Source organism: Nuphar pumila, chromosome 7 (assembly GCF_984573655.1).
Source record: "Nuphar pumila chromosome 7, dmNupPumi1.hap1.1, whole genome shotgun sequence".
NCBI classification, from domain to species: domain Eukaryota; kingdom Viridiplantae; phylum Streptophyta; class Magnoliopsida; order Nymphaeales; family Nymphaeaceae; genus Nuphar; species Nuphar pumila.
Window position 1 is genome coordinate 127929085 of NC_143255.1, and position 72089 is coordinate 128001173.

General features: G+C 38.2%; 5 protein-coding genes across 6 annotated transcripts in view; 3 read left to right on the top strand and 2 right to left on the bottom strand.

Annotated features, from left to right (window-relative positions):
- Positions 1-10574: 10574 nt before the first annotated feature.
- LOC149833452 (ACT domain-containing protein ACR6-like) lies at positions 10575-14630 on the top strand. Its single transcript, XM_090015132.1, has 7 exons — positions 10575-10627; positions 11171-11216; positions 11346-11460; positions 11588-11655; positions 12886-13482; positions 13893-13997; positions 14074-14630. Exons 1-7 carry the CDS (start codon positions 10581-10583, stop codon positions 14416-14418), a joined length of 1323 nt encoding a protein of 440 aa, XP_089871258.1. The 5' UTR covers positions 10575-10580; the 3' UTR covers positions 14419-14630.
- On the bottom strand, positions 13613-27794 carry LOC149833453 (SWI/SNF complex subunit SWI3A-like). Its single transcript, XM_090015131.1, has 9 exons — positions 27592-27794; positions 26470-27020; positions 17290-17757; positions 16825-16991; positions 16661-16710; positions 16120-16283; positions 15838-16021; positions 14039-14233; positions 13613-13938 (listed from the first exon to the last, which is right to left on the bottom strand). Exons 1-8 carry the CDS (start codon positions 27734-27736, stop codon positions 14208-14210), a joined length of 1755 nt encoding a protein of 584 aa, XP_089871257.1. The 5' UTR covers positions 27737-27794; the 3' UTR covers positions 13613-13938; positions 14039-14207.
- Positions 27795-29398: 1604 nt separating this feature from the next.
- LOC149833454 (uncharacterized protein At1g05835-like) lies at positions 29399-31128 on the top strand. The gene is made up of 2 exons (XM_090013438.1): positions 29399-29480; positions 30806-31128. Exons 1-2 carry the CDS (start codon positions 29399-29401, stop codon positions 31126-31128), a joined length of 405 nt encoding a protein of 134 aa, XP_089869564.1.
- A 15976-nt stretch (positions 31129-47104) lies between these two features.
- Positions 47105-49481, top strand: LOC149833455 (TPD1 protein homolog 1-like). The gene is made up of 2 exons (XM_090013440.1): positions 47105-47162; positions 49159-49481. Exons 1-2 carry the CDS (start codon positions 47105-47107, stop codon positions 49479-49481), a joined length of 381 nt encoding a protein of 126 aa, XP_089869566.1.
- A 12043-nt stretch (positions 49482-61524) lies between these two features.
- LOC149833456 (uncharacterized) overlaps positions 61525-72089 on the bottom strand; it is a 16973-nt gene continuing 6408 nt past the window's right edge. For both annotated transcript variants that reach the window (XM_090015134.1, XM_090015133.1), the window contains 7 exons: positions 66568-66664; positions 66400-66456; positions 65455-66315; positions 62927-65362; positions 62766-62814; positions 62184-62338; positions 61525-62104 (listed from right to left, as the gene is read on the bottom strand). In XM_090015134.1, the coding sequence (XP_089871260.1) occupies positions 61785-62104; positions 62184-62338; positions 62766-62814; positions 62927-65362; positions 65455-66315; positions 66400-66456; positions 66568-66664 (3975 nt within the window). In that variant the 3' untranslated portion in view covers positions 61525-61784. The remainder of the gene's footprint in view (positions 62105-62183; positions 62339-62765; positions 62815-62926; positions 65363-65454; positions 66316-66399; positions 66457-66567; positions 66665-72089) is intronic.

The window sequence follows — 72089 nt, forward strand, 5'->3', positions numbered from 1 at the left end:
AAACACATTTGTATGGTTAGATTTAAGGAAAACATAAAAAAAACTTCAAAACCCCATTTTTTTCCTTCTCATCTTCTTTTTCCTTTTCTCTCCCACCACCTTTACCACCCTCCCACCAACTCCACCACCTGCCCATCTCTAACTACCAGCTGTTGTCCTACCTTTGCTGGTTTAAACAACCTCTCCTTTTTCATCTCTCCACCTCCCGCTGTCCCATCCGACAAACTTCTGTCGACCCTTTGCCATGTTGGCCACCCTTCAACCGTCCCTCCGAAAGGCCTCCCACCACCTCTCTCTCTCAGCATTGCCGGCCAGCGGACAACCTCCCTGCCGGACAGCCTCCCACCGTGGTGGCCCTCCTGTGTGGGTGAGAGGGAGAGATGAGTGGGTTAGAGTTACACAAGAACCATAGGATCTGAAGATCAAACGGTTCCTGTTGGTGCAAGTTGTATGGACTCAATCTAACCATGTAGATGTGTTCAACATGGTTTGTTTGTTAATTAATAATCAAGCCTTGGGTCATGCTTTTTTATGTAATATGTAATCTTTTGAGTTATGAAGTTTTGGCACATTGTGAGCAGTTGATTTTTAAAACCTATTAAAAACCTAATCACTTGTCATAATCACATGATTCAAAATAAGTTTCTTACTAAACAAACTATATAGATCACATCCGTAATATTTGATCGATTTTTTTTTAAGAAAAAAGTGATTCTACTCAATAGTTTCATACCATAAAGATCTTATAACCAATATGACATCTGCAAATTAACTCTCTAAAGGCTAAGTTAGATAGGCAGTAGCTACGCAAGCCATATAATGGAGCATTGCTGTCAACGAACAAAAGTTCAAGTTTGGTATTTGGTATCAATGTGGTCAATGCAAATCCGGATGAAAAGCAACGATCTCGATTTTGTGCCCCACCGAAAGTGACAGGAAGGTCCCATGAAAACCAACAACTTTCTCTTAAAGCATATTTTAGTTAGGTTTAGAGTTGGCAGCATTTGAAGAATTTGCTCCTTGAAATGCAATATTGTTAGTAGGGCCCAGTGTTGTGAAAATCGTTGAGGCCTAGCCACGTGCTCCATATATCTAAAAAAATAAAAATTTACTTTATTGATGAAATAACAATCAATAAAAAATAGAAAATCTCTAATAAGTACTAAAAAACATGAGATTAACATATAAAAGTAACTAAAACGGATTACATAACTGGAAAATATATGAGATTAACCAACAAAAGCTAAAATATACTAAGAAACTGATTACATAACTGAAATAACAAAAAAATATATGAGATTAACCTACAAAAGTTAAAATATATGAGATTATTCTAAAAAATATTAAACTAACATATAAAAGTAAGTTACTTTTATATGTTACTTTAATTAACATATAAAAACTGATTGGAAAATATATGAAATTAACCAACAAAAGTTAAAATATACTAAGAAACTGATTACGTAACTGAAAAATATATGAGATTAACCAACAAAAGTTAAAATATACTAAGAAACTGATTACATAACTAAATTAACTGAAAAATATATGAGATTAACCTACAAAAGTTAAAATATATGAGATTAAAATATACAAGTAAGTTACTTTTATATGTTACTTTAAGTAACATATAAAAACTGATTACATAACTGGAAAATATATGAGATAAACCTACAAAAATCTTGTTGATTATGTCTTAAAAATCTTTAAAAAAAAAATTGTGCCTTAGGCTTGTGTTTTGAGGCACGAAGGGCCGCACCTCAAGGCAAGGCGTGCCTTTTGCACCTCAAGGTGCACTTTTTATAACACTGGTAGGGCCTCTTGAAACTCTGCCTATAATATGTGCATTTGACTCTTATCCAAACTCTCCCTCGTTGGCTTCGTCAAATCAAAAGATGGTCCACCTTCCCCATAAAGTGATCGAGAGATTATTCCACTGCCTTATTTTCTAAGCATATCCGTGGGAGCAAGTGGGCACAACTTGACTCAATTATGTTGATTGTAACCGCTCATACATAGGTCATAGGTGGCCCCAACTTACGTGAACTTCACATAATAACCCATTAACTTCTTGACCCTGTGACAATGAGACACAGTTAACTGTTTAATGCCAAAGGCAAACTCAACATTTTATCACTCTTGGATCTACATCATTCATTTTATAGGAATCGACTCCTGGATAGTCCCATTCTGACATGCAGTTAGGTTTTAATTATAAGATTCAAAAATCAATGGTTGTTCAAAAGTATTCAATGCTTGAAAATTTCTCTTTTTTTTTCAAAAAAACATGATCCAAATGTCATTTTCTATAATGCCAAACACATCTGCAGGGTCAGATTTGTGAAAACAACCCAAAAATGCTTGGTGGTAGGCTCAAAAAGTGGTAGGCTGCTATCACTTTTCATATATATATATATATATATATATGTGTGTGTGTGTGTGTGTGTGTGTGGAGAGAGAGAGAGAGAGAGGTATGTGCATAAGGAATTAGGTGTAAACTGCTACTAAAGGAATACTTTTGATGTGTTTTTTGAAAATTCAATCCCTCAAATGTGTTTGGCATGATTCTATTGCTAAGAATTTGAAACTTAATAAAGTTTCTTTGATGAAAATTATGACTTTTTCTAGCCTTGAATATTTATCAAAATTTTGAAACCTTATAACCAGACTGTCATATAGTCAATGTTGTCAGTATCAGCTTGAATGGTCGGCCAACACGTATACGATACGTACTAACCTGAATCGACAATTTTTTAATAAATGTGAAAAATGCTTAAAATTAAATTTTTTATATTATTTTGATGGTTTTAACGCGAAACTAACCTGATTGAAACAAAATATATTTTTAAATATATTTTAGCCCCTTTCAAAACGATTCACTTGAGAATCGGTATCGGCCAATTCACCTGAATCGTTGGCCAAACAATTCAGGGCAGACATGCGACCTGCAGCACACTCAGTTACTCCACAATAAATACCACTTGTAGAATTTGTTATCACGAAGCATAATTTTCTTTATTCACTGGGAATTATGCATGTGTTTACGTACGTATGCAACTGTGCATGTGCGCTCATGTTTGTCTTGAAGATACAAAGAATGATTCTGTTCAAGTCAAAATACTTTCCCTTTGATGAAACCCACTTCAAGAAACCACGATAGCTATATTTTAGGCCCAAACTAGACCCAGGATGGGCCTCATCAACTGGAGCCACTGGGCTAGATGGACACCACCAGCATCTCTAGTGTTGGCATTAGGGACCAAGGACCATGATAATGACAACTCTGACAACTCTGTATTAACAATTTTTTCTTTGTTTGAAAATATCCACTCCTTTAGTATTTTGTCAAGTACATTCTTCTCTAAAATGCCTGAGAATTATACAAGTCCCTTCCAAGCTCAAGTTCTTAAAGTTCAAGATCTTAGTTGCAGAATATTTATTCAGTCAGATTCATCATGGTTGCTATGTTGCCATCCGACCCAACGCATTAAGTTTGATAACTTTTTTCTCCATAAAATTCTTAAACGTACATAATCATCCAAAAGCTCTTCTCGTTTGGTTGGGCAACTCGCGGGCATGTTTGGTAACTTCTCATAACATTCAGAATCTCATGCAAACCAGAGCATGAATCTCATTTGTACAACTAACCAAACAACAGAAAATGAAAAATGAGAAGCAGAGTCTTACAAAATCAAGTTATGGATAGTCATAACGAGAGAGAGAGAGAGAGAATCAACATTACTTAAAAGTGAAACTCAACAAAGCGTTGAGTCCCACAAGCACAAACACAACAGCACAACACCCAAACACAAAATAGAAAACTCATCGAGGAACAGACATCTAGATGAGGATCGGTTGGAGTCTAGGGCAGGGCAGGTCTTTCAGATATATAAGTAAGATAGCATACACATCAGCCAAGACTCTATGAGTCAAACGGTTAAGGTTGAAAAGTAGCATCATTTCTGGCCATTCATATGAAACCACCACAGTAAATAACCAAACTCTCCAAATAGTCCTCCACTTCTTTGAGAGAGAGAGAGAAAGACTTTTAATAAAGTAATTAATGGTTTTTTAAGACTTGAATATTTAGGCCGATAATTTTTAAATTAAAAAAAAAAAAATCCAAAAGCTGAATCTTACAAAATCGAACAGATTCTTACAAGACTTGACTGCATATAATGTTGAGATGGATGCAGCGACCTGCATGACAGCCATCCGGGTTGCGGAAATAGTCGGAACATTTAAGCGCGGCACGCCACAAGGATGCATGACGTTTTGTTTTGAGTTGGTTGCTTCGAGTTTCTTCTTCTTGTTTGTCATCTTTGCACAAAAGTTTAGATGGATGGTCAGCATCATTAGAGCAGTGCCTCTTCCTACACAATCGAGGATGAAGGAGACATTCATACGGTCACTTAAAAAAAAAAACTAGAAGATATAAAAAAAATGCCAGTGTACATAGATTGTACCTATGTGTTATTTATATGATATGATATGACAACACCCTTTTGTCTTTGAGAGGCCAGACAAATAAAGATATGTAAAAGATTCAATCATTCCCAACTTATCGCCAGCATGGCTTTCTGATTTTTGGACATCCTCGGGTATCTTTTCTCTTATCCAAAAATAGCAATAATCTTTCTCTAGCGTAAGAGAGGGCCATGTCAAAGTTAGTTGACAGGACATCATAAGTTCAAAACCCCCAGGAGGCATTTGAAGCTAGGCGCAAGACCTCAAGGGTTTTATCAACATGAGGCCAGCCAATTTGCCATAGGTGATGGAAGGGTTTTTCACTCAAATCATTCAACAAAAAAAACGGTCATGTCAAACCATGAGCTTGACCAAGTGGATGAGTCATGACTTGTTGATGGTTTGAACATAAGCGGCACAAAGTCAAATCTTGTGCTCCACGTGGTTATAGATTTTTGGCTTGGGCGGTTTGAACCTTTACCCGCGTTTGAATACCTCCATTCACACCAACGGGGCTCCACGTGGTTGGTAGGAACTATCAGTGCAAGTCTCCTTGTGGTGGGACATTGCAGGTTCAAATCCTAATGGTAAGCTGAATAATAACTTGTGGGGTGTGCCTAACCTCATCTTGCCTTTAAAAACAAAAAAGAAAACCTCCATTCACAAATCTGAAGAATTGGACCTAAGATTCACGTATCTGTAGCTGGACCCTTTCGAGTCGGCCCTAAGATATGTGAATTTCCACTCAAAAATGAATCTCGGATCCTTAATGTTGAGGATACGAGAAACAGGCTTATCTTGCAGTTGATGATGTGGCTTGAGATTAGCATCGATATCTTACACGTGGACGGTGAATCTCACGGTTAGCAAAGAGTGAAAGCAACCAATAGGGTAGTTAAATTTGAATAGTTATCTCAAGGGTTTAACAACTGGAGGTCAGCCAATGTGCAGTCGGTGATGGAGGGTTTGCCATGGATTATCCTAAAAATATATATTTTGTTTTAAGCTCATGTTTGGTAGCTGATAGTTGGGAGCTTATGAATTTGGAATATTGAGGAAAACAATCATTCTTGGAATTGGCACCTATCCCTAAATGGTAGTAACCAAATCTTGTTTTGGGTGCATAGTTATATCACAGGGACACGCCATTCTAGTGACACAACTTGACATGCTCGGAGTGACGAAGGAGTCTAACACATATAGATATTATTTTATTGTTTTTAAATAATTTTAAAGAGTGTTTTAGTAAAACTATATTATATTTATTAAAATGTCAAAAAATAATTTGTTATTGATTTATTTATTTATTTTCTATTTATTTTTAATTCGCATATCATACAGGTCGCATGTCAAGTCATAAGTGTCTTTTTTGATATGGGTGTAGAGCTTAAATGTATAAGCTAGTGCATTTGGATTAATGAGAAATTATATTGGGCTCATTATTTCATTATTTGGTAAAGTGAGAGAGGATTTTGTCAAAAAAACAAAAACAAAATTCAGGAGGCATGTTTGAGGGGGAAAAGTGTAAAAAGAAAATTTTACCTATGAGAAGTTTTGATATAATATCATTTCAAATGAAATTTTTTTTGCTTGTTTGTGCAGCATGAGAAAAACAGACTGAAAAATGTGAGAAAAATGACGGAGAGAGAGAGAAATGGTGGTGGGAGGAAAATGAAGATAGAAAAAACTCTTGTGGTAGCCAATGAAATGAGATGTGTTGTAGGTGAATGGCTGCCCTAATGCAAAAAGAAGATTTTTTTATAGGAAAAAATCTTTCAGCGCCCCTCAGGTGGATGAATTTTTCTTATCCAAAATCAAGTCTTTATAAAAACTTTTCTTTTAAAAATTTTCTCTCGTTTGAAACAGATGGAATAGTTCTATTTTTTATTTTCTACTTTTACTTTTCCTACTATTTTCCCACTTCCAAACGTTAGGGTATCATTTTTTCTCGTGTCAAACACGCCCTTAGGATTTATTTGAGAGCCAAGTTGGGAGAGAGACGAGAGAAGTGATGGTAATGGATTTGTCAGCTACATACTATTGGGGATGTAGTTGAAATTGAGTGATGAGTGATGGGAGGCCAAATCCCATGCATCTCCCTCTCAAATTTGACTGTCAAACAGAGCTACCAAACCAATGTTGTCAGTATAGTTGCGAATCTGCCTGAATCAGCTGATTCGTATCACATCGATAAAAAATTATACAAAACTGACCTGATTCGGCTTATCTTCAAATAAATCTTAACAGTGGTAAAAATAGTTTTTAATATTTGTTAAATATGATTTTAATATTTTTATGACACGTATCATGTTGTGATTAATTAAAAGTTGGTCGATTCAGTTCAATTCAGCCCCAAATTAGAATCACCCGATTCTCTCAATTGATTTGAGTCCGAGGAGATTCTTACAACATTGTACAACCAACAATATATATGGCAGGCTGAACCAGAGCGACCAGGTCTTCATGCTGGATTCCATTTCTTCGGGTTATAAATAATAATAAAAAAATATGTTCTCTGTTGCCAAGAGGCATGAATTGACCTGCACCAAGCTGACCAAGTTCATTAAGAGTGACTATCCAGGTTGACATGAGCTGGGGCTGGGTCCGGCCCGCTTGGAATCTTTGCATGAATATTCTGGAAAATTAAAGAGGTACAGATACTCTCTGAACCAAAAGATTTGGATACCTATTGCTTGAAATAAATATTAAATATGCATGGTTGCCTAGCTATGGAAAAAAATATATTAAATATGGTTGAGTTTGGTACAGCCAAACTAATTAAGAGCCAAGAAATCGGTGGTCAAGGTTTCTAACCCTCTCTTTACCCAACGTTTGGCTGTGGTGCTACGAGGGGGTCCAACCAACGGGGGTGGTGTGGGCTCGGCTTGTCTGGTAGAGCAGTTAGTGCACGTCACCTTGTATTTGAATGTTTCAAGTTCGAATCTCAATGGTATCCTTGTATAACTGGTAGAAGTCTGCCTAACCCCAAATTGGCTGTCCAAAAAAAAAGTTAGAGGCCCAGTTTGTTAAATGACTAAGATGTCCCCTACGTTATAACGCACATACAATGATTATATTATAATTTGCAAAAAAAAAAAACTTTGCTAAATATATTTTCCCTACGTTCCTACAATGTATTTGTAGGAAGTATATATATATATATATATATATATATATATATATATATATATATATATATATATATATATATATATATATATATATATATATATATATATATATAGTAACTAGAATATGAGAACAGAAATATGAGAACTAGAAATGTGAGCATTTCCAACACTTTTTTTTGCAAATCCAGGATGTGATTGGCATGGTGAATTTACAAGAAATCAACCATTGGATCATTTATTTTTTATGAAAAAAATGTGATTTTTGAATGCTTGAATATTTATGAAGATTATGAGCCATTGATTTTAAAACGTAAAAAAAATCACATTTGTGCATCAAAATCGGATTATTCAAGATGTGGTTCGTATAAATCCAAGCATGTAGATCACACTACAAGAAAATCATGGATTAGCGACGGCTTATATCCATCGTTAATCCGTCGCTAAACAGTTTAGCGACGGATTAGCGATGGATAGAGGCCATCGCGAATTTTTGCTCGCTAATTAGCGGAAAAACTTATTTGTCGTTAATTCCGTCGCTAATTTGCGACAGATTAGCGACGGACATTATCCGTCGCTAATCCGTCGCTAAATTTAAAAAAAAAATAAAAAAAAAATGATCCCTGTCGGGCGGTATTCCGGCAGCAATAAGCCGGACTTATACCGCACTCGACAGGCATCGTCGTCCTCCGTGAACCGGCGTCACAGTCGTCCTCCGTGAACCGTCCTCCGTGAACCGGCGTCACAGTCGTCCTCCGTGAACCGTCCTCCGTGAACCGATGCTCTCCGGCGTCGCCGTCCTCCATGAACCGGCGCCATCATCTTCCGTGAACCGGCGTCGCCGTCATCCTCCGTGAACCAGCGTCGCCGCCCTCCGTGAACCGATGTTGTCCTCCTCTGTGAACTGGCGCCGACATCCTCCAGCGATCGTCGACCGTCCTCCGGCGTCGCCATCCTCCGTGAACCGTCCTTCGTGAATCGGTGCTCTCCGGCGTCGCCGTCCTCCATGAACCGGCGCCGTCATCTTCCGTGAACCGGTGTTGCCGTCATCCTCCGTGATTAACCAGCGTCGCCGTCCTCCGTGAACCGGCGTCGCCGTCCTCCGTGAACCGGCGCCGACGTCCTCCAGCTATCGCCGACCGTCCTCCGGCGTCGCCGTCCTTCACTCTCATGTACATGCTCTCCAACACACTCTCCGACGTCGACGTCCTCTGAAGAAGTCGGTTTAAATCGAGCGCGATCGATTTAAATTTCGAAAGGGAGAGAGGAAAAATTTCGCGCTTGGTTTAAATCGAAAATTAGCGAGGGATTTAGCAAGGGAATTTTTCCGTCGCTAATTAGCGACGGATTAGCGACGAAAAAATTCTCTCGCTAAATCCCTCGCTAAAATGTTTTTCTGGTATTGAGAATTAGCGACGAAACAATTGTTGTCGTTAATCCGTCGCTAATTAGCGACGGATTAGCTAGAGAAAACTTTCATCGCTAATCCGTCGCTACTTAGCGACGGATTCATGAAGAAAGTTTTCTCTAGCTAATCCGTCATTAATTTGCGACGGAAAAAATCCATCGCAAATTTCCGTCGCTAATTAACATTTTTCTTGTAGTGTCACATCCTTATGGTTAGATTCAAGAGAAAAGAAAAGAAAAAGTCCATGAAAATAGTGGTTCACACATTAATTCTCATATTCTAGTGATTATATATATACCCACGAGTAAGTCAAGAAAACGACATTGTTGACAGGATGAAAATGAGACATTGGTGGAAAACAGCTCTCACCATGCACAGTAGACCCAGTAAAGCAACTAACCTAGCTCCTAGTAGATTGGGTTAAGGTGGTACCCGTTAGACGAATAATGACATGTTGATTAAGAGTATAACCCAAAAATCAAGTCCTATTTTTCTTAAACTTGCACATAGAAATCACCTTACCTGGGTTTTGAACACATGGCATGTGGTGTTCACTACCTCTACATTCAACCTCTTTACTGAGCTCAGGCTAGGGATGCAAATGGGTCCAGGATGGAGGTTTTAGTTGTTCTAAATCTGATTTCGATAGGAATCCCCATCTATTTAGGTGGTCCGAATCCCAACCGTTTGCACCCAAGTTCAGGCATGCGTTAGCACAAGAAAAGATGGAGGAGGTCTACTTTCCACGTGGCAACAACTGAGTATGTGACTTGTTTTTCACTAATTTGGGTCAAGATACCATTTTTTTTTTTGAGAGAGAGAGAGAGAGAGGGTCATAATGGGAAGCAGATCAGGTCATGCTAAAGCTCATGCTGACATCGTGGCCATCCAATTTGCATTTTAAAAAGTTCAAAAGTCAACAAAACCACGTGGCATTCATCCAAAATGCAAACAGACGGCCACGATGTCCGCATGAACCAAAACTCTCATTTTCAGCATGACCTGGTCTGCTTGTGTGTCTCATGGAATGGGGATGGCCCGGGGAACCGGTAGGTCACGCCGGGGCTGCCTCCGAGAAACCGGCGAGACGGCACCAACGGCAAGATCCATGTGGTATTGCTCCAGTGGGGCCGACCGTTCTCGGCCCCACTGCTGACGTGGCGAGAGGTACGGATACTTGCCATCCTTGGTGGGGAGAGAGAAACTTGGGCAAAAGAATAAAACAGCCAATAAATTTCAAAATCACCCACGCTCTACGGACACGCGCGCTTAAGAGTTGAAAAGCAGGAGGGACTAGACACTACCCAACGGCGTAATGACATGTTACCATCGAGCAGGCTGACCGAGTTGCCGGTGCAAATATCCAATTCAATCTTAGAAAGAAGCCTGAAAACAAGGGTATTCTCTCTCTCTCTCTCTCTCTCTCTCTCTCTCTCTCTCTCTCCAAGGACTTGGGAGTTGCTTCTTTCCTAAATTTTCTTTTCTTGGTTTCTTGTGTTACTTGGATAAGTGTGAGAAATTCAACTGCGTGTATTTTCCCACTGTCTGTTTTCATTGTTTTTTTTTGGACACTGGAGATGGATGATGTGTATGAGAGTCTCGTCAGAAGGATGAACCTACCAAGGTAAGATTGCTACCAATCTTTTTGTTGCTCTTTTTTTCGTGGTTTTTCTGGTTGTGTATTCTTCTCTTTTTGTTGTTTTTTTTTTTTATATCTTATTTGGCTACAAGTTTTTTTTTTTCTATCCTTCCTGCAACTTATCTGCTGTTGCTTCCATCCTTCTTTTTTTGGATATTGTTTTCTCACCTTTTTATTGGTTTTTGTTTTCATAACCTGCTTGGTGTCTTACATGATTTTTTTCTTCTTTTAGATTGGGGTTTTCTTAAGTTGGTTACTTTCCTTTTTTGAGTTGGGGTGCTGCTTAATTTGGTTCTTTTTGGGTGTTGATCTCTTTTTGTGTTCTTTAATCCCAACGGAAGAACACAATTAGGAAGTCCCACTGCTGCTAAACTTCTCTTCTCCTTGCAAACTCAACCTGTTTTCTTTGGCTTTTTTTTTACCAAAACGTGCTGTTGATTTTCCTTCCTTTGGTTGGAATTTCTTTTCCTCTACTTCCTAATTTGAACCCCTTTTTTTTGTTTTTCCTTCTTTCTTAACCTTTTTCAGGGTTGTGATTGATAATGACTCCTGCGAGAGTGCAACAGTAATCCAGGTAAAGCTTGCTGCTTTTATCATGAACTTCAGATTTTTTTTTTTTGAAGATTTATCATGAACTTCAGATTTGAAGAAATTTTGTGTTTCTTTTGGTGCTGAGTGAACCCTTCTCCCTTTCTTGGAATAGGTTGATAGTGTTAATAAACAGGGGATTCTTCTGGAAGTGGTTCAGATTCTTGCAGATCTTAAGTTCATCATCACAAAAGCTTATATCTCTTCTGATGGAGGATGGTTCATGGATGGTATGCTTTCAACCAAAGCGTATGTTATTTTTTCAGACTTTACAGAGAAAAATTTATTTTGATCACTATTTGCTTGAGTTTTTTGTTCTGATACTTTGCTTTTTCTTGTATTTTTTGGTGGTTTTAGTTTTTAAAGTGACAGACCAAAATGGTGAAAAGCTCAGGGACGAAAAGATTATTGATTATATTCGGAAGGTGAGAGAACTTATCACTGTTATGCTCTTTTTGTTAAGTTGTCTTTTTTTTCTCTTCAGCTTTTGCCAATGTTTTTCACAAGTTTAATATAATATCTAGTTGTACGTATATTGCTCCTTTCTTGTCTATCCATCTAATCTTGTCATATTTCTTGTACTTGCCTATTGGCTACAGTTCCTTCTTTTCATGCTTGTTAGTTTATATAATATTAACGGAAATAAAGTGGTACTCTTCCTTCCTTTTTAATAAATTGTTTGTTGGTTTCAAGAATAGATAAAATAAATAAAGCAAGACGGTGCCAGGCTTGCTTTCTTCCCCCAGTTGCTAAGATTTGAATCCTTTCTGAACAGTCATTTGTCAAGAATAATAATTTTTCTGTCACGTTGTTTTACCCAATATAGATCTGAATAAACTATGTGAGTTGACTGTGATCTTAGTTTGTTGAAATTAGGTGGTTTTTGTCCCCTTCATGTCTGCAAAATATAAAAACCATGAAGGTGAATAGGGTTTAGGTTTTTACCAAGTTTTTTTTTTTTAATATGACCGATCTACATGTTTAATTTTGTACAAAACAACTCTTGGGTAGTGCAATTCTAAAACATAGGTAGGTTTTTCAAGTTTGAAAAAATAAGGGTCCAAAATTTTCATAAATATGTTAGGCTCAAAAAATTGTATTTTTTCATCAAAAAACACTATATATCTGCATGATCAGAGCAAAACAAACACCAGATAGTACACAATTCACATGCCTGTCCACATATACTCCCAATCCCCATAAAGGTTACTAATATGATTATGACCTAGTTTTTTTTTCATAACAAATATGACCTACTATTTGCTTTTATTTTATATTACCCAGTTGTCAGTGTTGGCCTGAATCAGCCGATACATATGAAGAAAATCGATACAAAAACGACCCAATTCGTTTTTTTTTCAAAAAAAATCATAAAAATGCTCACAATAGCTTTTTTTATAATTCTTAATATTATTTTAATAGCTTTGGGACATGTGTCAACTGCTGGTTAAAAGTTGGCTGATTCAGAGGTGAATCTGAATCGTTTGCCCAACGATTCGAGGGCCGATACGAATCTGACAACATTGATATTACCAGTATGCAGAACTCCATGAAGATTATTAATGTCATAATGTGACCTAGTATTTGCTCTTATTTTGTATCAGAGCATGCAAAATACCTGTTTTTGTGGCTTAAATTTTTGCGAAATGTTGCAGTCTCTTGAAACGGATGCAAGTTTCCTGCCACCCTTGACAAGATCAGTTGGTGTCGTGGCTTCAAAGGAGCACACTTCAATTGAATTAATAGGTGCAGACCGACCTGGTCTGCTTTCTGAAGTATGCGCTGTGCTCACAAGCCTGAAATGCAATGTTGTTGAAGCTGAAGTGTGGACCCACAATGCCAGGGCAGCAGCAGTGGTCCATGTCACAGATGCATCTGCCGGCACAGCCATTGAAGACCCCAAGAGGCTTTCATTGATCAAGGAGCTTCTCTGCAATGTTCTGAAAGGGAGCAACGACTTGAGGACCGCCAAAACCACAGTCTCATTCGAGGTCACACACAGGCAAAGAAGGTTGCACCAAATGATGTATGAAGACAGAGACTATGAACGAACCGAGAAAGTCAGGCCTGAGGATGTCATACTCAGGCCTCAAGTCACTCTTATTGACTGTTTCGAAAAAGACTATTCAGTCATCACAATGCGGTCCAAGGACCGGCCGAAGCTTCTCTTTGACACTGTTTGCACTCTAACTGACATGCAATATGTAGTGTTTCATGGAAGAGTTGATACAAAGAGGATGGAAGCTTATCAGGTATACTTTTGATTGTTGCACATAATATAGAATGAGAATTCTTACTCCCTTCTTATATATATATATATATATATATATATATATATATATATAGCGTAGTGAGCAAACAATCACATAATGAAGCTACAGCTGGGACAAACTTGAACTGATCTGTTTCATTATCCTTCAGTTTTCAAGACAACAGAATTCTGAGAATTGAGAAACAAAAATTAAACCTGAACTCTTATCCTCTGTGTTCCCAATATAATCACCCGGTTGATCATTTTTTCATCTTTGTCAAATATCCTAATTGAATTTGACATATGGACAGATAACTGGGTACCAGAATGTTTAATCAATCAGAGAAGCCATGGTACTCTGAATTTCAGCCTGCTTGTTTCTACTGATGATGCTTTGTGCTTGATTTGCAGGAATACTATATCAGACATGTGGATGGCTTTCCTATCAGCTCCGAAGCTGAAAGACAACGAGTGATTCAGTGTCTGGAAGCAGCAATCGAGAGGAGAGCATCAGAGGTACATATTGTCCCAAAACCTGACTCAGACCAACTGCTCACCTTCGCATACTGAATCTGCCTCTGGATGTGTGCAGGGATTGAGTCTAGAATTGAACACAGATGACAGGGTGGGGCTTCTTTCTGATGTTACAAGGATATTCCGCGAGAACAGCTTATGGATCACAAGAGCAGAGATCACAACCAAGGATGGCAAAGCAATGGACACCTTCTATGTCCGAGATGTCTCTGGTAATCCTGTTGATAGCAAGACCATAGAATCAATATGTCATCAGATCGGCAAAACGGTTTTGAGGGCGAAGCACAGCTCTGCTCTCCCTCCAAATACTCCAGCCCAAGAGACAATCACTGGATTCCTCTTTGGGAACCTCTTCAAGGCTCGATCATTTCATAATTTCAGATTGATAAGATCATGCTCATGAAGATCTCAGACAGCAAAAACCCTCCAAAACAGCTTATATACTCTTAAAATCCAAACAGAAAAGGTAATATCAAAGATAGTTCTGGCAACAGAAAGGTTAGTCAGGGATGTGGTGTAATATTTTCCTACAGTGCACAGGATTTGTGTTCTTCCAACACTACATAGATTAACGCATGATTAAATTTAGACTACAGCAAGAGGACACTATAACATGTATATATATATATATATATATATATATATATATATATATATATATATATATATATATATATATATATATATATATATATACATACATGCCTCTTCAGGTCTGCAAATACTTTATGTACAAAGTGTTGTTTAAACAGTGTACAGAGACCAAACAGAATATGTCCATACTTTAATGTAATTATATAACTTTTATTTTTTAGAAGTTCAGCTTTGTTTTCATGCATGTTTTTGTGTGCATCAAATGGTCAACATCAGTAATATGTGGAATGTCAATTGGAATAAAAAATCCAAAAGGATGGTTTGGAATCAAGATACAACTGTGAAAGGCACACGAGGACACGATACAATATGAAGCACCTTATGGACAACAGAGAACTCTCCTAGTTGGAGCAAGATAGAGTTGAGCGTTCTTGTTCCATGAACCTAACTGGCTAACTAGTCTCAGGACCACGTGTAGAATGAAAGTGGTGCCAAAATCTAATCCTTCAGTTAATTCGCGACCGAGAATTTCCACTCCCATCAAATTCCTTTCAGCGGGGAAGCATAAGCATAAAATTGGTAAAAAGGTGATGACTTCATGTGAAATCTCATGAGGAATGAAAGTGCCATAGAAACTGACATTTAATTCTGTTGGTTCGCCGTCAACTTTCTGCGAATGAACAAACGTGAAAACTAGTAAAAGGGTGATGGCTTCATGTTAAATCTCCCAAGGAATCCCACTGTCATAGAAACGTCTCATTTAGTAAATGTTTTTCATCCTTATTCAGTTGGCAATTTAGGGCTTTCTTAAAAAAAGAATATATTGCCAAGGTTCTTTTCCTCATTTGAGAAATGGTGCCCATAAACATAAATAATGAATACCTATGCCACTCTAACGTGGACATGCATAGGGTAGAAAGGGATGAAAAGACAGTAACAATGGACTTCGATTATCATTCCATCTAAAACTAGGTTTCCTTCATTTAGAAAAACTGAAATTAGTTTTGATTTGGCTTGAGAAAACTGAAATTAGAAGTTTGGAAGAGCTATGTAACATCTAGTCGTTGTGAACTAACTTTCAAAATACCTGGCCTCTTAAATTATCAAGATCTGAATGCTATTCCCAGTCGATCATACAAATAGAAAGAAAATATCAGACAACAGTGGACCAATTTCTTTTTTCTTGTGATAAAAAGAATAATTCAGTCGTTAGCAAAGGCCTACATACCCATCAAGGGTTTAACGTATATCTGATTATTCCCTCTCAAAATGCCAGCATTTAGATTCTTCTGCAAAATATCAAGATGAACTGAGAGAACAGAATCTTTCACATTCTGTGTGTGGGGGTATTCTTTGTCCATGATCAACTCCAACTCCTCAAAATGCTTGATCTTGCACTCGATTTTCCTAATCTGTGAGTTTGTTCACAACAAGGAAATGAGATCCCAATGTAGGATTTGCATTGCATATAAGCACATGGAGAGAGAGAGAGAGAGAGAGAGAGAGAAACCTGTGTCTCAATGATGGTTGACAGTAAATGTTCCATCTCCCTGTCTTCTTGGTCTGCAAGCAACTTTGCATTAGCAGCTGCAGCCCCAAGAGCAGTAGCAACAGCAGCTCTCATTTCTAACATGGATGAACCAATCTTTTCATCAACATTGACCACTATTCTGTCTGTAAGATTACAGTGGCACATTTCAGAAAATGAATGAGTGAGGCTAGTAAAAATGATTAGAGAGATGGCACACCAACAGAAAGAAATAAAAAGTTGCCACAGTCACTACTAGCAAATGGTCACCAGGAATAAAAAAAATAAAAAATAAATATTAAAAAAAACTGATCAACAACTCGGTCAACTTGGTGAGCGGAATTCCAAACCAATGCAAGTCCAACCACAAATTAAAGCCATAGCTAGGCCTAGTAGTTGCCAGAGCCCAGAGATGCGTTTACTAGAAAACTTTATATATAGGCACTGTAGCTACAATCAAACAGTAAAATGAATCATGCTTAATATCTCAATAACGTGATAGAGATCAAACAACAGAAGACACCTGATAGTTTATCCCTTTTTCCAATCTTGCATGTCTCCTCAGCCTTGACTCTGTAGAATTTAAAGCAAACACTAGAATGAGAGCAAAACAGACTTAAATTATTCAAACCCTGAAATGTGAAACCCTTAATGAACACCTAATATCATCATAAAAGAAATGCAAACCTCTCCAACTCTGGCAAACTGGTAGAACCAAAGTTGTGAACCATTTTCTCATCGTCAGTGTCCAACAGCATCTTTGCAGATGGGCTCTCATTGCATAGGGCTGCAACAGCAGCCTCAGCTGCAGCAGCCGCTACAAATGGGCTAACCATTGTGGACAGAGAAGCAACCTAGTACAATGAAGAACTTAGTCAGCATTCAGTCAAGGAATCAACAGAGAAGGATATTGTTCTTCCTGAGATGGTCTGAACAACTCTTACTACAGACTCCGACATCTTACTGACAACTCCATAAAAGTGGTGTAAGTTGCCTACTATATTGAGTTGCATATGGATGCAAACCACATCCAGGCCCTTCAGCAACTTGATACAACTTACAACACCTCTGGTAAGCCAAACCATAAAAACCAAAATTTTGTACAGGAGAAAACTGACCGTTGTAGCAAAACAAACAGAAACAATTGCTCACTTGTGTAATTAATGAAGTGCCATCATCAGTTAGTGGAGAAAGGCAGCGTCGCTTGACAGAATGGCTTTCAACACTTTCTGAAGGTACTGCCTTGGTATCTGCAGAATGGTCACCCTGCTGATCTTCATTCTCAACTCCAAAAGAAATGGCTCCTGTTCCTTTGCTCTCGGTGTTCCTAGCATTAATTCTAATATTAAGGCTGCCTAACATGTGGTCACAAGATGGAAGTTGTATGAGCTTCAAAATGCAATCATGTTTACTTTTGGTTTTCACGTGACCTGCAACATGGTCCCAATCATCTCCATACTTGAGAGCACCTTCCATCAGAAGCAGGACTTCTGCATCAGACCATGTATTGGCCAAATCACTGCAGGTGTTGGTAAAATCTTTCTGAATAAAATCACTGGCAGACTTTCCTTCGCCAAACTTCTCATTTTTGAAGCAATGTGCACAAATCACAAACTCTGCCTATAAATAACAACCAAAGCAATCAATCACATGGAAAAATAAGCAGCAAATAGCACAAATGGAACACCTAAGAGCATGAAAGCCCATGAAGCCACAAAGATCACTAATAGTTGAAGGTGCAAATTTGCAAAAGCAAAGTCGGGAGCTTCTGTACGAACATTAATGTAATGTGATCTAAGGGTAGATTAATCAAAATGGAAGACACGTGTAATTCAATGTGTTAGTGATACCTAGATGGAACCGGTTATTATAGTTGACATAGCAACATTGAACACAGCGACGAAACAAAATTGATGACCCATTAGAAAGTTGTATGATACTATGCTTGCATCTCATAAGAAAAGCATAAAACATTTTTAGTATCAACTCAATTATTAAAAACAAGAAGCAAATTTGGATATAGTTGTTAAGATACGATGATCTCCAGGTTCACATGTTCAAGAAAAGAGAAAACACGATAATGGGAAAGAGGCTGCAAAAAAACAACACGTTCAGCATGTTTTCATTGTATTAGGGTATGAGTATTTAACTAATACATACTTTTAGGGTACAAAAATACCCTTTAATAACAAAAAGAATTACAACACTATGTTTGGATCTGGATCCGATCCAGTACAAAGGTAGCCTCCCTCAAGTTGTGCATGGTCTTGAACCATGAACAACTTGCTTTTTAGAAACCACAATTTGTCCTTTGTGAGCCCTTTGGTGAAAATATTCGCAACTTGCTCATCGTTTTGCACAAACATAGGCTCAATCTCCTTTTCTTCAACCTTTTTCCAAACGAAATGTTGATCTATCTCAATGTGCTTGGCTCGACTGTGATAGATGGGGTTAAAAGACATATTAATGGCAACAACAGAAGTGATCGAGCAATCGGTTCTCCCATCTCTGCTAGGAGATGTCTTATCCATGTAGCCTCAGCAGTGGCAACAGTCATCGATCTATATTCAGCCTTTGTACTCGACCTAGCAATTGCCTTTTGCTTTCTATTGCTCCAAGACACCATGTTTAACCCAATGAAACTATAATAACCAGATACTGGCCGTCATTCATTTGGGTCACCCGCCCAATCAGCATCAGCATAAATAATGATTTCATGGCCATCTTGATTTGATTCATTTTTCATGTACACCAGGCCATCACCAACTGTACCTTTTAAATACCATAGTATTCGCTTAACTGCTTCCATGTGCGCTGTATGAGGTTCATGCATAAACTGAGATACCTGATTAACCGAATACACTATGTCAGGTCTAGTAAAAGTTAGATATTGCAGCATGCCAACTATACTGTGATACCTAGTCGGATCCTTATATAAATCTCCTTCTTTAGAACTCAGTTTCTGATGGATAAAACTGGGAGTTGCTAATGGCTTACAATCTTTCATGCATGTCCTACTAAGAATATCCATTGTGTATTTGTGTTGTGTAAGAGTAAGGGTATCACATGTCTTATCAACTTCCACCCCAAGAAAATACCGCAGATTACTCAGATCCTTCATTTTGAATCTCTGATTTAATAACTTCTTTACTTCTTCAATATGACCTCTGCAGTTCCCTGTGATAATAATATCATCTACATATATCAATAGAAGAGTGGTAACATCTCGTTCATTGTGAATGAATAATGAGTGATGTAGAAGAGACTGAGAGAAATTGTGCTTCTGTATTTCCAGTGAAAAACTCTCGAACCATGACCGAGAAGCTTGTTTTAATCCATAGAGTGATCTTTTCAACTTGCATACATACTGATTGGCATATTGTTCTGCGTACCCAGTGGGTTGCTCCATATAAACTTCCTCTTTTAGGTCACCATGTAAAAAGGCATTTTTTATATCTAGTTGGCTCAATGTCCATCTATGTTCAATGGCTAGACTCAAGACAATACGAATGGTTCCCATCTTAACAACAGGACCGAAAGTTTCATCAAAGTCCTGTCCTTGTTCTTATGTAAATCCTTTAGCTACAAGAGTCTAGCTTTATACCTTTCAATGCTCCCATCTGGTTTATATTTTATCTTGTACACCCACTTTGACCCAACTACATTTCTATTTAGTGGTCTAGGCACAACTTCTCATTTACCACATTCATGTAAGGCTTTCATTTCTTCATTCATCGCTTCGATCCATCTTCTGGAACTCGCAACTTGATAGAATGTGAGAGGCTCATCTTCTTTATTTATGGACGTTAGGAACATTTAAAAATCCAAAGAAATTTTTTTATAGCTTACCCACCTGTCAAGCGGATGTCGGGTCTGGGTGGATCTCCTGACATCCAACATCTGTGGAGCGGAAGTAGAAGGACCAACATCTGTGCCAGGGATGGATGAGGGGCCTTTCTCACACCAGGTGTAGACAATACCCTTATACCTTACTGGCGCCAAGTTTTGTGTAGTAACCTCTTCTGGTTGAGAGTCATCTGCTGATTCCCCACATACCTCTTCCTGACTGCAACCAGTAGGACAATCATCCCTAGTATTGGAGAAGAGTTCTAAATTTAACCATGGATAGTACACCTTAACACTGGGACTTGGAGTAGCAACATGAAGGTTTGGATTAGCAGGTTGATTGTCGAAATTCATCTCGTCAAACACAACATTTCTTGATATTTTGACATGTTTGCTTAATGGATTATAGCACATATACCCCTTGTAGTCTTCAGCATATCCCAAGAACTTGCCCTTTAAGGTTTTGTCCTGAAACTTATGTCTCAATGAACCATCGATGTGAACATAGCAAACTGATCCAAACACACGTATTTCATGATAGTCGGGATGAACGCCAAATAAGGAGAAAAATAGTGACCTATTTTCTAAAATGGTCATGGGCAGCCGATTTATCACATGGATTGTGGAGTGAAAAGCTTTTGTCCATAGGGTGATAGGGAGATTACTTTCATGCATCATGCTCATTGCACTCTCAACAATATGTCGATGTTTCCTCTCAGCAATCCCATTTTGTTGAGGTGTATGTGGGCAATACACTCTTCTCTTTATCTCATTATGCTGAAGGAAACTAACAAAATCATTAGAAGAGAATTCACCTCCTTCATCATATTGGAAATTCAGAATGTTTGTAGAGAAATGATTTCTGACAAATGAGTGAAATTTTTAGAACAATCCAAAAACTTCTTATTTGTGTTTCATAAAAAATATCCAAGTATAGTATGAATAGCTATCAATGAAAATAAGGTAATATTTATTGCCATAAACAGAAGCAATTGGGGCAGGACCCCAGACATCAAAACAGATGACCTCAAAGGGCATTGAAGCTCTCTTATTGATTGAATTGAAAGGCAAAACATGACTCTTACATAAGTGACAACTAGGACACTTTGTATCACTGGCTTTTGGACTCAGACTGGACTTAGGAATGAAATTATTTAAGACAAGTTTTTCAATAAAATGACGACCACAATGACCCAAACGAGCATGCCAAAGAGTTGGCTTATTACATTTAGAAACGGCAAACACATAATCGGAAGAAACAAAAGATGGATGCCGATGAGGCTTAAAGGATGAACAGGCAGAATAAACTGAGAATGAGGGATCTTCTTGGAAGATGTACATGTTGTCTCGTCTCTTTCCCCCAGCGAATGTCTCCCTCGTGTGAAGATCCTTGACATAAACAGAAGAGGGAGTAAATTCAACTGAGGCATTAACATCATCAACAAGTTTTGAGACAAACAATATTCTTCTGAATATTAGGAGCATGAATAACATTTGAAAGATTAAGAGAAGATTTGGACATGGGTATAATGGCATTTCCAATATGTGAGATGGAGTGATGAGAACCATCTCCTGTGACTATGCTATTTTTTCCAACATAAGGAGTAAGATTCAAGAGCTTACCTACATCACCCAAAACGTGGGTCGTGGCTCCGGAGTCAACGTACCAAATACCTTTATCATTTTGTTTCATGTTCAAGTCTGCCAAGGCTGCCAATAGCAACTCCTTTACTTATGCATCCCTCTTAGCCTCTGTTTGTAAGATTTTTTCCTTATTTTGAGGGTTGAACCAACAATTTGCTTTAATATGCCCTTTCTTATTGCATAGGAAGCAAGTAGGAATGGGCCTTTGTCCCTGTATATTGGGCGTTGGAAGCAAACCACGACCTCCAAAGGCATTTCTCCCTTGTCCTCCCCTTCCTCGAAAAGAATTTCCTCCTCTACCTCTACCATAAGTCAATCCGGTGTCCAGCACATCCTGAGTCCCTGAATGTGCATGGGTGTCCTCAGAAAACCCTTTCAGGGTCATTTCATACTGCAGAAGCTTTGCACGAAGATCTTTCAAATTTTGAAAGCTCTGGGAGACACAACAAGGACGTCACCAGAACATGATATTCTGACCCCAATTCACTCAAGGTCTGTTGCACCTTGTCTTTATCACTGACGAGACATCCTACAATAGCCAGTTGATCTGTGATGCCTTTCATTTTATTCAAGTACTCCATAATAGACATTGAATCGTTCTTCAACATTTAAAATTCTCGCTTGAGAAACACGATTCTCGCTTCAGAGATCTGCGAATATGTTTGTGCTAGCTTGTCCCATAGTTCTTTGACTGAACAATCATCGGGAATGGCTACAAGAACTTCTTGTGAGAGTGTTGAGGTGATGTATGCCACTAATGCTTGATCTCTTTTCACCCAAGCAACATAATCTAGATTTTTGAGAAGAACAATAGATTGCACCCCTTTATCGTCCTGCTTTTCCTGCGAAGTGAATTCTGGAGGGGGTGAGACTGATCCATCCAGATGACCAGAGAGATCCTTGCTCCTTATAAAAGGAACAATCTGCCTTTTCAAGTCAAGAAATTTGAATTATTCAGCTTTTCAGAGACTAATTGGCTAAGAAAGTTAGAGGAGAGGCCTGACTGTGGGAAAGTTGAGTCCATTTGAAGATATTGTGGGAAGAAAGAGAAATTTCAAGAAAATATTTTGAACCAAAATTTTAACTCACAAGAAACTCAGTTACTCAAATATTCTGTCACCCACCCCCTTTTCTTGGATAGTATGACAGATATATTGTATTCGGGTATGATCAGAAAGAAAAACTGATCAACTAACTGAATATCAACATTAACGCAGTTCCAGATTAAGTAGAAAGACGAAACGAGAATATGAATACTTCAAGATAAAGAATATTGCAGACTGAGATAGCAAAAATATGAATTTCAGAGAGTATAATATTCAGATCGACAGTAAAGAAAACTGACTATCAACAGAAAATGGTTCCAGATTAGGCAAAAAAAAAAACATGAAAGATAAGAATACGAGTATTTCGAGATAGCGATTATGCAAACTGAAGACTCACAAACATTAATTTCAGCAAGCACAGGATTCTGGTCGACTGCCAGAAACTGATCGATGTCTCTTCACGTCGAGAGACTCAAAAATGACGTCAAGAGACCTAAACGAGGACCCTTTGGTTTTTGAATAGATTAACTGATTCTGAATCTCTAGAGATTCAGATCTGAAGAAGAAAGTAAATCGGTTCAGAACTGAAACCGAGGAGGAGGAGGAAGGAGACGCACAAATAAATCTGAAGAAGAGGTAAGGGAAGGAAGATGTTGGCGTTCTTACCAGATTTGAAAACAGAGAAGAAAAGATGGGAGAAGACGCAGAAATCGGGGTTGAGGAAAAAAATCAGATCATCTTCTCTCTGTGGTTATTCTTTCTGGAAAAACAATCCCAGGCCCAATTTAACACTGCTCTGATACCATGTCAAAATACGATGATCTCCAGGTTCACCTGTGCAAGAAAAGAGAAAACACGATAATGGGAAAGAGGCTGCAGAAAAACAACACGTTAAAGTGTTCAGCGTGTTTTCATTGTATTAGGGTATGAGTACTTAACTAATACATACTTTTAGGGTACAAAAATACCCTTTAATAACAAAAAGAATTATAACACTATGTTTGGATTTGGATCTGATCCGGTACAAAGGTCGGGTTCAGTCACTTCTTTTCAATATTCACAGGGGATAAGTTTGAGCTACAACGCCTGGAAGATATTGACAAAAGAACAGGATAACTATGAGCTTAAGCCATAACATTTGAGATGAAAATTCTACATAGAACCAGACATCGATATGCCTCAAGGCTAATTCCCATAGAAATTGCTACATGTAAGAGTCAGCAGTCCTTAACCATGTGAAACAAAACCACAAGGAATTAAGTAGCTTGTTTAAAGATTGAAGACATTTAGGAGTTGTCAAAAGCAACCATAAAAGAAAAAACAAAAAAGATATTTTATGAAATGTACCAGTATCCGAAATTGTTTGCCTGACATAGGACCAACATGGTACATAAGTCGGGTTGGATCTGAGTCACTAACAAAAGGTTATTAGATTCCTAAATCCACCCACCAAAGTGATGGGTAATCAGGGATGACTGAATTAAGTGGGTCATCAACACCTCCGTTGTCAAAAGTTGCGCCTAGGCTGGCTAGGTGTAGGGCCACTGCCTAGGCTTATGGGTCTAAGCGGTAGGGCCCTGTTTTTTTACCTAGGCTGCCTAGGTTGTCCATGCCTAAGCCGTAAGGACATAGTTGTCATGTTTTTATAAAAAAAATTGTCTCTTTTCTTTCTTTCTTTCTTCCTCCCGCCCCAAAAGCTTTCTTTTTTATATTCTTTTTTTTCTTCTTTAGTTTTTCTTTTTTACCTTATTTTTTTCCTTCTCCCTCCTCCTTTCACCCCTCCGCTTAGTTGTCAAAGAAGGAGCCTAGGTGCCGCCTAGGCGGCCTAGCCAAGGTAGTCTCTGTCTTATGCGCAGTTAAAGACACACACACACACACACACACACACACACACACACACACACACACACACATATATAGATTATATATATATATATATATATATATATATACTTAATTCATATATAATCTATAAGCGCATGAGTTATCTATTTGACTGTTTTTATGTAATATATTTGTTTTACAGTGTTCAACAACATATTATTTGTCTATTGCTTATTGTTGATTGGTTTTATGTTGTATACATGTTTGTTATTAATTTTAGTAGTTTGTTTATATATTTTGTATTTTTTTTTTGTTTATTTGGGGTACCGCCTACGCCCACCTAAGCCTCGCCTAGCGCCTTTGACAACTAAGATCAAGACCCATATGGTACTTCGGTCAGGTCAGAAGTGCACACTTGTTTCTCTAAACCTTTCAAAAGTGCTTGTATGGAGTATTTTCTCCAGCTGATGGAAGAAGATGATCTAGTGTAAGACAAAGGCCTAAAGTACCCATCCGTTGTGTAAGGGAATGAGCTTGATGAGAACTTTGCTCCTATGGCTATATTGTTCATTCATATTCATTGCTCCCATCAACAATTGGACGTTGCATCAAATCATATGGCTTAAGAGTTCATTTGAAAATGAATTCATGACAAGTTTATAAAAGCCTCCATCAAGTTTGATGCTTGTAATTCATTTCAATCTTCAGTTTAGGAATTCAATGGCATTCAGCAAGAGGCATCCGGCTCACATCCAGATAGAAAGCATTAGGGCTATTGACTATCGACTCTATAAGCTTAGGTCACAAGACTGTATGGTATTGCAAGCAGCCAACAGTTACATCCTGACTGGAATGAGGCAAGTTTTACCTTGGAGTTACAGAAGACCTATAAAAGGAGCAATGGCTCTTTGGAGCTCTTTCCTTAAAATCAAGCTCAAGTGGTGAAGACCAGTTACATCATCTAAGACTACATTTGACAATCAATTAAAGTCAAAGGATGCCAATCTTCCCTAATTCTAGCCTTTCTTAAGAGCATGTTTGTGTGCCACCGAAAGGGCCTCCATGCAGAGTCTCTCTCCACAGAAACGAAGTCCGACCCACCCCCGTTGGATTTCGTTTCCACTGAAAAGAGGGGGCTCCTGTTGAAACACAAGCCTCTTTCTTCGCTGAAAGAGAATCCTGTGTTTCAACAGGAGGTTGTGGGGCCCTCGGAAACACATGGGGCCTCATGCGTTTCTGCAGAAACCCCCCACTTTCCGGGGCACGCAAATGTGCCCTAAAAGGAACACAAAGGGGGGAAATATAGAACAACATAGAATTGTCACAAATAATCCAAGATTTTGAAAATCTAGAGGTTATCCAGAGAAATTCATAGGCCATGAAAATTCCCATAGTATCGTGCAATTTCAAAAGCTAGCCTACTTCCAATTTACTGCACTATTGTTCCATATTTTTGTTTTTTAATGTTTTTTATATTTTCATTATATTTTTCTTGTATGGTTTTAATCATTATGTACACCAAGACTACTCCAATACTTCCCCAAAAACAAACTTTTTAACATCCTGTGAACTTTTCTTTGCCAAGAAGAGCCAGGAACAATATTTGTTACCCATTCATACTTGTTCAGAGTTGCATCAAAATTGTTATCTTTAGGAAAGACAAGGATGAGGTGCTTGATGGCTAATTATATGAAATTAAGAATCATATAAACTGAGTGCTTCAAGGTCTATTGGCAACTCAAAGCACTTGTCACTTTCAGGCAACCATGAACTCCTTGAGAGATTAGAAAACATGCAAAAGTTTCAACCGAAATCAATTCAGAAAACATATTCTCTAGGAATCTTTCCCCATACAAAAACTGAAAAAGGAAAAAAAAAACACCAATGAACACACTAAAACAAGCACACGATCAAAAGGCAGCTTATTTGTTAGGATAAAATGATCAAGTAAATCTTTTCGACAGAGAGATACCTTCCCACAAACATAATGACTGGAACCACATTCTTCCCAACAATTGTTGCAAACCAATCCAACTGGAGAGACATTTTTTACTCCACCATTTTCTTCCGAAGTCTCTGAATTGCTGAAAACATCCACATAAGACGTCAAAGGTGGAAACTTAAATTTGTCATCAGCCCTTTCTCCAACGCTACCGGAAGAATAATTCTTTGCAGCATTCAACGAGGGAACCACTCGAACACCCAATGGGATCCCTTCTTCGACAACCACCGAAAACGGTGCCTCTTCACAAGCTTCCTTAAACTGACCAGAACCCTGAAAGTTGATCAAACCCCAACTATCCAAAAAGTTATACACTTTGTGGATCAAACTAACATCCCCAATCAACATTTTCCTCAACTCCGTGAACGTCAACCTTCTCGAAGTATCCTCCCGGTACTTGTTAATCATGAAATCCCGATACTCCTTGTATATTTTGGGGGTTCTAGAAATCGAGCTACCATCAAAGAATTCTTTAAGGTGATGTCTCTCTACGTCATGAATCTCATCCCAAGAAAACCAACCTAAGTTACCAAAAAAAAGAAAAATAAAAAAACATAAGAAATACTTATAACTAAAGAATGATCTCATTTTCCAACTGTTGATGAATCACAACTGTTCTAGTAGAAAGAGTGCGTGTAAAATTAGGGCGATATTACCAAACAAAAACCAACCTAAGTTGCGAAACTTCAAGGAGAAAATTACATCAAATCCCACAGAAAAAAGGCCTCAATTTCCAACTTCAACACAGCCCTAATCGATGGAAACAAACATAATTTGGGCGTGGTGTTAGGGAACGACGGCGGCAATAAAAAATTTCCAAAAAATGTCCAAAATAAAGCAATAATGACACATAAAAAATGCAAAATAAGCCAATACCAATGAATCTTCCTCACAAGAACCCCGAAAAACCAAATTCACGGCAAAAAAAAAACCTTAAAAGGGGTAATTTGCAGTAAAAAAAAGCGATAACCACTCGATTAAATGAGAATCTCGCGAAATATTCAATCAAATCTCCAATATTCTAAGATAAACCCTAACGAACCGAGCGAACAGATAACGGGAGACGGAACGCCGTGTCGCCTGAGTGCTTACTCGTGTAGTTAGGGATCGTGTACAACTCCCGGGCCGTCTCGGACGAGTCGGGCGCGGGCTCCGCCTTCAATTCGTGGGTCGAGGGCCTCGATCTCGATTCGTCTCGGAGCGTGAAGGGATCGAACGGCTCGCCCGAGTCCTGCATCCTCCTCCTCTCTCTCTCTCTCTCTCTCCTCTATCTCTCTCGTCGCCTCCCCCGTTCGAACAGAAGACCCAAAGGAAGCGCGTGCGTCCCTCTAAATACTTGGCGCGAGATATTTAGCTCAGGGGCCTCTTTTTCATACAAATTGCAGAATTGTCACTCTTTTGTTTTTAATCCACCTTTATGGGCTGTAAAGTTTGGTGCTCCGACCTAGGCGCAACCAGGATCCGACCCATATTGTGGAATCCGGACAGTATGTATCCGAATCTGGGTGAGATCCGGAACAAAATACGTTTGGGACCATCTGGGTCCATGTCAAAATTGGGTAAGCAACCTGTTTTGGGTGGATTCAGTGCCGCAGAAGCTCATATCCTATTCATGAAGTTTCACTATGACAATTGGATGAGATTTCAGATCAGGATCCAGAATCACTATCAAAACAAGACGCATTGTCTGGTTTGGTAATAAAAAAAAAAAGTCCGATTAGAAAGCTGCTCAGAACCCAAAAAAAAGGTCTGATAAATACATGGAGCCACGAATGGTTTGTGAAATTTAGTATCAGATACCCAAGTTTTTTATTAAGACCCGTGATTTTTTAATATAAAAAGATTAAAAATATATATATTATCTTATCGGGTATGGTTCATATAATCCTTATAAGATCCTGGTATGGCTTTCCTTATAGCAGACTCGATCAGACCCGGGACTAAACCCATACCAGAACCTAAAGGTCAGATCTGGATTTGGGCTCACTTAGGTCCAAACTAGATCTGATCTGCTGACATCCCTAGTCAAACCTGTGTCACCCCTCACCATGAATAGGGGTGCACACGAGCTCTGGGCGAGCTAAGGGTAAAAAAGCTCGGCTCGAGCCACGCTAACTTATATTTAAAATAAAAAAAATAGAATTTAATTGTGTAGAGAAATCCAAGACCTGGTACGTACACGCCAAACACCGTAACCACTTAGCTGAGAGTGAGTTTTATGATTAATAGTCAACAAGAATACTACATATCCCAAGGGCTCCGCTCATCTAGCATGGGACGACACGTGAAAGTCACCAAGTTGATGGGACGTCATGAGTTCGAAACCTATAGGCGGCATCTTTAATTTGCCTCAAGGTTGAAACGGAGTGTACTCCTCAAGGGTTTTACCAACCGAAAGTCAGCCAATGTGTCCCCAGTGATGGGAGGAAGGGTTTCCCTTGGCCTATAAATAACCTCAATTTGGACTATTTTATTTTATTATAAAAAAAATTGCCCCCTTTAAGCAAAATCCTGAATCGGTCACTCGTATGATATGATACACATAATTTTGGAGTTACATGACCATTCTCAGGCATATGACGTTTGATGCATAAGTAAGCATTCGATCTATGATTTGTCAAATGCCACAAAGTAAATGTGTGGCGATATAAACAATTTTGGTTTACATTTTAGGAGGGCTTCTCATTTATATGATGATTGACATAAATTTTGCAACTAAGAACATATCAATATCTTATACAACTCATATCCACCTGGTGTATATTCAATATATAATCTTCTTAGAGATACCAAGGAGAACAGATCAGGTGATCTGCGAAATCACTTTAAGGAAAGTGATTTGGCATCCTCACCGTCCAAAAATTGCATAAAGACGGTGGGGTCCTGATGGGATGACGCAATGGGCGGTGAAGATGTCAAATCACATCAGTCACAGGAAGTCAAGGAGAGCAAGGGGCAGAGAGAAATCTCAGAATTTCAAAGTTTCTCACAAAGTTTTTTACAAATATTCCCAAAAGATCGGATTTCAAAGTTTTAATGAAAAAAACGTGTTTTTAAAGAAGTTTTCCTAGCCATGGTTTTGATCCGGACACAAACATAATTTGGATTAAGGCTACATATTAGTTTTTAGGAAAGTATAAAGAGAGAGAGAGAGCCCTATATTTTTTAGGATAAAAATAATTGTTCTATTTTCTTTGTTATATTAAAAATCTTTTTATTAAGAAACAAATAAGCTAGTTAATTTTAAGAAGCTTAAGCACCTTCCTTTCTTCGATATTTAGTTAGAACAAACAGTACTACAACCGCTTACTAAAATAAAAAGGAAGGCAATGACAACTAAAACGAATTAGGAAGAGATACCAAAAAGATTAACATGTATAGAAATCGTATAATAAACCTTTCCAACTTTACATAAAAAAGAATCTTGCATTTTTATTAAAAAAAAAAATCATTCTATAAGTTGTTTTTTGAAAGAAGGAACAAATTAAACTTTCCAAAGTTGTTAGTCCATCAAAATAACGAATTCACTCATGGTTCTCTATAAATACGGTGTTAATTAGTCTCCGAACATGTGAGGGAAGAACGCAGCTCTTTTGGAGATAAGAAAATGGCAGGAACAGCAAGCAATCTTCTTTGTGCTTTTCTCTTTCTCTCAATCTTCTCTCATGGTACTTTTTCTCTCTATATATATAATATAGTAAGGAACTAATGAATATAAATTACTCTTTTTCTTCAAATTTTTCTAATTTTTTGTAGATCAAATGTTATGGATGTGATCTACATGATTTGTTTAGTTGAAAACTTGTTTTGAACCATGTGATCATGACAAGTATAATTAGGTTTTTAAATGGGATAAAAAAACTAACTGTTCATAATGTCTCAAAATTTCACAACTCAAAAGATCAGATTTTTACATAAGAAAAACACTATCCAAGGTGTGGTCCTTAGCAAGCAAACAATGTTGAACACTTTTTTTGTGGTTAGATTGAGTTGATACAAACTTGCACTTACGATTTTTAGCTCATTAGTTTCTTACCTTCATTAATTAGTAGCAAATATTTTCTCATATATATTAGATGATTTGTTGGCTAAGGAACAAACATCTTTTGTGAACAAATCATTCCCTGCAATGTGCCAATATATACTTCATTAGTAGCAAATATCTTTTTACATTTATTAAATATATAAACTGATTAGGGGTAAAGTGTATCGATTTTCTGCTGATATGATACGTATCTGCCAATAAGCACAGATACTGACAACATTGCTACTAATTAACCAAGTCACCAATTTTTGCTTGTTGCAGCATTGGCTCAGTGCAGCACAAATGATGTGCACATTGGCCAAACACCCACGGGAAAGACATACCAGGGGAAGCCCGAGTGGAAGGTGGTCATCTTGAATTCATGTCCCTGCAACGTGTACCACCTGAACCTCATCTGCACCGGGTTCCAAACCGTGGAGAAGATTGCCCCTGACCTCCTTGAGAGGTCTGGGGGCAACCCCAACTTCTGCGTCGTTAACAAGGGACTTCCTCTCCCACCTTCCCCTGACATCATCACCTTCAACTACGCTTGGGACCAACAATACAACTTCACCCTCGGCGCCTTGTTCTTTGGATGCAGCTAGAACAAAACCATGCACCGTGTTTTGCCTTCTCTAAAAGTTTTTTTTTTTATGAGAGTTTTGCCTTCTCTATAAGTTGTGCACCACCAGTAGTTCTAGTCTAATTTGGTACTGTAGTGAATTTCCTTAAAGTAATGAGATTTGAGTTAATTTCTATTTTTTTCAATTATGTTAACCGCGCAAGCCCACAAGGGCTCTCTTAATCTCCTAGCTAGGAGCAACTTGTGAATGTCACCAAGTTGATAGGATGTAAAGTCAACAGTTCGAAACCCATGGAGGGTATCCCTTGCCACACCTGCTAATGTGTGGTTGGTATTGAGAGGGTTTTTTCTCTTTAAAAAACGAAAATAACAAAAAAAGGTTACCATGGACCATCGATCGTTGGTTATAGTGATAAAAGCTAAAAACGGTAAAATATTGGCAGCCAAAAACTCGAGAAGTTGAATTTTTTTATAAATCTTGCATTTTTGGCAAAATCTTGGCAATAAAAATCAATTAAAAATATATAAAAAAAAAGATTTTTTATAAATAAATATACATAAAAATATTTTACAATAAAACTATGCAGTTTTTCATGATAAATGGCTGATAAAACATAAATATCATATTTTAAATGTGATATTTATGTTTTTGATAAAAACTTGTGAGAAATTGAAAATATCGCCAGGTATTACTGTTCTTAACTTTGGGGTAATTTCTCATGGTATTTTTTGGGGGATTTTCATAAATCTTGCGACATTTGTCACTATGGTTAGACTCAATCCCCACCCCATATCTCACTTGGGAACCATCAGATATGTGGGAGTGGAGCTCGCACACACCTCCATGGTGGTGATCAAATCTAATGTCATAGACAATATGATGGTAATTGATTGTATGTTATGTTGAAGCTTGATGCAATCTCGGTGAGATAATTAATCTTAAGTTATGCTACTTTTACGATACCAAGCTAGAGAAAGCAAGGAACAAAGGAAAATAGGCAATAAAATATATAAATTAAAGAAAAATAAACAAGAGTCCATCACCAATCATCCAAGCTAAGGGTGTAAAATGGTTCGGATTCGATCAGATTGGATGTGGCTAATACCATATTAAACTAATCGAATGTTGGCTAAACGGATTTGAATTCAGATTCGAACTTAGATGGCAAAAATCTCATACTAAATGTTTTTTTACATGTAAATGGATTATGATATCCGTCAATTTTCGATATTTGTTGGTTTAGGTAGCAACAAAACAAAACTATATCCGTGATTATGATCAGATATGGTTTTGCCTTACCAAATGCAACTAAACAATTCGGTTGGATATCGGGTAAAATCCAATTCATTGACATTCCTAAACCAAACTTCCCTAAAAAAAAGGCATTCCTAAACCAAACTACAGATGTCACATAACAAATATATAGGCAAATAAAAAACCTTAATCCTACAGCGGATTTTGGATAAGATTCAAATACGAAAAGATTTTTTAAAAGGTCCAAAACCAAACTTTGCACTAAAGATTAAAAAGGATTCTGTACATCCAAGCTCCATCAGCCCTTCTTTTTTCCTTGTTGTTTGTCATAACTGGATCCAGTTCCACGCTTCCCAGTTTCGGTTCCATGGGTGCATCAAATCTCCAGCATCTCACTTTGGAACTGAGAATGGGCCGATACACATTTCCATCAAGTGAGATCTGTGGTGAGTATTGAATATGACCAATTAATCAGTTATATATAATTTGACCTGATTTATTTTCTGCCCTACTTGGTATCTGGGTCCGCAAGTCGCAAATCAGCCAATCCAGCTGAACCGAGCTGGACTTGGTTAATAAAAGTCGTATCATTTGCATCCAACCCAAATGCACCTGGACCATCCACATCCTAGTATGTTCGTACCCTATCGACATGACAGACAGCAGTATTATGCACATCTCATATGGCACAATACTTTTTCAGGCAAACACCCTACTGCCCAACCACTTTCAACCAAGTGTGCTACACCTAGAGATGGTAGGGATGGCAGTGGGGGGACAAAGTCTTCACCCCCACCTCATCTCAAAATCCTCGCATGGGTTTTGATTTTAACCTTGAACCAGACTATGATTGGGCCAGCACGGTCTGCTCCATTAGCGGACCGGGCTGGCCTGTTGCCCACCCCTAGCTACACCATATTATATCTGCTATCAAACTAGGGGTGCAAAAGGGTCAGATTTGGGCCGGATCCTGCCAGGTCCGAATCTGAATAGGAAATGCAAATAGTAGATCTAAATCTTGATCTTCATCTGAATTAGATCAGAAGAGATTAGATTGATTCCGGATTCGAAATACGTGTGGTAATATTGGATCCAGAAAAAAGTAGAAGACAAGCTACTACATGTAAAAAAAATGCATTTGGGTCAGATCTTGATTCGGATAAACTCTGAATTTGACTTAAAATGCTTACCCCAATCCGAAAATGATCCGTTTGAACAGATCTGAATCTACGTTTGGATTTTACTTAAAGGATCCATATTCTATTTATTAGTACCACCACCAACAATTCGCAAAACCATCCCTTCAACAGTAAAAAAAATATATAAGAGAGAAGAATACCCAGAAGCCAACACCAAATACCAGGAAATCATGCATGGCCACTTCTCACAATCTGTTGTTTGTTCTTCTCCTTCTTTCCATCTTTGTCCATGGGATCTCTCTCTCTCTCTCTCTCTCTCTCTCTCTCTCTCTCTCTCTCTCTCTCTCTCTCTCTCTCTCTCTCTCTCTCTCTCTCTCTCCATGAACACTCACACACACATATACAGGGAAAGTATTGACTACGGCCTAGAGTGAACTACCCTCTAGTAGAAACCCCACAAGGGCTCTGCTCATCTGGTATAAGGGCGCCTTGTGAATGTCACCAATTGGTGTGAGTTGCAAGTTGACTGGATGTCACCAGTTGGAAACCCACTGGTGGCAACCCTTATCCAAAGTCGAAGCTATGTGCACTCTCTGGTGGGCAGGGGGACCTCAAGGGATTTACCAACCGCAGGCCAGCCAATGTGTGGTTGGTGACGAGGGTTTTTTTCACTTGAATTATAGTTCAAATAGCCCATTCATAGCATTCATAGTTTCTTGATATTTTTTTTGTGGATCAAGCTTTCGGCAAACGTCTATATATATGGTTTATTTAATCAAAAACACGTTTTCGTATAATAGATTTTTTGAAGTCTTTAAAATTCAACAGTGCACAACGCGTAAAATTTTCACAATCCAGGAAATCATGTTTTTACGTTGAGACTACTCCACCAAAAGTACATTCCCTAGTAAATGGACCATGCTAGATGGAACACGGAGCCCATCATTTGAAATAAGATGGGTTCTATCATATATTCAATCCTAGCCATCCAATCAATGGTTAGATGGTTATGATTGAATGTATGATGAAACCCATCCTATTTCAAATGATGATCCATTCACTGCAGAAAAATCTGAGTTTTACTGGCGCAATTGTCCGGTTGCGCCAATTAAAAGGAGGTTTACTGGCATATATTTCCTTCGTAAAAAAAAGGCTTACACTGATGCAGGAAAATCCAGCATCTTAAGTATTTTTTACTGGCGCATTTATTATATGCGCCAGTAAAATTATTCTTACTGACGCATATTCCATATGTACCAGTGAAAGCGCTTTTCATTGGCAAATGTAAATTGCGCCAGTAAAATCTTTACCGGCAAGGATTTTACTAGCGCAAATTCTGCGCCAGTAAAACTGAAATTTTCTGTAGTGAATTCTGTTACATGGGGTGAAATTGCTGAAGTAAAACTTGCACCATAAATCCAACCTCAAGATGTTTTTGACGTTCGGTTAGCTAGGAATCTGAATATGTGACCTTATTGGTGCATGCAGGTCTGGCGCAATGCCAGGAAAGGAGCATTGGAATTGCTGTGTCCAAGACTGGGAGCACGGTTGGTGGCAAAACTGAGTTGCAGGTGATTGTCGCCAACACCTGCGCCTGCCCCCAAACGAACGTAGTGTTGAACTGCCCTGGCTTCTCTACCGCTGAACCCATCGACCCCGCCGTATTCATGAAGACGGCCGGCGATCACTGCCTCATCAAGGACGGCCAAGCCATATATATATATATATATGCCGAGGAGACAGCCACCTTTGTCTATGCAGCCGACTCCAATGGTCCCTCCTCGTATTCCTCCTCTAACATCCAATGCTCCTAGACTCCATCTCACCCCATGCTGCTGTTTTCACATATGGTCTTTCTTGTTTGTAATGTGTTTCAATGGGTCCATGGGCTACAACGGTACTCTTGCTTGTTTGTGCTTGGCCTGTACTGCCACCTTTTGACTCTTGGACCAACCTAGGCCAGATTTAGGTCCAACCCACCCTTTTGATGAGCTGGGCTTGACCAGGCCAACTCGCTGGTCATATGTACAGACCTGCAGGCCAACCTGTTGGTCACCTATATCCAGCATATGCAACACACAGCTGACAAAACATGGAGCCTACAAATTAAGGCTCTCTCCCACAACTCACACGATTTGGTTGATTTCTTATGGGGGAAAAAGGAGACTGGTTGATTAGGTGATTGCTCCATCACCTGATGAGTGAGGACCAGGTACAATCACATTGCACACTAGAAGTGTGCTGCTTCACCTGAGAGCCCACAATCTTGCTGTTGGGTCCCACAACTGACAGGCTGTATCCTAAGATGGTGGGCTCTCAGATGCAGCAGCACACTTTTAGTGTGCAATGTGAGTTGCATCTAGATATCAATTCAATAATCTTCATGCCCCTTAATGCTTTTTTTTTTAAAAAAGAGGCTGCATGCAGGATCAGGTGCAATCATATTGCACAAATGCAATGTGCCACTGCACCTGATCACCCTCCATCTTCCAACCTCTCAGAGTGGGACCCAACAGCAGATGGATGGTGATCAGGTGCAATCATATTGCAATTGTGCAATGTGGTTTCACCTAATCTCTACAGAAAAAAAGTCTCTTTAATGCTGTCATAGAAAACCATTTTTAATTTATAATTCGTCTCTAACATAATTTATAGACCCCGTGGTCCAATCCAAAAAATATTCCAGCCATAGAACTCCAAATTCGATCCTAGAATACACTTGAATTCTACTCTAAAAAAACGTATCGATTTATGATGAAAGATCTAACCCAATCCGATCCGTTTGCAACCTTACAAGTGCACTATGGCTTATAGGCCAAATAAACTTTGGCCACAGTTGAGAAACTTTTGTTTTTTATGACGAGGAACTCTCACTAAGAACCAGGTCGATCACTCAATGGGCCTGCCCCCTTATACAAGGTAAACCTCAGGTCGGTCACCCACACCCCAGCCCTTATAGAGTCCACCAAGTAAAGGCACCCACACACTTGGTAGGAGTCGAACCTGAGACGGAGTCAACACCTTTTCCCTAGGCCAACTGCCACTTGGGTGACCAGTGGGTGTGGTTAAGAAACTTCTTTGATGCCTCACGTGGTGTGGTCAAAGCACAACTTGCTTGGGCTTGACTCAAGCATGGTTCCTCCAAACATGATTTGAGCCAAAGGAAGGGCCCGTTTGTTTCATGGATTCATCATAGGTAAAGCAAACACTCATAACACATTATGTGGGCCCTATGTTTGGTAAGAAACCATTAGGTTTCCTATGAAAACCAGTACCTCCCTATCCAGGAAAGACATTTTAAAGGAGGGGAGGATAGGAAGGATCCAGCTGTCACATGGATAGGACTGCATGCGGATATCGGGATACGACCATTTTTTTATGAAGTTTTCAGTATATATGACTTGTATATAAAGGGATACGGAACGGCAGACAAAATAGATTATCCGTGTGACATTGGTGCCCAGACTACATTCGTAATGGACCAATGATTTGCGCGATACACCCTAGATTTTTTTCCACAAGTATTGAAAATCCGGGACCGAAATTCATAAAAGACTTCCTATGAAAGGCATTGCCTTTGAAACAAACGATCCCTTGGGTATGAAAATTTCCTTTACATCAATACTTGATACAGCTCTTTCCTTCAAACACACGATCAACCTCAGGAAGACAAAGCCCACCATTTGAGTACCATGTCCTCGTTCCCATGACATTAAATTTTCTCATGAAATTGCCAATCAAAACCAAAATATCTCATTTTCATGTCATATTGATCTTAAATATTAAAAACATAGTTTTTTTTTTAAATATATATGGTGATTTAATCGTCATTTTCTAAACTTTCACGCAGATATTGCATTTTCATCAAGTCAATGGGATGTCATAAGTTGGGAACCTATGGGAAGCAAATAGGTTTCACCCGGATTTCACTGATGCAAGTTGTTTTGATCAAATCGGACTCTACAGATGTGATGTACATCATTCATTTAATTAGTGAAGATCAATATTTAAATCCCCGAAATCTGACTACCAGGATTTTTTGTTCAATTCAAAAATCAATATTGGTTGACAACACAAAAATTGTAATTTAAAAATCATATTTTTCATTGAAAAAATATGATCCAAGGGTTAATTTTGTACTAAATCAACCATGTTGAATCTGTCTACAAAACAGCTTGCATCATAAGATTTAAGAGGGTAATCAAGATGGGAGATGACATAGGGGATGAATGGAACTGAACTGTATGGGAATTGTGTCCCTTGCCACAAGGTCCAAACTGGATGTACTCCCCAGTGGGAAGAATCAAGTGTTTGACCAACCTGAAACCAGTCAATATGCAGTAGGTGATGAAGTAAAGGTGTCAACAGGTTCAATCTGGTTCGGACCTAGGTAATTAAGTCTAAACTCATGACTGACTTTGAACTTTTAGTACCAGATCCGGACCCGGGTTCAATCAAGCCTACCATAAGAAAACCATACCAAAGTCCTATAAAGATTACACGAACCAGAATCAGTGTAGACTCGGTAAAATAATATTTTTAACTTTTTTACATTGAAAATTCATTGATCTTAATCGGAACTTGGGTCGAACCTGGGTCTGGTATGAAATTTCACAAGGCATATGTGGCTCCATATACGAATCGGATCCTTGGGACCCTATAAGGTTTGGTATGGGTCGGGTCCCTGTCAAACCCGATGCATTGACACCCCTATAGTGATGAGGTGTAGTTATACGATCGGGACGAACACCACACCTAAAGGTGTTCGTTCCTTTTGAATGGGGGAGGGGGGAGGCGTGGGGCCTCCCTCTTAAAGGAGGGGCAGGGCACACGTGGCAGCCTTTGGTTGGGGCCGAACACTTATAACGTGTTCGGCCTCGATCATTGGCTGTGCTCACGTCGGTTATGGGGACCTGTATCTTGGCCTAGCCTATATATATCAAGTGCAAAATTGGGAAAGATGAATGATTTTTCAATGCGTTTCCTTATATACTCATTACTCACCCTATACAAGACGGTAAAATACCTAACAGACTCAAATTCCAACAATGGCTATCACACACAAGGTCCTGCTCGCCTTCCTCTTTCTTTCAATCTGTATTCATGGTACTCTCTCTCTCTCTCTCATGTAAAAATGGCATATCATGTTTTATTTGCTATCTTTTTATTTTTTCAGTAAATCTAACCTTAATATATAAAATCTGTATGGTCCCTTTAGCGGAGAGGCTTTTGGATCAGGGATACGTGTAATTGTTTTTTTTTTTTTTGTGATTCAGAAATCTTTTTTTTTTATAGGCGAGATGGGGTTAGGCAGACCCCTACCAGATATCTCTTAAGCCTCATGTGTCAGAGGGATTCGAACCTGGGCCTTCGGCACATACCACACCTCGATGTGATTCAGAAATAAATTACTGTAACCAAAATATGATGATTTGGAAAACCATATTTTCCATTAGAAACATGGTTTATGGGTTGATCCTAGCTAATTAACTATAATAAATTTATCCATGGTGTTAAAGTAAGCTAAAACAACTGGAGAGAGAGAGAGAGAGACGCACACGCACTGGAGAGAGAGAGAGAGAGACGCACTTAATTATGATGATATTTTTTTATCAGCAAAATACCAGAAAAACATATTCCTTTTATAGTTTTTATACATTCCTATATTCATCGTCATAAAAAAAATACATTCCTATCTTCATATATACTTTCATTGAAAAAATTTATAATTCTTGCTAATAGTTGCTCAATAAAACTATGGCAAACATAGAATATGTTCAAAATATCACGAGCAATCGGCTTGCTATCTAGAACATTTATCATGTGCATATGGCCTTATAAGGGTGTCAGTGGGCCGGTCAGGTTTGGTTTGGACCCAGGTAGAACCAGACCCAGACCTGATCTGAGATGCTGGTACCGGATTACAGATTAGGACCAATCGGACGACCATAAGAGAAACCATATCCGGATCCTATAAGGATTACATGAACTAGAACTAGACCCAGACCATACCAAGTAAATTTATTTTTTGTATCCTTTCTACATTGAAAATTTGTGAATCTTAGCCGAAACTTGGGTCAGGCTCGTCTAGTCACCACAAACCATACTTGGCACCACATATTATTAATACGACCCTTTGGGTCCTACCCGGATTCTATTTGAACATTTTTTATTTATCACCAAACCCTAGCCCTATAGGGTTTGGTACCGGTCGGGTACAGGTCAAACCTGACCCATTGACACCCACCCCTACTTATAAGGTACTAAGGGTTGCCCATCTGTAGTCTTTATAGTTCCAAATTAAAGATATTTGCTCAACCACATGTTTATTTAAAAAAAAAAAAAAAGGACACACACGTTGCCACTTGACAATGTCACTAACTGTTTTCTTCAAAGCTCCTCAAGCTTTAATCTTAATTCCAAAATTACTAGCAGAGTTCAACAGCTGGCAGAAAATAGCAAGGAAGGCTTGACGTTTTGGTTTTCGTATTGTGACTTTCTTTTTTCCCTTCCAGCATGGGCCGGTTGTATACCTGATGTTAGAACCACTTCACTGGCGCGCAAGTTCAAAGGTAAAAACAAGTACAGAGTGGACGTGACCAACCGGTGCGCCTGTGCAGTGTCCGAGGTGGAGCTCACCTGTGCTGGGTTCCAGACCCAGTTGCCAGTTGACCCAGCCACCTTCAGGAAGATGGACAATGACCCCAACATCTGCATTGTCAATGCTGGTTTGAACATCGAACCCGGTTGGACCGTCTCGTTCACCTACGCCTGGCCGAAGCCGTTTGACATCAAACTGTACACAGTCTTCTCGCCGTGCTAGCCTACCCGGTGCCCATTATCCCCTTGAGACCATGGCGCAAGTCTTTGATGCAGTGTAATGGGAACAGTTGTGGATCAATAATTACATGAATGGATCGGAGATCCAATTTTTAAACGTACAAGGCGTTTTGATTCGTGTTTTAGAGTTTTTTTTTTTTTGAAAGGCAAGCTGAGGTTAGGCAGACCCCCACCAGTTATTATTCAAAGTACCACTGGGGTTTGAATATGCAACGTCCCAACACAATGAGACGTGCACTGACAGATCCTACCAACCACGCGGAGTTGGTATCGGGGTTTTAGCTTTGTTATCACTGTTGCCGCAAATAGGTTCGGGCCTGACCTGGTCCAGCTAACTGAAACTCAGGTATGGATATGGATCCATTATGCTAGCCTAGCTGTACACCACACTGCAAAAAGTTTATCTGATGTGATTTCATCCAGTCTGATTACCTTGGGCCCGATCAATTGGAATACTTTGTTACATGTAATGAATTTTGATCTCTTGCATATGAAGTTGGAGGCTTACCATTTACGACAAATGAAAGAATTATCCTTTCAAAATGATGCATTTCTTGAAATACCTAGCAATTTGACAAAATCCTTTACATATCCAAAATCATTAATTCTCTATTTTTTAAGATATTTTTGCCTCACACATAGGAATCTAGGTTCTATATATATAGCTACGTTATAAAAAGTTCACAACCTTTCAATAAAAAGGAGTTTTATCGAACATCTGAAAATACATTACGACAATCATAAATATAGTACGACCTTTTCGAATATAACCTGTGGACCTCAGGTACATAAATACTTTTCAAGGAGCTTCTCAAATATGTGTAACATTCACAAATACTTGTTGCTAATGTCTCCGATTTTCACACTCTAACCAGACCTCCACAAACACAGTACAATCTTTATGAAGAAAACCTGTGAACCTCCTTTAACTAAATACTCTTTGAGAAGGTACGCACATGCCTGTTGACATCCACAAATACCTGCTGCAAATGTTCTCGATTTTTGCAAAATTCACAAATACAATACAACCTTTGCAATTACAGATGAACTTCTTGAATATAATAATCTACAAACCTCATTTAAGGAAATACTATCTGAGAAAACATACAAATGTTTTCTTACATTAACGAATACATGTATATGCAGACTTTCTAACAACAGACACTATTATCGGATCCAGGCCCATTTTGCACATTGGCATGAACAGTTTGATCATAATACAGATAACAGTACCTATATTTGTCGTGAACAACTAGGGGCCGATCGGTCTCTCAAAAATATTGATAACTACATTTGGTCTCTCAGAGATATCGATAACCACATTTGCTCATGAGATAATCTTTGAGAGAGAGGTTTTTCTGATAACAAGGAGGATATTAGAAAAGATAGCAAGCTTATCTTATCTCATAGGAAGGCTCGTCAAGATACAAATGTAATGTATATAACAAAGTGTAAAAATGTTAAAAAAAACTTAAGGAAGAATACGTTGTCAGCCCATGGACGTAGGCGTCATTGCTACGTAGGCACCATTGTTAAATCATATATATTGAGTGTCTATTTTCTCTTTCTCTCTCTCTTGCTCTATCTTATCATTTTTTTTCTATTCATCGTTGGGTTTCAAATTTGTTTATGGTATCAGAGCTAGAACCGTGAATTCATACGATTTATTTTTCATGGCTACTTCTTCTTTCTCAATGAAATTCTCACATCCCGTAACTTTGAACATTGCTATATTCGTGTCATTAAAATTGACACACACTAACTATCTACTCTAGAGGATGCAACTATTGGGGTTGATAGAAAGTCAAGACCTCCAGGGATTCATAAGCCATGAATCCCACATCCCAGAGTAGTTTCTGGTTTATGATAATGGATCTCATGCAAAAAAATCCAGATTTCTTCGCGTGGAGAAAATCGAATTGGCTACTACGTGGGTGGATAACCGACAGCTTATCTGAGGATGTTCTCGAAGTCACTGTTGGGCTTGACACTGTTGTATAAGTGTAGTCGACTGTTGAAGAGGCATTTGCTCTTGACTCTCCAGAGCGTGAATGTTATTTACTACAGAAACTTCAGATATTTCAAAAAGATAGTCTTTCTCTTTTTGAATACATAGCCTCCTTTGAAAATACCTGTGATGAGCTTATCGTCATCGGCAAACCTATCGATGACAAGAATAAAGTATTCTCGCTGTTGTACGGTCTTGAATATGAAGCATTCGTCGTATCCATGATGAAGTCATCAGTTTCTATATATAGAAAGCTAATTTATTTGCTCCAGTCTTATAAGATTTTTAAAACTCTCCAAACGCCTGATTAGAATCCTTATCCTAATCAAAATGTAGCTTTCATAAGCCAACGTCAAGATAAAAATCAAAACAATAAGAGATGAGGTTTTCAAAACAATTTTTTGTCCCAAGGTCATGGTTTCTCTCAAATAAGAAATTAATCATCGTGTCAAATGAATTAACAATTCTAGAAAAATCAAAACCGCCAAAACAAGCAAAGAGATTAGCAGAAGAATAAGCATCCAGTCTGCCAAATATGTTCAAAATCAAATTACATTGCATTAAAGTGTTACCACAGGTTTAATCAAATGTACCAAGTCGGCGACATTCTCTAAGCATTGGCGGCTATGATAGTCGCAAATAATCAAGATCATGCTTGGTTTCCTGACATGGGTGCAAGTTCTCATGTCACAGTTGACCCAGGTATGCTTTATAAGTTTATTCCCTACTTCGATCGTAAAAAAATAATGGTGAGAAATGTAGAAAAACTCTCGATAACCCATGTTGGTTCAATTGATCTTAAAATTGGCTAGGAAAAACTTAGACTTGATAATGTTCTAGTTGTTACTAACATTAAAAAAATTGATTTATGTTAGCCAATTAACATATGATCAAACTTTTATTTTTTGAGTTTTATAATGATCGGTTTCTTATAAAGGACGAAGTGACCAAGAGACATATGGCTTCAGGACTTAGAAGCAATGACCTCTACATCCTAGAATTGATGAAAAAATAGGCTTTCTTTTCAAATAGACAAGGCAATGTGAGTAAAGAATAATGGTATCGCCGGTTCGGACACCCGAGTACGGAGATAGTTGATTTTTTGCAAAATAAAAGTTTGATTTTTTTCTTGCAAATAAAAATAACAAAAAAGTCATTTGTGAAAGTTGCTTCATGGACAAGTCCAATCGACTCTAATTTATTGATTCTGAAGTATCTTCTAGTAAACCTTTTGAGAAGATACATTGCAACATTTGGGGGCCGGCACTTGAGGTTTCTTACCAAGGTTTCAAGTATTATGTTATTATGGTCGACGACTTCTCCAGATATGTTTGGCTATACCCGTTGAAATTGAAATATGATTTTCTTCATCGATTTTATGAGTTTCATAAGTTGATTTTGAACAGATTCAATGCCTCCACTAAAAATTTTAATCCGATGGTGATGGAGAGTTCATGAGACATAAATTTCAACAATACTTAAGAGAAAATAGAATTTATCATAATGTTTCTTGTCCTCACATGCCCCAAAAAAATGAACAAACGGAAAGAAAATATTGTAGTATTATTGAACTGAGCCTTGCCATGATGTTTTATGTTACTTTGCCTACAAAGTTTTGGGTAGAATCTTTTCTCACGGTCGTTTGGTTAATCAACCGCTTACCCAGCTCTGCATTAAAAATGGCATTCCCATATGAGAAGTTATTTCATAAATGGTCAGAATATGGATATCTTCATTTTTTGAGACCAGGTGTTTTCACATTTGCGTGATTATGCCAAGAACAAATTTTCTTTGTGGTCTCAACCATGTGTATTTTTGGGGTATAGTGATAACTATAAGGGATATTGTTGCCTACATGTTGATACTGGTCGAGTTTACATCAGTTGTCATCTGATTTTTTTATTAAAGTTGATTTCCTTTCTAAGACAATTTGTATCATGGTCATGATCTTTCTCATTGGGAACAAGTACGTAAACAAGCATTCAACCATACATATTGATCACCAAAATCGAAGCACCATCCTCGATCATTAGGAGAACACTGCTTAATAGCCGCCGCCCATGGTGTCTTCACACACCAATCTCATGGGAACCTCAGCTTCCCCCGCCACTCCTCTACCGACCCCTTCCCCTGTTTTCTCTCATTCTACTGCCCTCACTACTAATGTTCATCCTATGTTGACTCACGCCAAAACCAGTGTTGTCAAACCCAACCCAAAATATTTTTTAGTCGAGCTCGACATTTCTCTTGAACCCAAAATTGTTAAAGTGAATCTCTCTCACCCCAGTTGGCTTCAGGCCATTCTAGATGAAATGATTGTTCTTTCCCATGCCAAAACTTGATAACTTGTTCGTAAGACCCCTTACATGAATATTGTTGGTTGTAAATAGGTTTTTAAGACCAAACTTCATGATGACAGTTTCTTAGATCGTCTCAAAGCTCGCTTGGTCGCCAAGGGTATTACCTAGCTTTGCAGAGTCTATTTTCTTGAGACTTTCTCCCTTGTTATCAAACTCACCATCATTCAAATTGTCTTATCCATTGCCTTAACTTCCTCTTGTCCTATTCGTCAACTTGACATAAAAAATGCCTTCCTTCACAACTCCCTTGATGAACCTGTTTTCATGGACCAACCCTCTGGTTTTCGTGATCCTTTCAAACACACTCATGTGTGTAAACTTCACTGTGCTTTATATAGGTTACGCCAATCCTCTCGCACGTGGTTTGATCACTTCAACTCTTTTTTGCTGGGTATGGGTTTCTTTTACAGTGTGGCTAATGTCTCTTTTCATATGCCGATATACCCGAGAATGTATTTTTTTATTATTATATGTTGATGACATCATTATCACTAGGTGTAATCCTACTGTTCTGACTGATGTTATTAAGCAGTTGAGCACAGAGTTTGCCATGACCGATCTTGGCGATCTTTACCATTTTTTGGCAGTTCAGGTCCAATGGATTAATGCAGGTCTTTTCCTTGATCAGACTTGCTATGATTATCAGATTCTCAACAAGGCTCAAATGAGAGATTTTCATCCCATCTCCACTCCTATGGTTGGTTGCTCGTTACTGCCTGCTTCTTCTCCCTATGTCGATGTTCGCTACTATCAAAGTTTAGTTGGGAGCCTCTAGTATCTCACTTTCACCTGACTGGACATCTCTTACAGTGTTAATTATGTTTGTCAGTATTTGCATGCTCATACTAAGTTCCATGTTTAGCTTATCAAGCATATTCTTCAAAACATCAAAGGCACCATAGATTTTGGTATCCGCCTTCTTGCTTATAATCCTCTCGTTCTCCATGGGTTTTTGGATGTTGACTGGGTCAGCTATCCCACTACTCGTCGGTCTACTTCCGGTTATTGTGCATATCTTGGCAGTAATTGTATTTCTTGGAGTGCAAAAAAGCAACCAATGATCACCTACTAGAGCATTGAAGCTGAATATCGTTCTTTAGCATATGCTACTGTTGAGCTTACTTGGATCATGTTTATCCTTTGTGATCTTGGCCTTTACATTTTACAAGCTACTATAATTTTCTATGATAATCTCTCTATCTTGTATATGACCGTGAACCCTGTGTTCCACGATCGCTTTAACCATATCGAGATCGACTACCACTTTGTGCGTGAGAAGGTTGCTCAACGTCAGCTCGTTGTCACCTTCATTTCATCTCATTTCCAAGTTGCTGATATATTTACCAAGGCCGCCTTTCATTCTCTCTAACCTAAACTCGGCTTGTGGACTGCACCACCGCCCAGTTCAAAGGGGTATATTATCGGATCCAGCGAATCCATTCCTGTTTTGAACATTTGGCGTGAACAGTTTGATCACGATAGAGATAACACTACCCACATTTATCGTGAACACCTAGAGGCTGATCGGTCTCTCAAAGATATCGATAACCATATTTGGTCTCGCAAAGATATTGATAATTATATTAGTTCAAGAGATAATTTTGAAGAAAGAGATTTTTCTGATAACAAGGAGGAAGTTAGAAAAGATAAGAAGCTTATCGTATCTCATGGAAAGGCTCATCAAAATACAAATGTAATGTATATAACATGTAAAAACATTGAAAAAACTTAAGGGAGAATGTGTTGTTAGCCCATAGGCTTAGGCGCCATTGTCGAACCACGTATATCGAGTGTCTTTTTTCTCTCTCTCCCTCTCTTGCTCTATCTTATCATTTTTTTTTCATTCATGGTTGGCTTCCGAATTTGTTTAGACGCCTCCACCGTATATTCATTTGGCTGCCAGTGCCACCATCACCGCCGTCATGCCAAATAATCAATCGACTCATCTCAAATCAGTTTAAGGGAATGAGGGTATTTTTAGTAACTCAGTAATGCAAGGGAGTGGACGAGAGAAAGTGAAAGGATTATGGTCATAAGGCTTATGACTGGATCCTCTCTTGGTGTACGTACCCCCGTTTTAATATACTCAACACATCTGTCATCCAAAATGCGGGTTTAGATCAAGTGAAATCACATTGCGCAAATTTCCTGTGCAGCTGCACCTGATCACCCACCCATTTGCCGTTGGGCCCTACAGTGTCAGGAAAATGGATGGTGATCAGGTGCAGCAACACATGCATTTTGTGCAATGTGATTGCACCTGATCTAGCCGCTCCCCAATGCGCTCATAGTTGAGTTACTATACATGCGCCCACAGGACATGAACGACAAACTGTAAAAAAGAGAAAGCACCAGAAAACGAATCTCTGGAGAGGAGAGGGAGAGCGACCACATCAATGGCGACTACCGTCAAGCTCTTGGTTGCCTTCTTCATTGTCTCCATCACAGCTAACGGTAACTCTCTCTCTCTCTCTCTCTCTCTCTCTCTCTCTCTCTCTCTCTCTCTCTAAGAAGTTGCATGGATTCGACCAAGAGTGCTCCATATTTTCTTTCCATCCATAGTGATTAGTGAAGAAGAATGTCTGTTTCTTTCATAGACGGCCTGGATGCACCCATTTATCCGTAACGCTTGGAAAGAGTTCAAGATTTTACATCTTGGAGGCGTTGTTCTGCACAATACAATATCCCAATTTTTCACTTTCAAACTTATCCATTTTTCTGGATAAACGAGTGGATCCTGGTAGTACAAGGTGTTATCTTCCATCTTCAGGTGCCCCTTACCAATACCAGGGTCTTGTTATGAACATCTTAAATTAAAGTCCTGCAAAATTTTGCATTAACAATCTTTCTGTTGAAGTATGGGAAGACAGGTTGGGATAAGTATGTGATCACATCTTTTTAATTCTTGAATCTATTTTCTCGATTTTTTTAAATCTCTCCTTGTCCGTATTTGAACTGTTTGGTGCATGACAATCCAATTTTTTATCCCTTCTCTGTTGATTTGCAAAGCTGTCTGATTTTGTTGGTTATGGTGCAACTATCAAGCAGCCCCACGTTTCAATCTATGTCGGCATGCGTGTTATATAATGAAGTTATTAAGCTGCCTAACTTATCATCTATTTACAGAAAAATAACTTAACATTTTAGTTATTACATTCAACTGCCCACTTTTATAATTTATCTTCAAGCACACGCTTCATCATAAAATTATTTAAATATGAAATTCTTTCTTGATCGATTTGTTTAACAAAAGTGCATGGGATGATATTACATGAGTAGTTTTCTTGAAAAACAAAAAAATGTCATTCTATACCTCAGGCGGGTGTTGCATTCAATTAAAAAGTACTCGGTGGAATGTAATAATCTAAATGGTGGTTGTCTTTCTTGTAAATAGTTGATAAGTTACTTATCACATTTTGGTAAATTACTGTGAGTTAATTTTTTTGCTCCCCAACTTATACAAGAAGCTTACATGACAAATTAAAGATGAATGATGTTTGGCTGCAGGGCCTTACCTTTCAAACTCAATTATGGGTATTGAGATTATTCCCCATCCTTTTTTTGTTTTTTTGCTTTTCTTGTAAAATATATGGTGGCTTAAGTGTGTCGTTGATAGCCTTGGATCTCAGATCTAAAGCTTCAATCTAGCATGAGATCCATGTCAGATCAAGGGGTTGAGCAAACAGAGAATTTTAGAGCCTTTGATATAAGATCCTCAAATCCCTGTGGTTGGTTCTTGAATCCTGGGATCGTATTTCCTATTATCTCAGTTCACCTCAGATTTGAGGAGAAAAGATCCTATCCTATATAAAGTGTGATACCGTGCATCATATGTCTAGCATTAGTCCACATCTTGGGTCCTAAACATATCTGGCCCGTTCACACCCCTAAATTGTGGAGTAGTCCTAGCCAACGTGGTTGGACAGATAGCTATGACCCATGATGGATCTTATCATATGTCATATAATAGGGCCCGTGTTGAGATCAGAGATCCTAAGCCATCAGACGCACCCTAATGAAATGATATGAGAGTCAAGTAGCAAAGTTTGGGCAAATTGAGTGGCTAGCTTCTGCATGAGATACGTCCTTTTTTATATTTACCCGGAGAAAAAACTAACCACACTGACTCTGCCTGCCGTACTTATGATCACTGTCCTGGCAGTGTAAAACTCTGTGGGCTTACCTCTTGCTCCCAGGGAGTCGCCATGCTTCAGCTTTATGCAAGGGGTGACAACCATAATATTTGAACCTAGGCGGCCTGCCTAGGCCCCATATCCAACTACACCAAACCCTTTTTGAGCAGACTGCCACCCACTTGTTCTGATTTTACAAGGTGAAGGTCCTAGCCACACGGCTCAGGTTTCTATGAGTAACAAATAATATATATATATATATATATGTGTGTGTGTGTGTGTGTGTGTGTGTGTATGTGTGCTTATTTGCCTTGCAGCAGCTCTTGCCAATTGTGATAGGTTCAGCATCACTGTCACTCAAGGGAGAACTGGGGCAGTTGTGGAAGGGCAGCCTGAATGGGTGGTGGTGGTCAGGAACACATGCAACTGCACCCAGTCGCATGTGAAGCTCGCGTGCTCCGGGTTCAGCAGTGTCAAGGAAGTGGACCCCACACTCTTCAGAAGCATCACCAACGACCAAGATCACTGCCTGGTGAATGATGGCAAGCCCATTGCCCCAAGCACCTGCATCCAATTCAACTACGCTTGGCTCACCCCATATGACCTTCCTTTCTTCTCAGCACAAACTCACTGCACTTAGATATGTACAAAACCATACAAAGGCCATGGTCTGGTGTGCTTAATGAAATGTATTCAAGATGGTGTTATTACTCTACTCATGGTTGAATGATAGTCTACATCAACTATAATGTGTTATTACTCATGGTTGAATGATATTCTACATCAACTGTAATGTGTTACTCGTGCATGGTTGAGTTATATCTAGATTAGTTTTCTATCCTATAAAAAGTTGCTTTTTTTTTTAGGAGTACTTGGATTCTATCCGATAAAAAAGTTATGTTTGGTTTGTGACCAAGTTCATGAACAAAAATGCTTCTTCTACTGTAGATGGTAAGAAGGGATCAGCTGGTTCAGCTCACCCACCCAAAATGTACTCACCAAATGAATTATATCTTAAAATGAAGCCAACAATATCTTACTGTCCAATTTACAAAACGAAGTCAAGGTGGTTATCCATGTGGTCAGGGAAGTCTTGTGTCAAGCCAATGGCCTAGGATCGAATCTCTCTGGCGCATAGAGGCTGTCATTGCTTTATCTCGGTTGGGGTTGGTGGTCGTGTCCACACAACCTGGAGTTTTGCCTTGCAGGAAGGCAGGCCCACCGGGTTCTGGTTGAGGGTTTTCCGAACTAGGATCAGGTGCAATTACATGGCACACAAAGTGTGCCTCTGCACCTTGCTGCCCTCCATCTGTTTTTTGGGCCCCACAACAGGTGCAGCTGCACACTTCAAAGTGTGCTATGTGATGGCACCTTCGGGTTTTCCTTGGTCATAAAAAAAAAATTGTACAATGAAGGATATTTACCAAATTAACAGAAAAAAGAAATCAAGGAGCCTTTGGTACTTTGACATGCCATGGATCGGAGAAGGAAGGAAAATCATGCAATCTCTCTTCTGTTTTCCAAATGGCCTCCACGCTTCAGCCTCTAATTTCAAATTGGAAGCAGCACCGACATTTTCACCAGTTGAGCTCCCCAAGGCAACGGCTATTTCTCTCTCGTAGGAGCATGGCGACTTCTTCCTCTTCGGTTTCGGCCCCCACCATCCTTTCCTCTTCGAAGATCATCGACTCCCATTTGCACATCTGGGCTTCTCCCGAGGAGGTAAAGGATGAAAAGACGATTCCCCAATTCCTACAATTTCTTCTTCGTTACTTTCATCCCCACTTTAACACGCATCTCTCTTCTGTTGCCGATTCTGTTTTGGTGATAGGCAGCAGATAGGTTCCCGTATAGCCCCGGTCATGAGTCTACTCTGAAGGGGAGTTTGGATTTCTTGCTTTTGAGGTAAGAGCATTGATCTCAGTGGTGTCCACAATTTCAGGTTTTTCTTGTGGGTTTTGTGATGGAATTGATAGAATGCACTCTTGCTCAGTTTCGTGACTTTTTGTCGATGCCCACCTTCTGAAATATCAGATTCTCGCTACCAATCGTGAGCTTTTTCCTTTGACCCTTTCATTGGAGTGGAATATAAATTTGGATTTAGTGTTTATTTTGTTTTTGGATGCACTCAATTATCCAGAAGAATTGGGATGTTTCATTTTGAGACACAACGCAATATCCCAAGGAAACACCTTACTGTCTTGTGGAGCACAATCCAGCATCCCAAAGTCTCCCGGACCCTGGATAAATGGTTTGATCCAAAGACCAACTTAGCTTATGCTTTTTATCTCTGTCTATGTCACATGGATACTGATGCAGGCTGACCACAAGTTCTGGGTACAATTGCATGATTTTTTTTAGTTTTTTCACCAAGATTAGGACATAATGACACTTTTTTTCAATATTTTAATATATAAAAGAACTAATTTAATGGTTTCAATATCTATCAACACAGTTATGAATAATAAAATCGAAAATTATGACCAGTGGCACGTCTCCACGTGTTGTGACATGTCCCCGAATACAGGACCCCAACCAGCTGTATATGATTTTGGGGCTATTCTATTTCTGGAATCCCACATTAGTTGTGTGTAATGTTAAAATCGATTCACCCCAGGTGAAGAATAGGTTTCTTAAAAGAGAACTGAATCGAAATCGTTTGTGAATCGGCAATTTTTTACCATTATTTAAACAAAAAATTTTATTTTAAAAAATATTAAACAATGTTTTCAATCCTTTAAGAAATATTTTAAAAATAGGATTGAAATGAAAGCTGAATGGACCCCTTCTGAATTGGGCGATTCTGACAACAGTGAGTGTGTGTGTGTGTGTGTGTGAGAGAGAGAGAGAGAGAGAGAGAGACTTGGCTTATTACTCAAGTCCTGTCCCTCATGGGTACTCAAATCCTGTCAGGCAGCCCAGCCGGTTCTTGACCGATGCACTAGAGTGACAAGGCGCGCCATTCAAGTCCATAGCTGAGTTGTTGTTAAGTTGTATAGGAACTAGATCGTCAAGCTAGTTGGACCAATGCAGAGCTGGCCAGTTGCTCCAAGCTCCGCAGCTTGGACCATGCTCAATTTCCTTGGAAAGATGGACCATGCAACTGAATTTAGTGGCAGAAGTGAAGTTGCTATTTTAGTATTGACATGGACCTCTTCTTCCTTTATGCAGTGTTTGGAAGATGCTGGTGTGGACGGGGCTCTTATCGTACAGCCTATAAATCACATGTTTGATCATTCTCTAATGACAAGGTTTGCGAGTGGCATATAAGACTTGAATATCCATCTTATGATCAGACTATATATTTGTCTAAAAAACTTGGTGAATTATTTTTTTGTTTTAACGTGTGTCATCTAGCTAAACAAACTCGATTTTCTTTTCAAATAAGTTCTAATAGGAACAATGAACTTTTTTTCTCTTGTGCATTGTAATATATAGGGACCCTACAAAACACAACCATGCACAGGTGCACTTTTTTTCTCAATCTTGTAGATGATTTATCTCGATGCACATGGGTCTTTCTTATGTGATATAAGTCAGAAACATTTTTTTTTAAAAAAAAATTCTGCACCATTATCAAAACTCAGTATAAAAGCTAAGTGCAACACATTCAATCTGACAATATGTTGAATTCTTGTCACAAGACATGCAGTTTTTTTTTTACCAGAATGAGATTGATCACCAATGGTCATGTATGAGAACTCAACAAAATGGTAGGGTGGAACGAAAGCACCATCATCCCCTCGAGGTTGCATGCACTTTACCGTTCTCAGCCAACTTACCTATAGATTTTTAGAGAGAGTTCTCTTGTTTTCATCTATACTGGTATTGCACTTATTGGGATTTAGACCAAAGGCCTCTCAACTAAGATGGAGGACTCTACCATCCAACCATGCATTTCTTCCGTACATTAAACTGCATATAGACCATATAAAATGATGCAGTAGCAGCAAATGAATCATGCTGCAAGTCGGATACATTTCACCATCAAAAGCCAACTTTTATCTACCATATTTATGATTGAAGATTGATGGAAAGGGTCAGTGGGTGTTGCATCAGTGTAGCATGAATAACATAGCGAATCCTTTTCACAAGCGTAGATAATATGTATTAAGCTTCTGCCAACGTCACAAATCTCATTATCTGAAGAATATATGTGAGGAAAATCTCATGATATTTTGAAAATCTTGGTCCTTCTGGGTTAATTTCTCAGAAAATATTTACATATAAATATACAATATATAAAAGTATACAAATATAAAAGTAGTAAACAATTTATTTTGTTTTTATTACATTATTATTGCAATAAAAATGAAATATTCTCAAAATAGGGAATATTCTGAAAATATCATGCTCTTTTCAGCATTACCTCGGCCTTTGAAAAACACTACTGTTGTGGCAAAACTTTATTATCAGCAACAGTGGTAACAGAAGAACATAAACTGTTTCATTAAGCTGGGGCATCTAACAGATGATATGTATATCTATCCCACTCCTTCGATGATGCTCTCCAACTTGGTGATATGGTGGTTTAACCATCGAAATGGAAACATAACATTATTGAGGCGTAATAAAGAGGAAAACAACAGTAACATTGCATGAAAAAAGATAGTTCATCATGATGTGTAATAGCTTCAACAATCATATGAAAAGGAAACAAATGAAAATGATGCAATACTCTGCCCATCCTAAAGGAAACAACAGAAAAAGCCGCAAATACTCTGCTCTGTTCATGATGGCTTATGAATAAAGTCTTTAAGAGTTTTTACATATAAGCAACATACAGAGTTGAAGAAAGGCAATGGACAAAAAGCATAAACCTGTTCAAAACACAAGCATTACAGACCACTGCTCAACAGGATAAAGACTTGCTAAGATCCATCCCTTTCTGGTCATCAACCTTGCCAAGCATTTTTAAAGCGAGTCAGTGCCGTTATCCCCATTATCCATTCCAAATCTGTTGATGTTAAGGATAAAAGTTTTGAAATGTGCTGCACTGATTCTTTTGCTTCCTTGTAGCCACACTCTGGAACGATGTAAGGGAAATCACTGCAGTAACACGATTAAGGGAAGATCACCATTCTATCAGAATGTCACATACTACATTAATTTAGTGACTTGGGTTTCATGAATTGATTTTATTCACAATAAATGGTTCCCATCTTCTTTCAGGTTTTGCTAACCCTGAAGTCCAGGTTAAGTAGAAGAGTTCCAATGCCAAAAGCCACTTACGTGCCCCACATTATGCGGTTGATGCCATAGCTGGAGATGACTTGGGAGAGAAGAGGACTTGTATCCTCATAAGGAAAAGGTTTCCTTGACATGCGAAACAATGCACTAAACTTCAAATAAACCTGCCCACATCAATGTTAAAGTTCTAAAACATCGATGAAGCCTTCAGCTGTTTTAGAAAAATGTGGTAATTTACTTTCTAGAGCAGGGCTTTGACCTGTAGATTGCAGGAATTAATGATACACAGAAAAAACAAGCAAGGAATACTAATAAAAGAACAGAATACCAGTGATTTTGATGATAAATTCTGCCCCCTTTTTCTCTTTAAATGAGAAATAATTCCTATGGTATTATCTTAGGCAATTCATGTTAAATATTGGGAAATCTATAATTGAACAAATCAAACAGTACCTTGGGAAATCGAGATAGGTTCGGAAGGCCACCGAAAGTGTCACGTTCAACATCATTTCTGTTCAAGCTGATAACCATCAGGACTGCAAGGATTGACTTCTTCAGGTTCAGTATAAAAGGAATTAGTATGACACTTAAAAGCTTACGTTGGTGGCTTGCAGAATGCCAGATGATCAAGTATAACCGATGTACAAGGGAATTCAGAGCACAGATCCTCAATTTCTGAAAGATGAAGATGCAGTCCCTGAAAGAGTTTTGATCTTCTGAGAAATGCCCAAATGACAGATCGAAGAACTTTAAATATTCTGGCAAGATTACCATTTCAATTGGATTTGGTGAAAAAAAAAATATGCAATGGTACAAGAAGGAAAGAAAGCTTCAAACCAAAATATGAAACAAATCAGTACAATGTATGAAACTTGATCATTTTCATAATAGCACAATATACTGATCATTCAAAGGTTGGATGGTGGCAACAAAGGCACAGCTAGCAATTTCTTCACAAGCACAGATGTGCACATTCACTTATGAATTCTATCCTATTCTACAGACTATTTTGAAGCCATCATTGGTGCGGGTGTGAATTTTTGTGAAATAAATTTTTAAAAGATATTTTTGATAAAAATGGTTTAGGCAAGCCAGACACCAAATAATAAAAACCGTCTCGCATGAGTGGTGGAGTTCGGGTCGATCTCAGAGAACGGGAGAAACACTTTGTATTCCACATAAACTAATCTACTTTTTATTGCCTTGAAAAATAAAAGAATTAATTAATTAATTGACTAAGAGTGTGGCCCTCTGCGGAGGGCTTAAACAAATAAAATTAATTAAGTGACCTTATTACAAACCCAATAAATTAAATAAATTCTAAGCTAAAAATAAAAGAAAAAGGGTCTTCAATGCTTGAGCTTTTAGTCTCTTTTGATGCCTCTGCTTTAGATGAACCCCAGAATCACTAATGTGTGATTGCAACCTGCATCTGCAAACTCCTTTACTCTTCCCTTAGGTGATAAGGGTCATATACTGGAATGAAGGGGATCCTGAGGGGTTGAAAGGGGCTTTTTGAAGAGACCTTTTGGGGACTTCAGAGAACTCTTCAGGGGCTCGTTTGAGGGCTCACCACACGACCAACCGCTTTCCTACAAAATAAAAACACAAAACATGAACAAAACATAGAAGAATTAGACGGAAATTAAATGTTAATTAAAAAAAAATACAAAAACAATAATCTAACTATTAATTATAAATTAACTATATGTAACAACTATGAACTAACATGTAAGAAACTAAAGCACTAAATGATAAAATAGCAAAACTAACTAACTAACAATTAAGAAACTAATTTGTAACAAACTAATACCAACCTAACTAAGAGATCAAGAAAACAAGTAACCGAAAATCAAGAAAGGGGTTAAACTAATATGAATAACTAATCTAACATTAATAAATAACAAAAGCTAACAAGAACTACTAACTTAAAAATAAAAACAATAATCGACTAATATTTACCAAACTAATCTAACGAGGTTTTCAAGATTGAAATAAAATAAAATAAAATAAATAAACTAAACTAATAGCATGACTCAAATAAAACTAAACTAACATGCATAAATTAAACTACTAACTAACCAATGAATTAAACTGAAATTTATCTATAGCTAGTATGATCAAAGAAATCTAATATTGACTACTCTAAAAAAAATGATACTATGAAATAACAGGAATTCGGTTAACTAATTTAATTACTTTTAAACTAGCTGATATGAACTAATTTCTAATGAATTCAAACTAACTTACTTCTAACTAATAGACATGAAAACAAAATTAATGTGAATTAAAAATTGTTAAAAAAAGAGAAATTGCTTAACGATAATCTAATTAAATTTGTCTAATTATACGAAACTAATTTAACAATTAAACAATTAATTATCTAACTAATTACCGAAAATAAAAATATGGATCAAATTTAACACATTAACTAATTAATAAAGAAATAAATTCATCTATTCTAATCGGTTGGAACAAAATGATTCTATTTATTCTATTTATATTAACTATTGATTATCTAGATTATAATAATTTGAGTAAAAACTAATTAACACAATTAAATTTAATAGACTAGTATAAAAACACGATCTAACTTAATATAAATTCACCTAATGAACGTAAATACATGCATAAAAAATTAAAATCTAACAATCTAATATTGAAAAGAATCAAAACTAAAACAAGAAACCCTAATCGGCTAATATGATTAAATCTAAACTAAATTTTAATTACACTAATTTATGTCTAATAAAAGTAACTAATTAATTATGATAAAAACAAGAGCTGACGTGAATTTAAAAGTATGAATTAACTATATAAAAAATACTACTATCTAACTTGGCATGTAAATCGAGAAAAATGGCTATGCTAAACTATTATATATATATATATATATATTAAAAATAAAACTAATCTAATCTATATGCACTAAATATGCAATGATCATATAAACTATATACAATGATATGATGTATGAATGCAGGAACTAAAACTATGTAACTACGGAGAGATGGAAGAGAAGAAACGTACTTTTTAATTCATTTTCGATAGAGGGGTTGAGAAGAAGAAAGTGGTTTTACCTTTGAGCTACACGTGCCTCCGTCGAGAGAAGATCAGAAGAACCGGCGTCAGAAAAAAGTTAGAAGCAAGACGAAAACATGGGAGAAAGGAAGAGAATGAGGGAGAACCGATTGGGAACGAGAAGGGTGAGGAAGAGAAGAGAAGAGGGAGAAGATTCCTATGTTTTCTCAAGAGAGAAAAACATGTTCCTCTTCTTAAAAATTCTATTTTACACTCTAAAATTAGGGTGCCACACGATTTTCTTAAAAAGTCAGTTAATTTTTAGAAATTTCAAATAAGTACTCTTTTAGAAAAACGTTTTTGAGAAAAAGATACTTCTAAATAAAGTAAAATACCATTTGAAACTCTTAAACTAATTAAACTATGAATAACAAAAATCCTAAACTAATCAAAACTCTGAAAAATGTAGGGAAGAGCTTGAAATATACGGTTTTATCTATATTTTCAATTTCAAAGCAATTTTCCAAAAACACTGATAATAATGAGTTTTTAATGTAATTTTTCACTGGATCATGCATAAAATAGTATGAATAAAATACAAAATATATACATGATCAGGTGCAATCATCATTATTACCATCAAGCCTTTTCCCATCTACATTAAGTTGACTTCATGGGCTCTAGATCTTTGCTACTGCTATCTAGAATTTATTTTTTGATGACGAGGAACCCTCGCCTAAGCGAGGGAAAACCCCAAGAGGGGCCCCACGACCACCTTCCCTTACGTGGCCCACCTCTGAAAGCTACTGCTATCTAGAATTACAGTTGAGATTTCAAAAGTAATAATAGCCACACCTCCCTTAGTACTGCTGCTCTTTCTTTTCCAGTTCCTTAGCCTAAATCAGATCACCCTTACTGTAAGTGTTCTTTCAATTCTTAATACAATTCTTTGCAAAAGCAATTACATGTTTAAAAAATATACCCATTCAAAATTATTTATGCCATATACATAAAGGTATTTTCTTGTTTCTCATACACCATAACAATTTCAGTAACTACAACAAAAAGATAAAAACAGCAACATTCAACACTAACTTGTACTTTCTCTAATTATAACCCATTGTTCATATATTCAACATTTCAGCATCTTTCTGAACAAATCTCTCTCTCTCTCTCTCTCTCTCTCTCTATCTATCTATATATATATATATATATATATATATATATATATATATATATACATATATTTATATATATATATATATACATATATTTATATATATATATACATATTTATTTATTTATTTCTCTGCTATTCACAGGCATTCTTTTGTGTTCTACAGCTTGTCTTCTCCATGCAAACCATGATTATGCATGCACCACATGCTCCTGTAGTGATAGCCTTATTCATCAGTATCATACATTAACGACTAAAGAAAACTATTCATCTCCATCTCATACTTTTCAAAGGATCAAAAGATTTATCAAGAATTGATTTCAATCAGCCTACCAAGTATAATTCTGTTGTTCAATAGTAAAAGAATTGAGAAGTTCTAAATTTGTTGGACACGATTAAGAGAAAAGTCATAAAAAGTGTAAATAGAAGATGAGTGGCAGGCTCTACCTTGAAGCACATAATACCCACAGGCACACCAAGTTCACCTGCTTTATGGAACAGTGACCTTCCCATTTCATTTGTCATCTGCCAAGACAGAAATACTTTTGTCATAAACTCTTGGCCATTCAGCAACTAAATTCTACTAAGTAATGAGTTTCAAGCATTTATGATTATCACCTGAAAATATTTCAGCTTTCAAATTGACTTATTCCTGTTTGTTAATCAATGGTCACTGTGTGTGTAACTAACTATTATAATTAGGTAATTATCACATTGCAAGTGAAATATCTAAACCAAAACATTGGTGAAATCCAAAAGGAACAGTTGAATACCTTTTGACCAGAAGGCCATAAATATGAGTTGAAGCGAACAGCTTGATAACCCTCCTAAGAAGGAAAAGGAAGAGTTCCCTAGTTATGCTTGAAAGTTTTTGCCACTTCAAATCACATAACAAAGTATACACTAAAGTGCATATCACGCAAACACAAACACATCATGCATGGACACACATATATGAAAAGTGCATTCTAAGAAAGAATACCAGTCATGTGTTACCTCCACAACAAGGTGCTCAAGTTGCTGAAGTCAAATTCCATTATCAGCAGGGTTTGCAAGGCAGCAACCAATGAATTTGGCAGGACGATTCCTCAATGCACTGTTTAAGGTTAGCACATAACTGTAGCAGTTGATTTAAGAAAAAACTTGCATGTTTAATTTACTCCATGAGAATGCATTGGAGAGGAACACAAAAACATGGACTCATAAAGAGCCCATGTAGATAGGATAAGGATTGACCATGAGGATGGTAATCTTATGAACATATGTGCAAATCTTCAACTGCATATACACCAAGTGAACTAGGTCACATTACACAAGGGGGCAACTTATTGGTAAATATCCTGTAGGCATAATTTAGGTAGAAACGAATGCAAGATATATTACTCATAAAGACTACCAATCTAGATGGGACAACACCTGCTAATAATGCCATTATTCTTATTGAACCAGATGGAAAATCTTCAGCTACAGATATTAAATGAATTACATCAAGGAAATGAATCACCTAACTTCGATTTGATGATATCATGAATCATGCACTACTAATGAGTTGCGGATACTAAATCTCTAAGAAACAAGTACAATTGCCTACATTAAGCGCTGGGCTAGAGTCTCGAGTGCCACTCCAAAAAATGTGTTTTCCTATGTCACATGGGTGTGGGTGTGGGTGTGGGTGTGGGTGTGGGTACAGGTGCGACACGAGTGCAGAGCAATTTCAAAAATTTTGGACACGGGGACACGGCTATATATATATATATATATATATATATATATATATATATATATATATATATATATATAAGATTGTAAATTTTAAAGAAAAAATAAAAAAGTAATTCTATTAAAATAACAATACAAACTTACCAAAATATAACACATAAAGAAGCGTGTCCGGATCCAGACCCAACCCGAGTTTAAATTAATTTTAATAAATAGATAAAAATAGACTCGGTCAAAGTTGACCGAGTCCAAAATATGAACGGACTCGACCCCGGTGCATTGACCAAGTCCGACACTTAGTTGACCATGTTTGAAGCCGCACTCGTGTCGGGGCGTGTCGACGCGGGTGCATCGACATTTTAGCCGAGTCCGTGTAACTTATATGGCAAGTTTAATCATAATCCGCATGTCTCTAAAGACCAGAGATGTCCAAGTTTCATGATTTGAGATTTATCAGGCGGGGCCTGCCTGCAGAAGCGCACGAGAACCCTCAGCTTTTGCTGCACACGCCACCACCCCTTGTAAAGCATAAATCATCAAAATTTATGTCAAAGCAGGGACTAAATAACTATGTTAAAAAGTGGGCTTGTGCAGAGGAAGATCGCTTTCGAGCAACCATCATAAAATATTAAACATGTTTCGCAAGACCTAGTGAGTTTGAAAAGTTTCTGAATCTGACAGATTTCTTCTTGGGGTCAAACGAGATAGTTGGGCGGTTAGGTTGTGCTTAGGGCTGCAAACAGATCAGATATGGTCGGATATCCGATTCGAGTCTGACATGTTTTTCAGATACGGATCCTTCAAGTAAAATCTGAATATGGATTCACCTTGCCCAGTAGGGAGTACACCCAGCTGTGGCCTTGCGGTAAGAGACATGTATATGTGGGTTCTAACTTGTGATGTCCCTCGTGCAAATTCCCACAGAAGGAACAGTTTATATCCTAAACTGTCTTAAACACTTTTAAGAAACTTGGTTGCATACCGACGGGGTCTCACTGTGGTGGGACGTTGCAGGTTCAAAACCCCAGTGGTACATTGAATAATACCTGGTGGGGGTCTGACTAACCCCAGTTTGCCTTTAAAAAAATTGGTTGCACGTGGTTTTTTGCTTCATCCTAACTGTAAATACATTCATCATTGCTTATTCATTATTAAAAAACATGCTCCAACACGTAGATGCATTCCTCACTGTTTATTTATTAAAACCATGCTTTAGATCAAATCAATTCGATGAAAAGCCTTTTTTTTTATTTCACCAAATTTTGGAACAATGAGCCATCGATTTTCTCTCTCTAAATACGCATTTAAACATGAAAAAATGCCTTCAATCAACTTTTTTGCTACTTTTCAAACTGCCTCTTGACAGAGCACAGATGGCATGAACCACAATCTCTTTTACGTACTCAGAATCAATGCATCACCACAATCAGAAAACCTTGCGATGATACCTTCATCCTCCATAGCTTCCCATGTTTCAGCAGCAGATGCAGAAAGTTCCCTCTTATTGAATTATCAAAATTGGAGCACAGTATAGATGGCACAAGATGGACGACCCAAAAGACTAGGACATGATCAATTTCTTCACAGACATTCAATTGATTAATTTCTTTTAATAACAAATCTACACAAGATTACAAATTATACAGTAGAGGCTAATCGTTTCATATTCAATGGCTCGCATTTCATACAAATTTGACTTGGCTTTTGATCATTTCTAATGCCTACAAAAAAGATTTACATGAGTGCGGGTGTGTGCTGTAGTGGTGGAAGATACTGAAGGCCTGTACAATTTGCACAATAAGGAAAATAGAGAAAGAAAGAGAGACACAAACAACTCTAATCCTCTAGGCGATGAATCTCGCCCATCATGATCCTGTTGCTTGATACCTTGAAGCCAAGCAGTGCTGGGTCAATCTGCCGCCCTTTCTTCCCTTTCTTCTTGTTGCTCCGGGTCGACTGAGAAGCCATGTCAGGAGGTTCAGTGGTGTCAGCTTCAGACACTGGCTTCTTCAGCATGTCGATGAAGGATGCCTGCGAACCATCTGCATCGCTGTAAGAGGCTCGCTTGAAACTAGTATGCATGTCTGTCTTGTTCACTGCTGGTGTTTCGGATGCCTGTGCCCTTGATGGGATTCCAGCAGCCTCCCTTCTTCCATCTGGAATTAATAGGAGGGGCTCAGAGAAATTTGATGGAAACATGAATGCAGCTTAAAACTCAACTAAGGAGCAACTTACCAGCCGAGGATGAAGGGTTGACAGAGGAAAATTTTCCTTTAGATGTAGCCAAGGAAGATAAGTCAGGCAACACCTCGTTTGATGGCAAACATTGTGAGGCAGGTTGAAGTTTGAGCATGGGATCACCAAGACCTCTTAATAAAGATGTCGACAACCTGAACCAATGAAAAGGCTATATTATTTAGGTGTATAAAAAAATATGAATTGCACAACATTCGGTTGCATTCATTAATTTCATATTCTACCATGTCATCAGATTTAAAAACTGTCAGTTTGTGGCACCAATCGAACACCAAACATGTGGTATGGGAAATTTATTAGAGGACAATCATTAAAACTAGACAAGGCTTAAAAATTTTAAGATAGGAGGAATATGTTGCACATCATCATGGGGTCGACTGTGCAGATTGGGGAATGTAAACTATATTTTCAAAAGGTTACATAGATCCAGTGTTAGCCGGTTCCATATTTACAATGACTTGGCCAATCAAAGGTCGAGCCATAGTCCGGCCATACGACAAGATGGAGACATCATTCAAGTCTAATATGTGCTCTGAATCAGTTCACTTTTTAATGGCATACCTTCCATCGTTGAAGCCTTCGTCTACACCCAGCTCCTGGCGTCGCACACCTGCAGTATTGCCAAGAGCCCATAAACATTGGATCAAGAGAAAACCTTGAAGGCCAATGGGCATGTCAGCCTACCAAGAAATATGCAGCTCAAACATGAAGATCTTACTCACCGGATCTGCCCAGAGAAGCAGGCCGAATAGGAGTATGAATTATCAATTCCCCATGATCCATCACTGCTGCTCCTTGATCAAGAGCATTTTGTTGGTTCTCCAACTTGTTGGCAGGCTTGACTTTAGATCCACGTTTCTTTCCCTTCTTCCCCTCCTTGGACTCTAAAAGTTCAATGCCATCTGTCAGAGGCTCAATGACCAGATCTTGATCGATGTTAAAATTCTGTGATGAATCTTCAACAGCAGACAAGACCTTCTCTTCTTCTACCAAAGGATGGGAGCTGAATCCTGTTATTTCACCAAGTCCAACACCATCTGCTTGTTCTTCAGGACCTCCATTAACCAAATTTTCTTGCATTGCCAGCCCATAATCAGATGGGGTGCCTTCTGCAAAAGAATTTCCCAGACCCTCCTGGTCTTGAAGAAGCTTCGCTGGATGGGCTGAAGAGGCCTCATGGAAGAGCCAAGAACGCTCTTGTCTTTCCAAGGATGAAGCAAACACACCATCACCAATCTCCAAAGAATGTTCAGGATGAAGATGCTGATTTTGATGCAGCAAGTCCATCAACAAATGACTTGATCTCGGTTCCTCAGCAACATGATTAACTTCACTATTTCTTTGTTGCAGTTCTCTTTCAAGATGCAACTGGTGGAGATGTGCTTCCATCCAGTTATCTGACTGCTGTCCAGGCTGTAGAAGATTGTTGAATGGCAAGTGATGTTCTGGCCAACGACCATCCAAAGCATCCCTCTTCACACCATGAAATGAACTGGGATTGGACCGAGAGATTGGTGGGTGAATTTCTTGGTTGAATGAACCCAGTTGACCTGCAAGCTGTGCCTGAGCACGCCGTTCCTGTAAATCTAGACCTTGAAGACGAGCAAGAGTGTTCACCAAATCAGCATTCGCTCCTGAAGATGCATGTGGTACAGAGGCCAGTCTCTCAAATGGCAGTGAATTGTGATCATACAGTCCACGCTGAGGATGCTCCTGTGGTAGGAGGCTCCGTTCAAGCTGGCTTGGTTGCTCAAAACAACCAGACCCCACAAATTGTGGTGGCGGCATAGATCTTTGCTGCTGCTGATAAAGATCCAATGGACTTAACCCTGATGACAGGGACTGATGATGTTTTGGCACTGTCCTGATGAAATGACCTGATTCATCAACTGACCAAGCACCTCCAATATGTCTCTCTTCTTCTATAGCCTGCTGACGGTGCCGGGATTGCAGAGGAAACTGCTGGGAATGCAGTTGCTCATGATGCATTCCCAAAAAAATTTGCTCTTCAGGAGAAAGCCTTGGCTCATGCTTTGCTTGTGACAATAGTTGAAGTATATTGTTGTGTTGTCCCCAATGGGGACCCTGACCAAATTTTGCTTGAAGAAGCTGCTCCACTGCAGGGTCGTGAAGTCGCATAGAAGGTTCCAAAGTAGGTTGAACACCAGATAGAAGGCTACCATGTTGCCGAGACAGCAACTGATCAAATGCATTGTTGCTTCTCAGTGGATCCATCTGATGCTGCCCAAATCTAGGGTCATGCATACGTTGTTGAAGCAACTGCTCAAGTAGGTGGGACTGCTGCTGATGATGAAAGTGCTGCTGCCGTAACTGCATTTGTTGTTGAAGCTGTTGCTGCTGCAAGTGTTGTTGCTGTTGTTGGAGCTCCAATCGTTGCTGCTGTTGAAGCTCCAATCGTTGCTGCTGTTGAAGCTGAAGTTTAACTAGTTGATGCTCAATATCAGACAAAGAGTGAGCATGAGATCTTCGAGAAGGATTAATTCTGTGACCAACAGAACCTGGCAACTCTATATTTGACATTCCAAAAGGCATATCTGGATGAGGCAAGCTGTTCTGTTGCTGGAGATGCTGCTTCTGTAATTGTTGCGAAAACAAACGGTCCATTAGGTCCAACTGATGTGCCTCTTGTTCAAGTTGTAACAAGCGACGAGCATCCATATTCTCATGAACAGAGCTATGACCTGCACTTGCATCTAGCTGTAACAACCGGCGAGCATCCATAGTTTCATGAACAGCATTAAGACCTGCACCTGGATCTCTTTTGGCAACATCAGACCATGTTTCTCCAATAGCAGAATCAGTTATACTCCCAACAGGATTCTGCCTATGTAAAAAATGGGCTACATCTCTTCCCATCTCTTGATTTGCAAGGTACCCAGGATTTCCAGCAGCAGATGATATGTTTGATGACTCAAAATGCTGTGGATTCATCCCTTCAAACTCAGACCATGGAAAACCATGTGGATGCAATGCATTGCCTTTAGAAGCAGAAACCATTGGGTTCAGGCCACTAGTTTCCCCCAATTCATTTGAAAGAAAATGTTTTGTTGAAAGATCTTCTAAAGGACCAACAAGCCTTCCAGTTGGTTTTCTTAGATGTCCACTATCACTCACTGGCCGCTTTGGGGACAATGCTTCTGCATCCAAAGAAGCGCAAATGGAATAAAAAGCAAACAATCATGGAAAATTTAAATTTTCTAAGAACATAGAGAGAGGGAGAAACGCAAACCATCAATGCTTTGTGCAACAACTTTGTGACTGCCTTGCTTGTCAGTATTGAGAATGCTTTGTGCTGCTTCTGAATGAACATCATGAAGTCTACCATAAAGAGATCCCATTGACGCTTCATGCTTGGACAATTCTGGCTGCAGATGATGACTCTCCAGTTCAGAAAGTGACATCGTCTGACTGTCTTCAGGAAGAGACAAAGATAACTCAAGACCTTGGCTCTGTCCATTTTTTTCTACTACAGCATCTGTTATGTCTGCTTTATTTCCAGTGTCTACACCAGACAACCTTTTTAATTTTAAATGAGGCATGACGTCACCAAGCTCCTGAAAAGGTGTCCCTTCCGGGGCATCTGAAAGGCATACAGGCAAGTCAATGTCAAAAAATCCTTGTTCAAACCAAGAAATGATGTCAACACCAAGGAAAGGCCCTTGTATATCCCCCTGGGGATCCCTGTAAAATAGGCTCAGATCTTCAGGATTATAGTTCCCATCTGAAAACTTTGTATCACTATTGTTTGCTATCAGCTCTTGCACATGAATGGAAGCTTCCTGGAAACCCGGTAGATCAAAAATGAAATTTGCATCACTTGGCAGTTTGGTATCAATATCCGATGGCATATAGGGACCAGACGCACTATATTTTAAGGGTTTCAGAGAAACAGGATCAGCAACTTGTGCATCATTGCTCAGAGAACCTTTATCACCAATTGTACCACCTAAACCACTGTATTTAGGGCAATTTTCATCTGTAATGGAATCGCTATTAAAAATAGAAGATGTCAAACTCAAGTCGCCAGAGCTGGTCCCATCCATGGAGGTGGCAACTTTCTCTTCACTCAAGTTAAGAGAGTAACGTTGTTCTGAAACCCCAAGAGGTAGTCAGATAAGAAAAAGAAGACATGATAATATTAGACAGATTGACAGAAAAGCAGTCAATTATTTACCAACAAGCAGGCTCCCTTGTAAGGCATTTCCATCAGTGGTGCTATGATCTTGAACTCCTAAAAGTATAACTACTTGTAAACACCCTCACCAAAAAAGAAAGAAACAAAAAAATAATAATGCAAAAGAAGAAAACAATTATTAGGCACCAAGTAGAGAATTACGTCTACCTAATTCAGGTTCGTACTTCCCCACTCTATCTATATTAGGAACATGTGACACACCACTGCTAGTAACTTTTCCCTTCCATATATCTTCTAAGACAGCCTGAACACAGAATAACAATGTAAACCAAGAAAAACAGATTAACAATGTAAACCAAGAAAAGAAACAAAAAGAAAGGGAGTTCTTTGGTCACTGGAGAAAGCAGTCATTTGTTTAAAATTTTGATGTTCGACAAGCAATTTCTCCTCAACTTTTAAAAAGGATAATTATACAGAAGAAAGAAACAGAACCACAATAAGATGGATATTGGTGCATAGACACCTAAAAATGAGAAACGTGGTTTATAATGATTGATTTTATAGCAGCAATGCCGACAAATAGACGGAATCATATGTTTCCATATTCCAGAAACCTATTTAATATATGTTATAGCCATGCAGATATATGAGGTGACAATCAAAGGAACATAGATACAGAACAGGATAACAGATATATACATAGATACTTTAGATGAAATAGACTGGACAGAACTCCAAATCATGAGCACAAGGCTTTCTATTTTAGGATGCAACCTGAAACCAAGAACCCATGCTGGAGCATGGTGGTTTGGTGCAAGCTTCATTTGTCTGAGAAATTTAAAAAATGACAATGAACCCTTTTGATTTATGGTGTCATTCTTTTCACTTCAAAATATGGTGTTTATAGGTACTATTTAAGATATCACACAAATGAGAAAAGAAACTTATCCAACTCTTTCAACCCTAGTACCCTTGTTAAAATATGTAATCTCATATAATATCTCATATGTAATCGCATAGACATGTAATGTTTTATCTCCTTTCTAGTTAGGATTTTTCGTTTAATTAATTCTAGTTAAAATACAACTAGAATTAGCCAAACCAGTCCATCATTGGACTGATTTGGCCTTTACCTTTTTTACTAGTCAAAAAGGTACCTTTTTTACCAAGTCAAAAACGTAAATCCAAAAAGAGTTGTTGGACTCCCCAACAGCTCTATTAGAGCTGTTGGGGAGTCCAACAGCTCTCTTAAGGCTTCTCTCTACCTCTCTATAAATATGGGGCTATTCCCCTTGTAAAAACTTACTCTTGTTTTGGGTTTTTATCTCAAATCAATAAAATTGTTTATTTTTCATTTTTATACCCGTTTCGGGTTGTGTGTATTCTTAAGTTCTCTTTGTGAACCTTTGTGGTTCTTATGGTGTATTTGTGAGAACTTGTTGAGAGACATTTGTTGTAGCGTATTTTTCACTTTCTTACATGGTATCAGAGCAAGGTCGGTGGACGTGTATTGGGAAGCGTGCCATGCAACTACTCTTCAAGAAAGTGAAGTCTCTTTGAAGGAGTGATCGTGTGTAGCCTTGAAGGGCGTGGAAGGCTACTTATTTTGGATCGTTGTGGTTAAAATATTCCTCTTCCCACTTGTTTTTTTTTTCTTCCCCTCTCATTCCCAAGCTTGTAAAATGGATGACAATGATAATGTCACCATTAAGTCCATAAAACTCAACGATTCAAACTATGTAACATGGGCTTCAATCATGAAGCATCTTATTTGGGGAAAGGGTCTATGGGGCTTAGTTGATGGAACCGATAAGGAACCTAAACTAACACTCACTAAAGAAGAAGGTGGAAGAGAAGTACCTCTTTCGAAGGTGGAAAAAACTAAGGCCATCTCCACATATGAAAAGGAATGGAAAGAATGAAGAATGGGTCACGCCAAGATCATGTCTTGGCTAATTTCTAGTGTAGACATAAAGAAGTGTTCAAGTCTCGCAAAATTTGAACATGCTAATGATGCGTGGGAATATCTTAAGAGAATGTATTCTCTTAAAGATATTGCTCATATATGTAACTTACAAGAAAAGGTTCGGAATATGGTTCAAGGGGAGAGAAGTATTAGAGAATACTCCAACGGCTCTAATACTCTAGATGAGGAAATTTAGAAAGACAGTGTGCCCTGGATAAATACACAAGGGAACATGAATCTGCCTCTTCATCTAGAAAATCCACTAGGATCTCGAGGGTTCCTGCAAAGTTTGTGTCATATCAATCTTTTTCACCAAAACATCAAGCTTTTATTGCTCTAATTCATTCCTATGAAGAACCTCCCAGTTATGATATAGCCAAGGATCAACCAGAATGGGTCAAGGCTATGAAAGTTGAATTAGAAGCCTTAGAAAAAGCAAATACTTGGACCATTCAAGACCATCCTCCAAACAACAAGAAACCTATTGGTTGTCGCTGGGTATACAAGGTGAAAACCAAGAGTGATGGCACTCTTGAAAGATTCAAGGCCCGATTGGTGGCAAAAGGCTATTCCCAAGAATATGGAATAGACTATGAAGAGACCTTTTGCCCCAGTAGCTAGAATGACCACTGTTAGAATCCTAATAACTCTTGCATCAATAAAGGGATGGCATATCTTTCAAATGGATGTTAAAAATGCTTTTCTAAATGGAACTTTAGCTGAAGAAGTATACATGGACCCACCACCAGGAATAAATATACCTAAAGGGAAAACACTTCGCCTAAACAAGGCTTTATATTGTCTCAAGCAAGCTCCAAAAGCTTGGTATGATAAGTTTAGTAAGGTTATGCTTGATTTTGGTTTTCGATTTTGTCTTACTGACACAACTTTGTTTGTTAAGAATTCTGATGCAGGTATTATCATCCTTCTACTTTATGTTGACGACATGATCATCACTGGAAGTGATAAACAAGGAATTTATGATATTAAAAAATTTCTCAAAACACATTTTAAAATGAGTGATTTAGGTTTTTTGAAATATTTTCTTGGTATAGAAATTGCCTACTCACCTAGAGGTTACTTGCTAACTCAATCTAAGTTTGCATTAGATATTGTTGCTAGGTCAGGTATTTCAGATGAAAGACACGTTGATACTCCTGAGATTGTGAATGTCAAAATGAAGATTGATGATAGAGAGCCACTCGAGAATCCGACTCCGTATAGGCAACTTCTTGGGGCTCTATCGTATCTATCTATCACAAGACCTGACATTACACATTACAGCCAGTCAATTTCAACATGCTCCAACTTCTGTTCATATGGGAGCAGTTTTGCGTATTATTAGATATATCAAAAATTCTATTTCTCGAAGATTATTTTTATATGCTTCCTCTAACTTAGAATTGCTTGCTTATACTGATGCAGATTGGGGTGGTGATCCAAATGACCGCCACTCAACTACAGGTTTTTGTGTCTTTTTGGGAGAATCCTTGGTGTCTTGGCGATGTAAGAAGCAACAAAAGGTCTCTCTCTCATCAACTGAAGCTGAATATAGGGCAATGGCTACAACTACTATGGAATTAGTCTGGGTTCGACGTCTACTTTCCGATATGGGAGTTGAAAGTCCAAAAGCATCAAATATGTGTTGTGACAACAAGAGCTCTATCTATATTGTAAGCAATCAGACATTTCATGAACGCACCAAGCATATAGAAATGGATTGCCAATATGTTCGAGAGAAATTTTTGCGTGGCACCATCAATCTTCCCTATGTTGCTTCAGAATATCAGCTGGCTGATTTCTTCACCAAGCCTCTCGCTGCTCCTAGGTTTCACTTTCTCTTAGGCAAACTTTCGGTTATCCAACCGTAAGTTTGAGGGGGAGTGTTAAAATATGTAATCTCATATAATATCTCATATGTAATCTCATAGACATGTAATGTTTTATCTCCTTTCTAGTTAGGATTTTTCGTTTAATTAATTCTAGTTAAAATACAACTAGAATTAGCCAAACCAGTCCATCATTGGACTGATTTGGCCTTTACCTTTTTTACTAGTCAAAAAGGTACCTTTTTTACCAAGTCAAAAACGTAAATCCAAAAAGAGTTGTTGGACTCCCCAACAGCTCTATTAGAGCCGTTGGAGAGTCCAACAGCTCTCTTAAGGCTTCTCTCTACCTCTCTATAAATATGGGGCTATTCCCCTTGTAAAAACTTACTCTTGTTTTGGGTTTTTATCTCAAATCAATAAAATTGTTTATTTTTCATTTTTATACCCGTTTCGGGTTGTGTGTATTCTTAAGTTCTCTTTGTGAACCTTTGTGGTTCTTATGGTGTATTTGTGAGAACTTGTTGAGAGACATTTGTTGTAGCGTATTTTTCACTTTCTTACAACCCTAATATGGTGTTTATAGGTACTATTTAAGACTTTAAGTTCGTTCATTCTCTGTTTTGTTGTAGATTAGGAAAGAAGGTTTTTCGAAGCGAAAGAAAAAACATACATTGACATATCATGTTTGACCCAGTAACAAATATCAGTATTGCCTATATTTCAGTGAGGCTATTTCTCGTGATATTACAGGTTTGGTAATAAATCTCAGGACTTAAAATTTTTTAAAATATATATATATATACAACAACAACAACAACTACGCCTTCATCCCAAAACAATTGGGGTCGGCGATATGAACCAACAAAGAAAATCATTATGGGTCTTCCACATGAATCCTTCTCCTCCATTCATTTCTATCCAATGCCATGTGCTCGGTGAGGTTCAAAGCATTCATATCCTTTCTTATCACCTCCATCCATGTCTTCCTAGGCCTACCCCGACCTCTTTTAACTAATATATTTTCCCATTTCTCCATCCTTCTAACTGGAGCATCATTAGGCCTTCGTCGAATATGTCCAAACCACCGTAAACGATTCTCTCTCATCTTATTTTCAATGGGTGCAACGCCTACCTTCTTACGTATCTCTTCGTTCTGAATCTTATCTTTTATTGTATTTCCACACATCCATCTCAGCATACGCATCTCAACTACACTCATTTTTTGAATATGATGTCTCTTGGCAGCCCAACATTCCGTACTATATAGTAAAGCGGGCCTAATATATATATAAAATAATAAAAATAAGAAAATATCATGTTTAGATAATAAAATACATATATAATAAAAGAAATAAGTAAAATGCAGAAAATAAATTAAAAACAGTGATTTTCTTGTGATAATATCGCGATATAATCAAATTGGTGATATTTTCAAAATATCGTGATATTTTACCTATAATATCATTTGCTGAAAATACAACAATAATATTGAGATATTTTGAAAAAATCACTGATATCTGTGACAGATTTGACCAAAAGCCAATATGAATCCTCCTTTTTTTTATAGGCAAACTGGGGATAGCACTGTAGGATTCAAACTCAAGACCCCTCAGTTATGATAGACCTAACCGTCCAACTATCTCATTTGACCCCAAATTTTCTAGGTTTACCAATGAAAAACAGTAAAAGTCTTCACTTTTCCTAGACTAAGTCAATTGAAAAAATGATCACCAGAATTCTGTAACAATTTCTGTTTTGAAAATCCTGATAACTTTCCTCCAGTTTTGCTAGTGTATATTGACATATGATCCTCCCTCAGAGTATTCAGATCTCCGGTTGCTAAGGGACCCACAATCTTGACATCATGCACTACAGTTCAGATTTATCCTGAAGGAAACACATACCAAATTCTCATTCAAACAAGTCACTACCAA

What these genes read in the sequence shown, in the direction of transcription:
- LOC149833453 (XM_090015131.1), bottom strand. Translation starts at nt 27,736, where the DNA reads ATGCAGGACTCGGGCGAGCCGTTCGATCCCTTCACGCTCCGAGACGAA. An exon ending in AGTTTGCCAGAGTTGGAGAG is followed by an intron (nt 16,711 to 16,824) that starts GTTTGCATTTCT and finishes TAAATTCTACAG; the next exon opens with AGTCAAGGCTGAGGAGACAT. An exon ending in CAACCATCATTGAGACACAG is followed by an intron (nt 16,022 to 16,119) that starts GTTTCTCTCTCT and finishes ACAAACTCACAG; the next exon opens with ATTAGGAAAATCGAGTGCAA.
- LOC149833454 (XM_090013438.1), top strand. Translation starts at nt 29,399, where the DNA reads ATGGGCGGTGAAGATGTCAAATCACATCAGTCACAGGAAGTCAAGGAG. An exon ending in AGAAATCTCAGAATTTCAAA is followed by an intron (nt 29,481 to 30,805) that starts GTTTCTCACAAA and finishes TGCTTGTTGCAG; the next exon opens with CATTGGCTCAGTGCAGCACA.
- LOC149833455 (XM_090013440.1), top strand. Translation starts at nt 47,105, where the DNA reads ATGGCGACTACCGTCAAGCTCTTGGTTGCCTTCTTCATTGTCTCCATC. An exon ending in TGTCTCCATCACAGCTAACG is followed by an intron (nt 47,163 to 49,158) that starts GTAACTCTCTCT and finishes TTTGCCTTGCAG; the next exon opens with CAGCTCTTGCCAATTGTGAT.
- LOC149833452 (XM_090015132.1), top strand. Translation starts at nt 10,581, where the DNA reads ATGGATGATGTGTATGAGAGTCTCGTCAGAAGGATGAACCTACCAAG. An exon ending in AGAGGATGGAAGCTTATCAG is followed by an intron (nt 13,483 to 13,892) that starts GTATACTTTTGA and finishes CTTGATTTGCAG; the next exon opens with GAATACTATATCAGACATGT. An exon ending in TCGAGAGGAGAGCATCAGAG is followed by an intron (nt 13,998 to 14,073) that starts GTACATATTGTC and finishes GGATGTGTGCAG; the next exon opens with GGATTGAGTCTAGAATTGAA.